Source organism: Colias croceus, chromosome 5 (genome assembly GCF_905220415.1).
Source record: "Colias croceus chromosome 5, ilColCroc2.1".
Lineage (NCBI taxonomy): Eukaryota > Metazoa > Arthropoda > Insecta > Lepidoptera > Pieridae > Colias > Colias croceus.
Genome location: NC_059541.1, coordinates 8,551,740 through 8,612,687, shown reverse-complemented (window position 1 = coordinate 8,612,687; position 60,948 = coordinate 8,551,740). Strand labels below are relative to the sequence as shown.

General features: G+C 33.1%; 6 protein-coding genes across 7 annotated transcripts; 4 read left to right on the top strand and 2 right to left on the bottom strand.

Moving 5' to 3' along the window:
* Positions 1 to 655: 655 nt before the first annotated feature.
* Positions 656 to 3,260, bottom strand: LOC123691667. The gene has a single exon (XM_045636178.1). The coding sequence runs from the start codon at positions 3,241 to 3,243 to the stop codon at positions 778 to 780; it is 2,466 nt and encodes an 821-aa protein (XP_045492134.1). The 5' UTR covers positions 3,244 to 3,260; the 3' UTR covers positions 656 to 777.
* Positions 3,261 to 14,319: 11,059 nt separating this feature from the next.
* On the bottom strand, positions 14,320 to 15,973 carry LOC123691729 (retinol dehydrogenase 12-like). Its single transcript, XM_045636268.1, has 2 exons — positions 15,309 to 15,973; positions 14,320 to 14,674 (listed from the first exon to the last, which is right to left on the bottom strand). The coding sequence occupies exons 1-2, from the start codon at positions 15,951 to 15,953 to the stop codon at positions 14,351 to 14,353; spliced, it is 969 nt and encodes a 322-aa protein (XP_045492224.1). The 5' UTR covers positions 15,954 to 15,973; the 3' UTR covers positions 14,320 to 14,350.
* A 2,686-nt stretch (positions 15,974 to 18,659) lies between these two features.
* Positions 18,660 to 22,451, top strand: LOC123691718 (lipopolysaccharide-induced tumor necrosis factor-alpha factor homolog). Its single transcript, XM_045636250.1, has 3 exons — positions 18,660 to 18,769; positions 19,701 to 19,981; positions 21,163 to 22,451. Exons 1-3 carry the CDS (start codon positions 18,758 to 18,760, stop codon positions 21,266 to 21,268), a joined length of 399 nt encoding a protein of 132 aa, XP_045492206.1. The 5' UTR covers positions 18,660 to 18,757; the 3' UTR covers positions 21,269 to 22,451.
* Positions 22,452 to 23,183: 732 nt separating this feature from the next.
* LOC123691568 (cell death-inducing p53-target protein 1 homolog) lies at positions 23,184 to 36,859 on the top strand. The gene is made up of 3 exons (XM_045636003.1): positions 23,184 to 23,263; positions 23,588 to 23,877; positions 36,666 to 36,859. Exons 2-3 carry the CDS (start codon positions 23,594 to 23,596, stop codon positions 36,763 to 36,765), a joined length of 384 nt encoding a protein of 127 aa, XP_045491959.1. The 5' UTR covers positions 23,184 to 23,263; positions 23,588 to 23,593; the 3' UTR covers positions 36,766 to 36,859.
* On the top strand, positions 25,767 to 27,581 carry LOC123691567. The gene is made up of 2 exons (XM_045636002.1): positions 25,767 to 27,145; positions 27,497 to 27,581. The coding sequence occupies exon 1, from the start codon at positions 26,198 to 26,200 to the stop codon at positions 27,002 to 27,004; it is 807 nt and encodes a 268-aa protein (XP_045491958.1). The 5' UTR covers positions 25,767 to 26,197; the 3' UTR covers positions 27,005 to 27,145; positions 27,497 to 27,581.
* Positions 36,860 to 39,168: 2,309 nt separating the features above from the next.
* On the top strand, positions 39,169 to 46,286 carry LOC123691569 (lipopolysaccharide-induced tumor necrosis factor-alpha factor homolog). 2 transcript variants are annotated; one of them, XM_045636005.1, is made up of 3 exons: positions 39,169 to 39,239; positions 42,583 to 42,724; positions 45,462 to 46,286. In XM_045636005.1, the coding sequence occupies exons 2-3, from the start codon at positions 42,588 to 42,590 to the stop codon at positions 45,562 to 45,564; spliced, it is 240 nt and encodes a 79-aa protein (XP_045491961.1). In that variant the 5' UTR covers positions 39,169 to 39,239; positions 42,583 to 42,587; the 3' UTR covers positions 45,565 to 46,286. The 2 variants fall into 2 exon arrangements, with proteins under 2 accessions (XP_045491961.1, XP_045491960.1); XM_045636004.1 differs by lacking the exon at positions 39,169 to 39,239 and adding an exon at positions 40,570 to 40,663.
* Positions 46,287 to 60,948: the final 14,662 nt, after the last annotated feature.

The window sequence follows — 60,948 nt, the reverse complement described above, 5'->3', positions numbered from 1 at the left end:
CCAACGTGAAACCAAGTCGCCTTTATGGGTACATACCTACTTACAATAGAGTTTGGTAGAGCTCAAAAACATACATTTGGTTTATACTTCTGTTAAATTGCCCATAACATTAACAAAGACTGAAACCTAGTTAAATATAGTGGCCTAATATCAAATAGTTGAGTTATTCACACATTTCTGTCATACATCTTCAGTGTTCGCAGCTTACGTATTTCATATTCCCCTTTCCATAATCGTCGAAATTGGCATCATTCTACCGGTTCTCAATGACACAAATTGAAGCCCTCAGTAATTTGAAGCAATGCTATGCTTTAGGTCGAACAGGCCAGCTACGTGACCTGAATAGCGTATGCACTTGATTAGCCAGTCAGGTACTCGCTGATTGGATTAAGTGCTTGATTTCTATCGGTTTTTTAATACGGTCAGTTAGCGAAAATATAAAATTATTATTTATTATTAGGTTTATTTTTAGTGAGTAGTTTTATAATCAATATATAGAATTTAAAATATATTTTTTGAGGTCTGGAAAATAATTATTATTTTACACACACAACAAAACTGATATACAGTTAACAGTATGAATGATAGTATTTTCTAGGGTTTGATTTTACGCGAGTATTATACATTTAGAAATTAAAGACTTTTTAACGGATTTTAAACGCGATTTATTCATTCTATTATTTTCCCGACGTTTCGAACACTTTACAGCGAGCGTGGTCACGGGGAGACTGAGATGTTGTACGTCTTGATGGTCATTCAAAAATTGTTATTTGTGAACTACCTCCACCTATTCCTCCGTAGTTGGTATCTGGAGTATTTTTCCGGATGTTGGCAGTATTGGCTGATCGTGTCTTCTAGTCTTTTGGTACGTTTGACATGGGATTTTAAATTCTTAATAACAGGATCCCAGGTGTTAGAAAGTTTCAAACCATCTTCTCTATTGAAATTTGGATGTTTTTTAATTTCAATAGCCTCGCGCACAAGTCTTGGAAAAAATTTATTTTCTCTGGCAAGGATTTGTGGTTGGTCAAATCTTATGAAGTGGTTGTTGTCCAGTGTGTGTTCACATACCGCAGACTTCTTGTGACGCCGATGCTTGATATCCGCAATGTGCTCCTTCAGTCGGTTAGCAATGCTTCTTTTTGTTTGGCCGATGTATGAGAGACCACAGTCACAGTCTAACTTGTACACGCCTGCATCTTGTAGAGGAATATTACTTTTAATTGGTCTCAAGAATTGGTTTATCTTCTTATGCGGCTTATATATAGTTTTAATTGAAGCTCGTCTTAGGATTCTTCCAATTCTGTCAGTAACTCCCTTCACATATGGTAGGTAGGCCGGTTGTCTTTCAACTGTGTGTGGCTTCGTTCGACTCCTGTGATGCTGTGGAGGCGCCTGCAGCTTGTTGTTACGTAGTACTCGCTTGACATGCTGCAGTTCCCCGCTGAGGTGGGCAGCATCACAGAGGTGGCGGGCTCTCTGAAACAAAGATTTACCGACAGAAGCTAGTTGGCAAGGGTGGTGGTGAGATTCACCATTGAGGTACCTATCAGTATGAGTGACTTTCCTATACACTGTATGGTTGAGCATGCCATCCCGTCCCCTCATTATTAAAATGTCAAGAAAGGCTAGACGGTTGTTAGTTTCTAACTCCATAGTAAATTGGATGTTTTTATGTATGGAGTTAAGATGTTCTAAAAATGCAGGTATATGTTCAGTAGGGAGTATTGTGAAGGTGTCATCTACATAGCGTTTATACAGTCTCGGTTTGACTGGTGCTGTGGCCAAGGCTCTCTCCTCGAAGTCTTCCATAAAAATATCAGCGACAACGGGTGATACTGGAGAGCCCATGGCCACCCCATCAACCTGCATGTAAAATTCACCATTCCACAATAAATAGCCAGATGTTAGGCAATGTTCTAAGATCTCTGCATATTCTAATGGCATATTGTGTTCACCTAACCTTTTCTTAACAATATTGATGCAATCAGTCACCGGGAGATTAGTAAAAAGAGACTGCACATCAAAGCTAACCATAGTTTCATTGTTTGCGATATTTAGGTCTTTTAATATCTCAACAAAATGGTATGAGTCCTTAACATAAGCACTGGTGTTACCTCTGAGGGGAGCGAGCACCCTAGACATGTGTTGTGATAGTTTTTGAGTGGGTGTATCAATTTGACTCACAATAGGTCTTAATGGAGTATTAGTTTTGTGTATTTTAGGTAAGCCATACATCTTAGGAGGTTTCACGCAAGATGGAATAAGATACTTAGTGTCAAGATTTAATGTCGTTTTGTGTTTATTTATAAGGTCAGTTGTTTGTTTCATTACCTTATTTGTTGGGTCCTTGTCGACTTTTTTGTAGGTGTTTTCGTCCGACAGTATTTCCGACATTTTGTTGTTGTAATCTGACGTATCCATTATAACCGTTGCGTTTCCTTTGTCAGCTCGGAGTACTATTATATCTTCATTCTTTCGCAGGTGTTTTAAAGCGATAGACTCAGAGCGAGAGATGTTAGGTTTCGGCGGTTTGCAAGTGCGTAGTACACAAGATATGTCTTGCCGAATCGCCTCCGCGTCTTCTTTAAGAATGTTGTTTTTGAATAAAGTATCCTCCACATGACTTATTATTTCTTCGCAAGGTATTTTTTGCGGCGCAGGAGCAAAGTTTAAACCTCTATTCAGTACCTCAATAGTTTTGCTAACAAGAATTTGTTTTGACAGATTGACAACTGCTGTCACTTGAGGTTGACATTCAGTGACGTTTGGATACTCAGATGACATTGAGTTATTCTTCTTGGCCAGTAATTTTTCAAATTTTTGCTTTTGTTTATCCGTGCATGATTTGAATTTACTATGTGCACGATTATCTAAGATGTTCAAGCACAGCTGCCAATCTGTATCTAACATGAAATTCTTTAAGTTACTTGCTACATTTCGGATCTCAATGTTGAGCCTTTCAATATCCGATCGGTGTCCAGCAATTACTTTAGATAACAATTTTTGACTTGCCTTGTTTAGAATACTTGCGCTTCCAGCTATGTCCTTTTTCGGTGCTATTCGACAACAAACTGGGATGATATTATGTTCTCGACATTGCTTCATGAAATTCAGGGATGTCAAAAACCTCGAGCGCTTTGTCTTCAGTTCTTCTAAACGGCGAATTTTGTTAGCATTTTCCAGTCCGTACTGGTCTACATAGTATTTTCTAGGGTTTGATTTTACGCGAGTATTATACATTTAGAAATTAAAGACTTTTTAACGATGATATCAACACAGAATTATACATAAGTTCATATTACACTGTACGAAATGAACTCCTCCTTTTTGGTAACGTCGGTTAAAAATCTATTTAAAATGCCCATTGCATCGCGCCGTTACTATGAAATCATTGCCAATAATGGAATCGTATATTTGAATGAAATTACAAGGGCTTTACGGACTATATCGGCGGCAATCGTGGAGGAAAACGGAACAGAGCTCATTTACATATCTATAGCAATTCCAGTCAAGGAGCATCCGATAGTAATGTAATGGACTCCAGTAGGTGATCAAAACGGTATGTTACATTTGCATAATACAAAAATTTGTACGCTAATTTATAAGGAAGTGTCTTCGGATGTATGGAATAAAAGCTAAATAGCGTCTTTTAATAGAAGTGATTATGATATTCACATTTACATTAGCTTAAAAGCTAAATTGTGGTTACAGTTTTAAAAAAATAAACATAGACGAGTTTTTTTTTTGGTTGAATTATTCAGTTAGTTAAGATTTTCTTGCTTCACTAAATAACTACCAAATTCAATGAAATTCTCAAACATTATCTGTATACTTTGTAAGTCGCATAAAATAATAGAGACTTCAACACGGTTCATTTTGATAAGATGTCGCGAAGAGGACATTTTATAGATATTAACAAAACCTTCGTTTCTCTATAACAACTATTACAAGTGATAACTGCGTTTAAAACAACCGACTTCAAACTTGCACTTGCAACATTTACAAAAATGCTCATAAAATAAAAACTACTGGGCCTATCTGAATAAAATTTTTATGGGACCAATTCGACACCATCCCGCATCGAACAAAAAAAGAATTACGTAAATCGTTTCAGAAACCTCGGAGTAATCGGTGTGCATACATAAAAAAAAACATACCGGCCGAATTGATAACCTCCTCCTTTTTTTGAAGTCGGTTAAAAATTTATGGCAACTAGAAAATATCTTGAAAAGTCTTATAGTTCAATTGAATTATTATCAGGAGAATATTTCTTGACGTCGTATTTATTTAAAAGCTTACGAGTACGTAAGAGTTCTCTAAGAAATGACCTACGCAAACATAAACTATAATGTGAAATTCTTAGTAGTTCTAGTAAAGATGCTGACCTATATGAATAAAATATTGCGTTTTATATGGTAGAATACATTTTCATTAAAATGTATGTTTATTCTAATACATTAAAAGCAATATGATACATAATATTATATGAGACGAAGAAAATAATATATTTTTATCTTCAGTTAATCCAGACGTATTCATAGTCACAATGAAATGAGCTTTTATCGTAATTATGTATTTTTTAATTTACTTGCAAAAATATGATTTGAACACACGGTCGTACCTCCCTGTCTTAAATTATATTCTCATTTAAAAGGTAATGGTTTGAATAAGGTATACTGATTTATATAATTCTAATAATTCGCTTAACTAAAGTATTAAGTTGGTATACAATTGGCATTTTGTAGCTAACTAGTAACTATGTACTATCCACGCAGGTTCATCCAATTTTCCCAAACTCTAACAACGAGTTTGTGCAGGACCATTTCGATCTTCTAACACTTCCTCGCATTATTATGAATTATATTGCGTATTATTCGCACGTTCTATTATACCGCGAGCTAAATATCACTACAATAGATGCCATTTATCAGTGTACACAATAGCAATTCCTGGTAAACAGCATCTTAGCTCGAGCATCCGTGTATAAGATCAATTAGCAACTTCTCCTGTAAGTCGGAGAGGTATTGTGTATGAGGGTCGTTGTTTAATCATTTTGTGAAGAGCGGATAATACTATTACGATAACGTGCTGTTGTTAATGGAAAAATAATAGCAGAAAAAGGAATTTAGACGACGGAGCATATAGGTAATTATGTCGTATGCATTTTATGATCGAAGTTACGCATAAAAAAAGGATTCAATATGAATCAATATCAACTTTGAAAACCACCTTTTCATGTTGTTGATAGTTTCTTTATAAATAGGTACCTAGTCGGAATTTTAAAGATTTCCATTTAATATGGTTATTTGTTAACTAAGATTTACTAGTGTAGGTGTTACTGTTCGCAATTATTCCGCCTGGCTTGAAATGGAAAAGCAAAAAATCTATTTAAGTCAGAATTTGTAAATAAGTACTGCAGCTTTCTCTTGGTGAGACATTTTTCAAAATGGATGAAGTCGTTATTGAAATATTCAATTACGAACTTAATAATTATGGTCTTTGATCATTTAGTTTAGGCAGTCGTTTTAATATTATCAACATAACATAATTTCGGTGATTCGATAATAACATTAAATACACAGTATTTATACGTAGTTACCTTTACTCTATAACTAAAAATAAACAATCAGTTTGGTCGTAGTTCATGTTTGCAAATGGAGGGTTAATGGAATCAGTTTGGAAGCTCGTCAGTGTTGCTTTGGGTTGATTAAACTTAAATTAGGCAGTTATTTTAGTTCTATTTAACTCGTCTGTTTATTAATGAACTGGTCTCTAACTAACCTTTGGGTGGTCAATTAATGTTAATGCAGATGATTCAAATTCGATGATGTAGGTAATTTTTGGAGTAATCCATTATTACAGAAATAATTAAGTAATATAATGTGTGGTAGAAGAATTTGATGATTTATTAATAGTATCGATCGTATTCTTCGTATGGTATAATATTGTTGGTAACATGGTTGTCAGTGTGATGCCTTGAGGAAGATCAATTTATTTAAGTATAATGCAGAGGGAGCATTTCATTGCCCATAAATAAAATTGGTAACATAATATTTGGGATGCATCTTGTCGCATCTCTTCAGAAAAACAAGACGTAACTTCTTATTGTTAATATTTATAATATTATGTAAATGATTGTTCAATCAATCGGCTCAGATAAAGTTTTATTTACTCCCCGCCCGCAATGCCACAGCCAGGAGTGAAAATTTTAAAGACTTTTAAAAGATTCATTTACAGTCCATCATAGTTCTTTCGAGCGAAGATAAACAATAAATAAAATTTAATTAACAAATTTTTACCACATAGTAAACGACTCTATGAAAGAGAACGGTATTAAATTAATCTTTAATCTTTCATTCAATGGCATGACGTTAAAATCATAATGATTGATTACAAGATGAGATTGTTGTTATGAAATAATAGTGACCGCAACCACCGGACTGTTTTGTACCACGGTGTATTTTGTATAGAATTTTTTTATATTTACAATGGACGTTTATCGTTGTGTCCCTCGTGTTTAGTCACAGTTCAATGTTGTGGAAGTGCGTGCAGGCCGAGATATGACAGAAGCCCAAACACCTCATAAATATTGCTAACGACGATCGGATTAATTCCGGACAGTTTGAGATTTTTGTAATAAATTCCTTTGGTCCTCTTGTTGTGCTCGGATTATGTTCTATACACACTTTTAATACGAGTATGTTTAGAATTTTTTAATGTCTATGGAGTTGATATTTTTGTGCAATTTTTGTATTATTTTTTGAAAGATTTTTAGGTTTTGCAATATTCGTTTTAGGTTGCGATATTGTGAGCCTTAATCGCCGAAATACGATTTCAAGGTGATCCGATTTAATAGACTATTAAATTTGTATAAGGTAGACTCCACTTAATAAATAATGGCTTGCAAATTAAAATATCCAATCTCAAATATATTAATCGTTAATGACTTTCGAAGGTGTCAGCTTTACAGCAATAATAATTTATCATAAGTAGACCCTTGTAACAACCGTAACTTGAACTTAAAGCTATAGAGAAGAAATGTTTACATTTAATTAGTATAAGTTGTTGTAAGGCAATAACGCTGATCTTATAATTGTGCTGCGTTGATCTCAGGTGTTCCCGGTTTCTTGACGACTGTTTGCGCAGGGGAGCCTCGGGGGTCACTGCACAAAGAAGGGTGCTGGAAAAGAGAATGCGTGGAGCTGTTATTTGATATTTTTTCAAAATTATATTAAAGAATGTATGAATTGAAACTGAGCTTTTTATTGAAGCCCACAAGAAAGATGATTCTCAAGAGATTTTTCAAGTATTCACACTTAAAAATCCGTAGACGAGATATTTCCATTCCTATACATTTTAAAACTATGCATGAGTTAAACAAAAGTTCAAATATGGTAAAATGAAAACATGAGAATGTCATCTAATGATCATAATTAGGTATAGTAACAATAAATTTCATTATTTCAATAAATTTTTATATAAATTATTAACCAACCAATTATAGCACCCTGATTAATTACGGAAATAATACCATTTCACTAGTTTCATTGTACACACATCTTAAATCTTTAAATTATATTACCAATACAAAACAACACTTCACAATAGAATTATCTACCACACTAACGTTATACCACTATATAATTTACGTAACAATGCGACTCCTAAAATTTCTTGTCCAATTTGGAAATTACGTACGTCGAAGATTATCGCAGTGAGGGCTCGCCGGAAGCTGCACAATGCGGGGCGCACCGCTGTTATTATCTACCTGCTACGTCACTTCCGACCGCCCGCCATTCGAGAAAATTGTTGGGTATTCTACATTTAAAAATTATTTTTGCAAATGGCCTGTTTTAAGGTGGCTCTGGTTTTGTGAATCGCAAGTTATTCGTTTTGTATTGTTGAAGAGATAGAGGTTTAAGATTAGATATTATGTATTATAATCAATCACTGTAATAAGATGGAAAGTTAATTATGTAAATTATGTGAGTTTTTCATTTGTAACTAATATTTTATATCTATGTATTTAATGCTTTGTAATAAGAGAAAACCTACAATTTCAAAGTTCAATAAAAAAGCTCATGATAAGCGAAATACTCTGAATAATAACGATTATTCAGAGTATTTCGCTTATCATCTACTTAAAAGCTCGTGTCTCTTCGTTTATCTTAAAATCTAAAGTATATTTTATAACGCGCCCTATAAAGTAAACTAATCAAGTTACGCATTTCCTAGCGGTGTATTTATGTATGGTGTACATTTACAAATGTGCTTCTTATTATAGCTTTCCTCAAGATATCTAGAAGAATCTTTCGAAGGCCTACTAGATAACTACATAGATTTTTATAATAGTCTAGCGTTCGTAATCAGACTTTATTGTGCGCTCACGTGCCAATCCTGTCCAGTGTGCCTAGTGCGAGTTTTCATCGAGTACGAAACGTTACTATCGCGTCTGCGTCACAGCGTAATTTGTATGGGGAATCGAACAGCGCCCCTAGCGGACGTATGGGGAAGCTTTGATTCCCCATACAAATTTCGCTGTGACGCAGACGCGATAGTAACGTTTCGTACTCGATGAAAACTCGCACTAGGCACACTGTAAGTACTCAAGTTCTATCGAACTCCATAATTACATTGAAATATTAATCTTCCAAGAGAAATTTTACCTTCGGGAATAAAAAGTAATCCTCTTAAAAATAAAGCTACTTTTGGCTGCCATTATTGGCTCGTACTCAAACATTATGTAAAGTTGTAAGCAAAATGAAACAAATTTGAAATTAACTTAACTCCCGAGGCTATAAAACTTAGTTCACCGCAAAGAGATCCTAATTTATTATTGACTCGTAAAAGGTTTTGTTAATGGCCGTTCCTAATTAAGACGGTGAGGTAATTCCCTCCAACTTACCGAAACTTCACATAAAGTTTATAACAATGAGCTGATTGGAAGAAGTGTCAGGGTATCGACCGTCCTACATTGTTAAAAGCTTTTAGATTTAGCTGAAGTATTTGCGAAAGTATTTCAAATTTCTAAAGCTCTTCTAGCTATCTGGATATTCTATTATTTAGAATACCTATAGGTTAATAAATTAAATATCGATTTAATACCGTCTTAGATTTTTTGTTACTTATCTAGGTAGGTATTGTAATAAATATTAGCTTGCTTAGTTAAGACTGAAAATAGAGCATAGAACAACCCTATTAAATTTTCAAGAGCATTCAAGTGTTCAAAATGTTTAGTATTTTACACCTCAAAGCTTACGGCACACGATAGAATAGAAACAACGTGTTGGTATTACGGTAAACCTCAGAATGTTGTTCATCTTCACATCTGTATTCCATTAGCAAATACGGTTTAACCTGCCAACCGATTTTCCACTTTACTTTGATCCCTCCATCCCCCCTGTTGCGTTCTATGATTAGGTGTTCGAGGAGTGAATGATGTGTAATCATGGCTCTAATGAGAATGGTCGGCGTGTAAGACGCAATGTACGCCTGAGGTGCCATCAGGCAGGTAACGAGTAGGCGGGACTAGGGGTGTCGATATTTGATTAAATTTGCTTTAACGATATAATTTTATCGTAATATTGTAAATGTGAATCTTTTAGGAGGTATGTTTAAACTCAGTCGATTTTATGGGCCCAACAAAACTCACAAGCATAGAATGAAGTTACTGAATTTGATTAATATTTTAAACTATCTATACTTATCAAGTAGACGTTTTGTTAAAATAAGTATAAGTACTTTTTAAAAACAATTGAGTATTTTTCACTGACTAGAAACTAAGAAATTGCCCCTAGTAAATATGAAATCTACGTATTCATTATGTGACTATAACGTTATAAACACATATTACTTGACAAGATTAAAAAATAGCCAGCCCTACGAATGGAAACATGTCAGCTAGCCCGTGTAATCTCGTTCGGATCGCGCGCACGAATTTCATAAGTGCGCGGTCGAATTAATGGATGAAAACATTAACTCCAGGGAGCTCCCCGAATCTACCACGCTGACTTCAGGGATACATTTGCATATGACTAACATTAAAACTTTAAAGTTGGTAAAGTGCTCTAGGGGGCCACAATTGTAGTAGTTTATAAGAGTGGTACGATTTGTGTTCGCTTGCTGCTACATATTTCAAACGTCGCATTGTGGATCTTGGTTCCATTTCATTCGATTTTAAATACATTTAATGTATTCCAAAAATGCAGTTTTTATTGAAGCTTCTGGGGGTCTAGGGTTTTTTACACGATTATTTTTAAATCAAAAGGTTTGAAGCCTTTTCTTCGAACACGCCGATTTATTTAACTTAATTTAACAGGTTATAACAAAGTTCTAATATCCGCTAACTGTCAAAAAGAACCGGTCCCAATTGAGTGAACTATTTCGAGTGACGTCATCAAAATTGCTAGAAAAACAAAATCGGATAAACGCTGTCACAAGCTACGGTACGAAAAGACATAGTACTATCTAGTATATTATTATTATTCTGTGGTACTATTATAATAAGCTTGATAGAAGATGTGCCGGTAACCCCCCTGTTCCATGATTAAGGCCACTAATATTATGTAAAGTAAGTATTTTCTGGCTTTGACTTTTAGAAAAAAATCTAGCACGTTCATAATTTATTTCAAAGAGAATAAAGCTGCTACGATTTAGAAGAAATATATCTCAAAACAGGAAGTAAAAAAGAATAGCCACAAAACGCACCCCTCAACTTTGCTATTACTTTTCAACAGGCGCTACATTTGCGGTACTATTAATGTTATTGATGGCTTCTTCAAAAATTAAACTCGTGTGATAATGGATCAATCCGAATTTACACGCGATATGGTTATTATACTCAGCCTATAAACCCATTATAATATAAGCACGTTAGCTTAATCTAAAGATGAGCAGATATCGTTATTCATAATATATCAGTGTCTAATCGTGTTCATTTAAAGTGGAAAATTATGTTTTTAAGCGCAAATTTTTATGAAAGGACAAAATGTATAATCCCGTTCGCAGAGCGAGATAAACGAACAATATATTTTATTCAACAAGGGAATCAAACTTGACAAACTCCCATGACTGTTAAATGTGACGTCACAATCGCAAACTCATGAGTTGGGGCATCTCGAATAGCAATAATAAAGTTATGGAACATTTGAGTGTCCTCCACGGTCATTTCGAGTGTGTCGCGAAACTTTTCGACCGTGGCTTGTAGCGGTTTATTTTCAATTTCGCTTTTCCGACCACACGTACTGCGGTTTCATATGAATTTTGCACTTTTAGAATGTCGTGTGTGATATTGTTCTACTTTTTAACGCGTTAAAATTTCGCATCTCGTAGAACAGAAGGGGATAAGGGTTACTTTGAAAGTGAATTTTCATCCTGTACTTTTTTCTTGTACCTATATTATTTTATTTAGCCACCATACTATGCCAGATAGTAAGTAGTAATTATTTGAGCTAATATAAATTATGTAAAAAATATGTATAAATAATGACATGACAACTATAATTTACACGAGTTAATTATAGCGTATCATATATTGTCAGACTCAGAAACATTATTCGAGATCGTATCAATAATTACAATTTACAATACTCATATATAATAACATCATTATGGAATTACATAAAGTAACAATAACAACCGACAATCAAATTTGACCGGATTCACGTACAGTCAACAATGAAGATCAATCAGCAGTATGTTTTAAATGCACACAAATATATGCCATTAAAAATTACGTGAGGTACGTACAAATTGGTTCACTGCAAAGTAGCTAACGTAATGCCATTACATGTTATGTAAAAAACTGTCAATGCTTGCGTTGCTGACTGTACATGGTAAAGCATAGTCGACGTTTCAATTAGGCAATTGCTTGCTCAGAGCAGGGTATACGACAAATAGAGGCCCTTTGTGAACCAGCACCCTCTATGCTGTATTAAGTGCTCATGATTCCGACCAATACGCTGATGAGATGAGTGACGTATGCAATACGTTACGAATCTATGCTATATTGGGGCCGTATTGGGATATTGTGTGAAAGTAATCAACGTGATTGTATCCAAAGCGGGATAGGGAACCGTTGTAATTTACCAAATATAGATTATAGAGGCGAAACAATCGTATATCGAGGAATGAATGTAAGATTATTGAGTATTTATAGGCTATCTTGAATTAATTTCCCACAAAATTAATGACCAAATACGAAATATTATGCTTTCTTCTGTCTAATCATTAACTTAAAGCTCAGTTCGTTTATATAAGATAGCAGAAATATAGTTATTGGAGAGATAGAAATATTTTTATTCAAATAGTAAAATGTTAGTGACATTTTAAATTTTACTTACGTGGAATAAAATAAAAAGGGAAGTTAAAACATATTGGAAAGGATTTATCTGTCTGGGTAGAATCTAGATAATGTCATACGTTCGCTTTTTATTTCAGTGGCAGATGTAGGGAATGGCTTCACTGGAATCTGGATGCTATTTGTTTGGAGCAAATATTAAACTATAAATTAATGAAAGGGAAAGTGATGGAATTGTTTATTTGTGTTAAGATTTATCGACGAATATTGGAAACACAAGCATTATTTCTATATCTTCTATAATATAAAAATGAATCGCAAAATGTGCTGGTAAGCGCATAACTCGAGAACGGCTGAACCAATTTCGATAATTCTTTTTTTATTATATTCCTTGAAGTACGAGGATGGTTCTTATGGAGAGAAAACGTAAACATGTACCACGGGCGAAGCCGGGGTGGACCGCTAGTTTCTTATAAAGAAGCTGGTACACTAAAATATTAAGTGTTGATAAAAAGGAAATGTCGGAATGTTGAGATATTTATCAACTGCGAAATTCCGACTTTAAAAAACAAACTGCATTTTTAAACACATGGCTCACGTAACATCAACACAAACAAAAAAAAAATCCATTAAGAAAATAAATGTACAAAACGTATGGTAAATACGAATCGGAAACAAGGTAACCCAGCCTAACGTTATCAGCTGAATTTCAATGCAGACCACGTTTTGCTTCTGTTTTGGGGATTGGATACCCGCCCTGGTTTAATTTTGTCAACGATCGGCCTATAAGTAAAATATATGGATGTTTTTGCGCTAATAAAAAAGGTACCGTTTAAAAGTAGTTCATTTTTTCACCTTTATATTTTTTGCTCATGACAATATTAATTATACGTAGTATATTATTATTAGTCTGTGATATTAAGTATAAAATGTCGATTTATTTCGTATACACATTTTATAGTATTTCCTGCAATAACGAGCTTTTGATATTGTAATGAAAAGTGAAAATGTTTTTAATTTGCCTGGACATAAGTACCGTTACGAATGTAGTTGTCTATTTTAAGAGTTGCTACCTATATAATTTTTACACGCAAGTCTCGTAATCTTTGGAAATAATTCAAAGTAACTAATGGCTATTGATTTTTTTCTGATCATCTTATAATGCGTGACGATATTGGAATGAAGCCAGACTTTCTATACTACTGATCAATAATATTAATATTCTATTCAAGTGTTCATTTCACTAGCTGTACCCTGCGGTTTTACCCGCAGTGCTCCACTCTTGTTGGTCTTAGCGTGATGATATATAACCTATATCTACTCTATAGTCTTCCTCGATAAATGGGTTATCTAACACCGAAAGGATTTTCAAATCGAACCAGTAGTTCCTGAGATTAGCGCGTTCAAACAAACAAACAAACTCTTCAGCTTTATAATATTATAGTACCTATAGATTTATAGATTATTATTTTAGACTAGCTGCGCTCCGCGGTTTTACCCGCGTGGCTCCGCTTCTGTTGGTCTTAGCGTGGTGATATAATATAGCCTTCCTTGATAAACGGGTTATTCAACACCGAAAGAATATGTCAAATCGGACCAGTAGTTCTTGAGATTAGTTCAGCTTTATAATATTAGTATAGACTAGCTGCTCCGTGCGGTTTCACCCCCGTAAAAATTTAAATAACGTTTCAATTCAAAATATGTTAATCTATCAGTAAAGTTATTCGTCTATTTATTATGTAAATTTGGTGATTTCATTCTAATTCATTCTATTTATTGGAAATAATATAATTCGCCTGGTTTGTATCGGATTGTCAAAACACATTTTACTGCAATTACCTACTACAGTAATAACATACAATCTTTGTTAATAACTACACGTGTACCTACTACTTTAAACCTACTGAGGTTTCACATCACCTTTATTTGCATGATAAATAAGAAAAAAAAATAGATAACAAATATGAAAAGATATGGAATAAAAATTTATTTTACAATAATAACTATATGCAATGGGTTGTACTAAGAAACTCTAATCAACATACAAAATCATTGTTTGATCAACTCCATAGTTTTCTGCCATACAGCTTCCGATAAATCCGCATCTTGCGCCACTTTCGAAGGTTTTCTTAACTGACACTCCATATAATATCCACCAGATTGTTCCTCAAATTCAGGACTTAGACATAAATGTATGACCGTTTGTGCTCCCTCCTTTGGAACCTTAAAAAATATCGCTATAGCATTTTCAACAATATAACCTAGCCACGGTGGTACTTTTTGGAACATGTTGGTGCTCACCAAACCAGGATGCAAGCAATTGACAGTCACACCCTTTGGTAACCGCTTGGCAAGCGCTCGCACCCATAATATGTTTATTTTATTTTCTTATTTTCTTTATTTAAGGATCACAAAAGGTCGTTACATGTGTACTTAGGCTAAATACAGTTTTTTTATATACAAGTTGGCGTATGCACTACCGGTTATATGTGACCACAGCTTACACACAAGCGTTAACATAAATTTATGAAATTAATACAAAGTGATAACAAATATTAAAACAGCTTAATCATGCATATAAATATACCTGCACCAAGTGACTGGAATTATGCTGTTTTAAGAATTTAATTAGGACAAAAAAAGTTTTATAATCTTGTTCTTCATTACAGGCCATTTATCAGAAAAAATATCAATATCCACTAAATTTAACAACGAGTTATAATGTCTTAAAGTTCTTGTAATAGGTGAATTATATTTAGTATTTGTTTTACATGAGGGTAGAAAAAATAATTTATAAGAGCTAGGACGCTTCTGTCTACAAGGCACAGATATATTTATATGGTTAAGAAGTTCTGGACAATCAACTTTACCATTTAATATTTTATGCAAAAATGCCATATCTAAAAGTTTGCGTCTGTTATCTAAGGAGCATAATTTAAAAAACTTTAATCTTTCGGAATAAGAAGAAAGCTGTAGGTTGTGATGATAAGAAAGTAGGGACAAAAATGTTTAATAGCTTACTGTTATTATACCTCACCATGTAATGAGACTTCTTTTTCGCCGCTAAATCATTTAAATCCAATTTAGATACATAATGCAAGAGTGAAGATACAACGACGATCCGGCTCGGGGCTGATTCCTTCAACTTATCCAATAACAAATGAGTTAACAGAGCATGTCCAAAATGATTGATCTGCATGATCTTGTCAATTCCATCTTCAGTGAGACGATTCTCTAGAATGCCGACTCCAGCATTGTTAACCAAAATATGCAGCGGATCTGCGCTTTTGTTGATATCTTCGGCGAGCTGCCTAACGCTTTTAAATTTGGAGAGGTCCAAGTGTTTATGTTGTACGTGCGGGTTCCCCGTGGTGCTGATGATGTCGCTGACGGTTGCCGCGGACCGGGCGACGTCTCTGCTCGCTATGATTACCTTCGCCCCGCGGCTCGCCAGCTCCCTGGCCGTCTCCAGCCCGATGCCTGAGTTCCCTCCCGTCACTAGAGCCACCTTCCCGTTAAGCTTCGTCTTACATCTACACATTTCTTTCACTGGTTGGAAATAAAGCCGACATCCAATAAAAAAAAAAAATAAAGTCACTATGTAGAATAACACTTGTAAAAGGTAAACGATACTAAATATAAACATCGACATTGTGCCTCACGAGCGGTCGATTACTAAGTCTGTTGTGAAGTGATAAAACTTCACAACAGACTTAGTTAACTATAAACGTTTGTAATTGTTATAACTTGTACCTACTAAATTTATGTAGATGTGATTTAATTAATGTTTCCTTTATTAGATATTTTTAAAAGAATTACTAAATCTACTTAATTAAAATTCCATTGAAAAATATATCAAATTAGTTTTCAATGATGGGTGAATAGGTTAATAATAATTAACCAGCCTATATAAATAAAAGACTACAACGCTTTGTTTATTTAAATACGTAGCAGTAATGTATTATTTTAATGTAGGTAGAATATCATTTTAATGTAAGTAGAGCTTCCTAACTTCCTAGATAACTTGTCAAGGAGTAGGATAAAAAGTATCCTATTTTACGCCCAAGATAATATAAGGTTATACCAAGTTTCATCGAAATCGAACCGTTAGTTTTCACGCGATGTCTTCATATACAGACAGACAGACAGACGGACAAAAAATTTTTTTATCACATATTTGGGCTTAGTATCGATCCAGTAACACCCCCTGCTATTTATTTTTTCAATATTTTCAATGTACAGAATTGACCCTTATTATATGTATAGAATAGATAATATGAGTAAAAAAATGGGATTAACGTAAAAAGGTGCACTTCTTGTGAAATTTTTATCAGATAAACTGTGATTCATTCGCCTCTGACTTATCTTTGGAATGAGACATCCGTACCTAGGTAATTCGTGTCCATCGTAAGAATAATAAAATTCCAAGTTTCGTCCTATAGCAGAATAAACATTGGAACAAACATAATAAGTAGCTTCAAATATAATAAGTACTTAAGATTTGTGACGGTAATCGATCTTTCCCCGTTTTATTCATTGAATTGGTATTAATTATTTCGGTAGAAATATTCCTAAAATAGTTGCTAAATAAATGAAAATATAAAATATCAGTGCAAACGAATAATTGTAAGCAGCTGTATCACTCACATTCTGCAGAATATTTATCAGAATAACTTTGAATTGTAAAAGTCCTCTTCTTCAAAAATGCATATATCATACAGATATTTTTATGAAACAGACGTATACGTATGTGAACAATAAAAGTTCCTAAATGATAGATTAGGGGCGTATATTTTGATTCTGTTCGTGCATTAGTGAAATAGCTTTTCCATCAAGATTATACTTATCTCTCCTGACAGCGTTTCTCATATTATGTTCGATTTTGAGAACACTACTAATAATTGTTATTTTGGCTGTACAATTATTTTCTTTTTATTTGTGAGATGATTATCAACATCTGCGTTTGAATGGTTTTAATAAACTAGAACTAATTTAGAGCCTAAGTACTAGGTTTCCGCCCGCGGCTTCGCCCGCGCAGTCAAAGAGAAACCCGCATTGTTCCCGTTCCCGTGGGATTTTCGGGATTGCGTCATTTTCCCATTTTCGGGATAAAAAGTATGTCCTTTCTCGGGTATCAAAATATCTCCATACCAAATTTCATGAAAATTGGTTCAGTAGTTTAGGCGTGATTGAGTAACAGACAGACATACAGAGTTACTTTCGCATTTATAATATTAGTATGGATTTGATGACAAGTACTAATAATTGACCTTCAGATAATATTCGAAAATGTTTTCAAAACTATTTTTATCAGAAAACTAGAACTGTGATTCAAATTTCGTGATTTTGTTATAATACTGTTAAAATACTTCAATGATTAAAATGTTCTTAAACTCAAAACACTTCATTCAACTAGACTACTTTTAGAAACACTTTTGAATAGTCAAAATACAACATTTAATGTTAACCACCGGTATTTTAAATGAGCTACTTATTTAAATTTTTAAGGCAAAATCAATATAAACAAATACGCTACAAATGAAAATGTAGTAAATAAATCCTTCCATATCTTGGTTTTTACGTGTGACTTTTAAATAAAAAAAAAAGATTTCATATCAAGTACGTACATGGGTTTTGTTGGTAATTAGAGGGCGATAAGAAAAGGTACATTTATATCTTATTTTCATTAATATTTTACAATAAATATATTGCTTTGTTTGTTCTAAAATCAGTTATCGTTATCTAGGTTTATCAGGTAATACGTTACACGAAGAACATTATCTATAGGTATTCGAAAGTTATTTAGAGTTCTGTGACTTATTTTTAAATTTTAAATTGAACCCTTAGTCAGATGTATATTAATAGATACCTACGTGAAGCAAAATCTTTATACAATTTTTTTTACATTAAATTTACCACACTAACTAAAAAGTTAATATAGGGCAGCAGAGAAGAAACCTTTATTTTTAATTTATGAAAATACATTTAAGCAATAAAAAGACGCATAAATCTACATATTTTGATTATAACTTAACTAGAAGAGTTTTGCTTGCTTGGCGACCACAACGCCCAGTGGTCAAATTAATTATTTAGAATTTACTCAAATTTTGGTTACAAATATGTGAAATAATCGACTAAACATATTGAATCAATTCAAAATTTAAGCAAGTCAATTTATACAAGTAAATTATTGTAATTAAAAAAGTATACCCAACTCATTATGCGAGATCTACAAAGTTAACTAAAAAAGTCACTAATCTTAAATAGTTAAAAAATAAAAAAATGCAACAGAACCCACAAAAGTTTAGCCTTTATTTTGCAGCACACGTGTTTATCAAAGGAGCTAGTTGATCGACTGTTCAGTCGAAGTTGAAGCGTGATAAAGAGTGCTAATTCGTGTTTTTTGTGAAAATTTAATTTAACAAAATCTTTAGGATTTCTTATAGAGTTTAAACCATGGACAAAAATGTAAGTTCATAAATATTTTGTACATTAAAACAGTAAATTTTTATCTTATAGTAAATAGCATTTGTAGTTATTGAAGTCTCCTATTTTCATGAACTTTATTGTATTTGTTAAAATACAACCATGGTAGCTTTTTATAACAAATACATACATATACGTCATCAAATCAATATTATTTGATAAAAGTATGATGTCATGAACGCTACCAAATAGATAATAAAATAGTGTATACGTGTCCTTCCATTTGTAAGTGTAGTTTTTCATGATAAGCGTAAAAATAATTAACTAACGGGTGTAATTATTGTGTAAGTGGCAATGTTCGATGTATAAGCATGTAAAACTATAGTTGTTTATGAAGCTATAATATAATTATTATGACGTTATTAAGAACATATATATCGATCGAATTGAGATAGCAGTGAAAAGTATTAGAGTCAATTGTAATCAGAGAAAATATACCTCTATGAAATAGGTTATGAAAAAAGAAAGCTACGCCTAGTCAATGTACTATCGCACGATTGTATTCGGTCTATGACTCATTCCTAAAATAAATAGTTTTAATTAGTTTTAGCTGAAATAAAACAATTAAGAAAATGCGTTTAGAAACAGTGTTATAAACTAGAGCCAATAATAATCAAGATTCTTTGAAAGTATACTTAATATCAATCACCGTCATCTTAAAAGCTAATAAATAATAATCAGTATATTATTATCGTTCCAAAATATTTCTAAGAACACTATCTTAGTTTATGAAAAAATGCAGGTTCAATTACCGCTTCATGATAAAGGTTAATCATTATTAAAAAATGTTATACATAAAATCAATCTTAGGCACGTGAATTATAAATACTATTATATCAATTATCAATCATGTTCATTTATCTCCTACCACACTTTTTCTCTTAGAATAATGCAATAATATTCAAATTTTCAGACAAACATGGGTAGTGAAGTACACACGTACCCACCTCAAAACCCGCCACCGTACCCTGGTCCGCCCACGGACTATCCCGTCACCAGTCAGCCTCAAGCCATACCAATGCAGACTACAGTCATCCAAGGAACCAATATGGTCCCCGTTATAGTCACTAATGCTATGGGCCCTAACTCCGCGATAGTTGTATGCGTCTCTTGTGGCCAGCACATAACAACCAGGGTGGAAAGAATGCCATCTGTTAGAACGCATTTATTTGCTCTTTTAATTTGTTTGATTGGGTGAGTAATTTATTCTTCTGGCTTCTACTTTAGCGGATAATTGATTGGTGTAAATTTGATGAACCAGATATAGATTATAGTTTACATTTGCGTGGATCAATGTGGCTCTCGGATCAACAATGCGTACCTAATCCAAAGATTTCGTATGTTCATATGTTGTGTATTATCATTCTATTGATATTTATTTTTCACATACCATAAAGAAGTAATAATTAAAACAATTTACTGCTTCAAAATGTGAAACAAATAACGACGTCGATTAGCGTTTGCGTGTGGAAACTCGTTGCAATGAAGGAATAACCTTCGAGAGACCATATAATATAACATTAGCATATTCTTATTATTGCACATACGAAGTAAAATAGTATGAATTTCTCTATCTTTTGTATAGATTTTACGTCAATAGTAAATAATCACATAATCGTGAAAACATGCAGATAATACTCGATTGAATATTATAGATTAATGATAGTGGTATCTATTGATTGAAAAGTAGTTTAATAACGATATTTATCAATAGGAATCTTTATAAAAACTGTTATTCCGAAATAGCAAGTATTAAGTTTACATAGTTACAGTATACATGTGCCGTGTGGAATTATTAAAATATAGAGCGATGAAACGATAATAATTTGTATAAAATATGAAAAGCGAACGTTTCATGAAACTGTTTAATAACATGCAAATGTTTTGACTGTAACCAGCTCATGTTTTCCATTAAAATATAACGCCGGTCAAACAATGTGGTCTTATAAATTTCTACAATAACATAGAAACAAAGGGCATTTAATGGTAATTAATTTTATAAGGTATATTTTTTTTAATTAGGTACGTTAAAAGTTTTGTAGACGTAATGTCTAAGTAATGACTATTCATCAATATTTTCTGTCGACTCTATCTCAATGTGATTAATTGAATACGGTAGAAAATAATAGTAATAATGAAATGGATATAAATCCATATCTAGTCGAGAGATTTCTTATTTTATTAATTATAATATCTTGAAAAAATAATGCTGCTCACGAGACTTATTTTAAAAGGAATTATGAGTTACCTAAAAAAAAAACTTTTTATTCCATCCTCGCAACAGTTTAATTTCAGTCCCAATAAAGACTTTGTTAATAAATACTATATTAAAAACATTGTTTGCATTATTAATAACATTTCTTATTTGTTTACAGATGCTGGCCGTGTGCGTGTTTACCCTACTGTGTGGAGTCTTGTAATAATGCCGACCATTATTGTCCTAATTGTAACTCGTATGTAGGTTCATACCGTGGAGCGTAGTTCTTGTATTGTTTTTATTAGTCACGAAATGAATAAAAATAATATAACGCTGTTTCTTTATGGTAATTCATGTATATTATTGACCATTCAATACTTATATATAGACTATAAATATAATGTAGTATTTACGAAATATTGCTTGTAATAGAAAAATTATAAAAAATTTAGTCATAGAGTTGGTACCCAAACGAACATTGAAGGCTATTTTTATTTAATAAGTATATCCATGTGATACGAGTAATATCTTCGTAAAATTACTCCTTATGAAAATTAGCTTGATATTTAAATAAAAGTGCAATGAATGCGTTAAAACATTAGTATGTAAAGACAAGGAGAAAGATGGCATATAATGGTATTTTCAAACCTATTTATAACAAATTACTACGTAGGTACGTATTAGGAATATTACTATAATCTTAACGAACATTTAAATATTTAATTATTATAGTTATAAGACTAGAATAATTTATTTTAAAATTAAAAAAAAATTCTGCATGAAGGAATATTGTATTATGTTTCTGTGTACACAGTACGTAATTAAGATACATAACATTAAAAGTCGGTTTCACTACTGATAATGTCCTTCATGGAGTATGGACTATTAACGCTTTTTGGCTTATATTTTCTTATATTTTTATTATTTGAACAAAAAAAAACATGACCAATCATAACTTCATAAATTATGCATTGCAGCATGATGAATTTTTCTTATCGTTGTTTTTAATTGTTATAAAATCATTCATAATGTGATTCACTTGTTTTTGTTTATTTATTTTAAAACGCGTACCCTTATCTATATTTTAATGTTCATATGAAAGTAATTTTCTTTGAGTGTCACAAAGAATATAATTAATTTATTTTATTTCATTTTTTAATAAGTTGTGCTTTGTATATTCTAAGTCAATATTATGCATTTGTTATTTAATTTATGTAATGTTTTGATAGATTATTCTAGTACATAAAAGTGTAAAATGCATTTCTTTTATTATTTAACTAGTTAAACGAAGTCAACCAAAATTTAGTACAATTATTAACTTGCTATGTTTTCTTATTCAATAGGTGAATAAGAAAACATAGCAAGTTAAGCTTTTTTGGTGTGTTATAGTTATAAAAAATATAGATGATAACTTGCCTACATTATACGATTTTTTTTCACAATGAAAATAAATGTTATTTATATTGACTTCCTTTTTTTATTTTTTACAAACATCATTCCTAAATAATCATTCCCTTACTATATGATGATGAATTCTCATAATAAATATTTTCATATAAAATGTTGCCAAGCCGCCACTGTAGGGTTTGTACTCTGAAAATTTTAAGATCTCATTTAGAGCCAAAATGTAGAGTAATCTCACACTCTCTCTAATTAGTGTAGCTAACTCTACATCTATTTACTCTACAACATCGAAACAAACTCTACACCTCAGTTAAAATATTTGGAGCCTTGGCTTTTAATCCGTAAATTTTAAGTTTTTAACATAATAATTATATCCCCACATAGCTTAAAACAAAGTCGCTTTCAACATCCACTCCTATGTATGCTTTAATCATTAAAACTACGCAACGGATTTAGATGCGATTTTTTTTAAGTAGATAGAGTGATTAAAGAGAAAGGTTTTAGTATATAATTTATTAGGTTTTAGACAAAGCGGGAGAGGCCGCGGACAGAAAGCTAGAAAAAATTTAATATAATATTAATATAATTATCATCATCTTTTGCAAAGCTGCATGCAATAGGGTGGACACCTCTTGGGTGCTTTGCAAAAGATGATGATAATTTACATTTAAATATTATCTCAAATGTAAAAAATTCGACCTGTTACGTTTGTAGCTTAATATAGATGTGAATGATATGAATCATATTAGATAAAGATAACGTTTGATAAATTTCTTATCAAAGAATAATATCAACATGATACACAAATTTTCAATATCAGTCGATGCGAAAACAGTGCCGTTTGGAGGAAAAGTTATACAAAAGAAAGAATAAAGGTAATTTTCAATTATTTAATATCTCATGTTATAGTTTATAAGGACATCTTTTATATAGATAATTTTATGATCGATAATATTGTTACGCATAAAGTGATTTTATGAAACAACTTTCCGTTTCTGTGAAAACCGCATAAACCAATTTTTTGACCTTCGATTTTGATTTGTTTTTCAGTATATAAAGAAAGAATAACGTTTTTAAGTACAATTTATGCATGGGAGTCATTACATTTTACCATAACTTCATCATCATAACATATCATAACGTCATTAGAATGTCCCTCAAAATAATTACCGTATTAATGTTTAACCTAAAAATTTCAGGATAAAATGGCAGACGAAAAATACCCTAGCCCACCACCTTATTCGCCTCCACAACCAGGTTACACATCCAACCAACCAAGTTACACATACAACCAACCAAACACGGCTGTATCCAGTCCACCACGCACCATCGTCATAGTGGACAGTCCACCAGTCATAGTGGTCAACAATTTGGGACCATATCCCACATCCTGCTACTGCAATACGTGCAAGCAGCAAGTTACAACATATACGCGGACGGAGACTTCGTTGAGGACACACGTGGTCGCTGGGCTCTTGTGCCTTTTTGGGTAAGTCGTACTAAGGTTGTACTAAACAAGCGCCCATCTGGGCTGATTCTCTTAGCGCCAGGACTAGACCCCTTCTGCGTCGTCCGCAACGGGTCATGGCGCTAAGAATATCGCGGGCATATCGGACTGTCTCTTTTGAAGCAGCCTGCGTGCTAGCCGGAACCCCCCCTTGGGAACTTGACGCTGCGGTACTCGCGGACGTGTACCGGCGAATCGCTGGGTCCAGGTCTTCGGGGCTGGAACCAAACCCCGAAGAAGTGTCGCGCTGGAGGGCTTCGGCTCGCGAGCGTTTGATGGAGGAATGGGTGCGGCGGCTCGAGAACCCAACTGCAGGTGTAAGGACGGTGGAGGCCATCCGGCCGGTCCTTTTTGAATGGTGCAGCAGACGACATGGGGCTCTCACGTTCCGCTTGACACAGGTGCTGTCTGGACACGGATGTTTCGGACGATACCTGTGTCGAGTTGCGATCCGGGAGCCAACCATGACCTGCCATTGGTGTCCAAGCGAGGAGGATACAGCGGACCACACGCTGAGTGTGTGTCCTGCGTGGTCCGTGGCTAGACAGCGATTGGTCGCTGCTGTGGGGCCGGATCTCTCGCTCCCGTCCGTGGTTCGCGCCATGGTTGGAGGCTCCAGGTCCTGGCGTGCGGTGGTCGCCTTCTGTGAGGAGGTGATGGTGCGAAAGGAGGAGGCGGAGCGGGTTCGCGAGGGGAACCCTCTCGCGGACCCGATGCGGCGCCGGCGACCCTTTAGGCGCCGACGCCGAGTCGCGGTCGCTAGCGATCGCGACCTGCCTCCTTAGCGAAGGGCTCTGGACGATGGACCGGGGACATGCTCCATCGTCCGGGGCAGTGAGGTGACATGAGACGTGTTCCGCTCATGCCGCCTCGCAGATGAAGGAGGAGGAGCGCACGTGTGCAGCCATAGGTGGTAACGGAGGTGGGCCCGTAACCGGGCGTCCGCTGCCGGAGTCGTGGACGATTTCTAAGAGTACCCGCGGCCCCGGCTAACTGCGCGGCTCGACGGAATACAGTGGGGTTTTAGTCGGTAAGAATCCGACATAACCCTTGGCTCCTTCCCCGGGGGCCGTGGGTATCTTTGGAAGATTTCCCCACTATAAAAAAAAAAAAAAGGTTGTGCTAAACAAGAGATACCTACAGATATAATCTATAAAAGAGTATACCCCGAGAGAATCTTCCGTCCTTTTTGGGCACTTTTATGATGCTGATTTGGGACCTAGTAAAGATATTACCCTAGTAAAGAGTGACAAATGTCTACCGTGTTTTACGAATCGAATGAATAAATTTAGTGTTTCAAGGAAGCAGGAGATATATTCCACAAATAAAATAATAAACATAATAATTATTAAAGAAGCCTTATAATCTTGCTATACGGACAATCACGTCCAGTTAAATGGTGGTATAATTAAATACCAGCTAGCTGCTATGTGAAGAAAGGAGAGTATGGACTCTATAATATTCTCTCTATAAACTTTTAAGCTATTGCATAGCTTTTATCTCAGACTTTGAGCGCGGCGAACAAATGTAAAAATTCCGTAACGAAAATCCTAACACCCACCCCACTCCAACTGGCACAGCGATGCGATGCTATGCAATAGCTTTACAGCGGCAGTCCTCGAGTGCCACACGTTTTTTTTCTTGATATTATTTAATTAATTTTTACACGCTATGTTTCTAAAGATTTTCCGATGTTTATTTGTGATAATATCTAGACAAATATATCCATTAAGCATTTTATAGCACTAGACAATCAAAAAAATAAGCGTTTATAATTGTTTTAATTGTTAGGTGTTTGTTATGCAACTTTACTGACTTTACCAAGGTTAATAAAGGTGCCCGATGTTTGTTGTCTAAGTTAGGGTCAATCAAGTTTGTAATATTGTTTATATATTGTAGGTGCTGTGCTGACGCAGGATTTTCGGCCGCGTCGCACAGTCACATAGCGTCGCCCCTCAGTTGTCCCATAGCTCGCGCCACCGACCCACGTTTTGTAGTTAGTGAATATAAATAATATATTTTTGTGTAATTTAGAAGAAATATAAAATTTAATTGGCCGCTATCTTTAATTTCATCTCCCTACACACAGCTACACTAAATTGGTGACCCCGACGTGATCTCGACCGGCGTGATATATCGACGTGAGTGTGTAGTAGGGAGAATAAATATTCAAAATTAATATATAAATATATATATACGGACAACTCAAGAAGAAACTACAGGGCGGTGGCAGCGGTAAAATTTAAATAACTAAATAAAATTTAATAACACATAAAAGTACATATAAAAATTAAATATCACCATGGAACCGGTTAAAGAAGAATTTGCAAGTTTATCGTCAATCTCCATTACGTCCCGCATCCCAGATTTTTGGAAGAAATCGCCGAAAATATGGTTTATACAAACGGAAGCAGTTTTATCGCCACAGAAAATGTCAGATGAAGCGAAATACCAAATAGTAATTTCTAAATTAACGCCAGAAGTCATCGAGCAAGTCACGGACATTTTAATTAGCCCGCCGGAGACAGGAAAATATGAAAAATTAAAAAGAAGATTATTACAAATTTTTGAAGAATCGGAAGATCGACAAATAAAAAAATTAATTGGCGAAATGGAATTGGGTGATCAAAAACCGTCACAATTAATGAGGAAAATGCAAGATTTGGCGCGTGGACGAGTAACAACAGAAACACTTCTAGTTTTATGGCAAAATTTATTACCGCCGGCAATAAGAGCTGTGTTAGCCGTATCCGAGAGTAAAAGTGAAGATATTTTAGCATCAATAGCAGATAAAGTTATGGAGAGCATGACACCCTTAAACTCGGTATCAGCAGTTCAACAGTCCAGTTTAAGCAACAGTCCAGAAAATAATTTGATTGGTGAGATAGAAAAATTAAATAATCGACTGAGAAGATTGGAAACAAGAAATAATACATCAAATTTTAGAACGAGGTCACGATCCAGGTCAAGAGGTAGATTTCAACGTAATCAAAGGCATAATCCCAATTGGCTTTGTAAATACCATTACAAATATAAAAACAAAGCGACGAAATGTGTGAAACCGTGCAACTGGAAACCTAGTCAGCGTGAGAAACCAGCGGAAAACTAGCATCGGTGCAGCCAGCGACGGGTGCCTGCGACCGAGTCTACAGAAATAACCGTCTCAGTGTTTTGGACAGAAATTCAGGACTAAACTTTTTAGTTGATAGTGGTGCAAATGTGTCCGTCATCCCGCGTAGTGTGGTGTATGGTAAGGTTTATGCAGAAGGTAATAAATATAAATTATTTGCTGCTAATGGAACGGAAATTAAAACATATGGTATTCATTTTTTGTCTCTAGATTTGGGTCTGAGACGACCGTTCCGTTGGATTTTTATATTAGCGGATGTAAAGCAATCAATTATTGGTGCGGATTTCTTAGCTAATCATAAATTATTAATTGATTTAAACGGACGTAGATTGATTGATCAAGTAACTAATTTGAGTACTAAGGGAAATATCTCAAATTCTACTGTGCCCACTTTAAAAACAATTATGGAATGTCCATATTCCGATTTATTGAATAAATTCCCTGATTTAACTAAACCTATTTCTTACAAAGAGACGCCAAAACACGATGTTTGTCACTATATCGAGACGACAGGACCGCCGGTGCATGCGAGAGCGAGGCAGCTTCCTCCTGACAGGTACGTAAAGGCTAAAAATGAATTTATTGTTATGCAAGAGTTAGGGATTTGTAGACCGAGTAGTAGTCCTTGGGCAAGTCCACTACATATAGTTCCCAAAAAAGATGGTAATATTAGCCTTGCGGTGATTATAGACGTTTAAATGCAATTACGAAACCAGATCGTTATCCAGTACCACGTTTACATGATTTTACATATATTTTGGGTAATAAGAAAATTTTCTCTAAATTAGATATTAATAGAGCCTATAATTCTGTGCCTGTTGCAGAAAATGACATAAAAAAGACAGCAGTTATTACACCTTTTGGTTTATTTGAATTTATGCGTATGCCATTTGGTTTGCGAAATGCTGCGCAAACTTTCCGACGTTTCATGCAAGAAACAGTTTTAAAAGGTTTAGATTTCTTATTTATTTATATCGATGACGTCATTATCAGTTCAGAATCAGAAAGTCAGCATAGAGAACATTTAGAGCAAGTTTTTGATCGTTTTAATCAATTCGGTATAACTATCAATTTTTCAAAATGTAGTTTTGGTCAGCAAAAATTAGAGTTTTTAGGTTATGAAGTTTCTACCGAGGGCATTAAGCCGCTCGAAGACAAGGTTAAAGCAATTTTAGATTTTCCTAAGCCTAGTACTATAGAAGAACTTAGAAGATTTTTAGGCATGTTAAATTTTTATAGATCTCATATTCCTCACTCGGCTGAACATCAGTCAGAGTTAAATAAATATCTTGGTAGTGCGAAACGGAAAGACAAAAGTAAAATTAATTGGAATAAATTAGCAGAGCAAAATTTTGAACAATGTAAGATCGATTTGAAAAATGCAGTTTTGTTGACATATCCTTCCTTAGATGCTCCATTGTCTCTTATGACTGACGCTTCAGATACGTGTATAGGTGCAGTTTTACAACAAAAAATTAACAATATTTGGTGTTGAGTAGTGCCTTTGCCCCCGAGGTTGCCCAAATAATAAAACCTTTCCTTCAACTGCTTTATTACTCTTCACAATACATAAGTGTTATTTATGCTAGCCGTTATGCACTACTGACTTTTTATTCTAATAAATCTAAAAAGCGTCGGGGAAACAATGTGGACGCACACATATACAAAAAGCTCGATCAGCGAATTGTACATGTGTGTCCCTACATTATTCCCCCCCTTTTTCAAAAAAAAAATTATACACTCCAAAAAATACAAAGACAAACACAGAAATTACCATAAAATACAAATGAGATAACAATGCAATACTGAATACACATATGAATTCGTAATATTTCTTAAATTTATATCAATAAAAGATATAGGTAACATCTAAACGGCTTAGCCTAATTAAAATTGATCGGAATACACTTACTATTCACTACACGAATTTATCCATATGTTACAATTAATACAAGTTTAATAAAAATGCTAAATGAGTGACGATATTATTACCTATGTAATCCGATATAACTTACTAAGTAAATAGGTACTAATTATTACAAAAACAGGAAATACTAAATAAGCATCTTCAATGCGTAAAAACAAAACTATCGTATTACTTTATTCTTTCGCAATTGTTACACAAAAATGTAAAATATGCACAATATAATGTTAATCATATTTATGTAAAACATAAAATGAAATGATTAAACAATAATATGAAACAATAAAAACTTTTACTTCAAAACGTTGTATAGTGAACAATTAATATAAAAATTTGTATAAGACGCAATATTACATGTAAACAAATATAAACTTACATTCTAACAAAAATGTATATAACACACAAGTATAATAAATTGAATTACATACAATACAGATAATACTTCGAATTAAAGACAATAGCTAAATACTGTGTGAAAGTACTATATCGCAAATCGCACGGGTCGTCGGATTACGCGACCGCTCCTAGTTACGCTTATGAGTGGCGCATGCTCAACCGACTTCGATAAAGATGTATTATGTGGAACAATATTGTTCTCAACTGTAACATCATCTTTTAATATAAAGGCTGGCTTTAACCTGTCAATGGAAACGCGTGCGACTCTATCCGGAAATTGTATTTTAAAAACTTTAGAACTACGTTCTAACACTTGATAAGGACCATCATAAGGCGGTTTTAGAGACCTGTGTACTGCGTCATCTCTAACAAAAACGTGACTACAACTTTGTAAATCGGAATAAACGAATATTTTCTTTGCGTTCGTCTTATCTCTCGTCGGACGATACTGAGATATAGTTTCACGGATTTTCTCTACCAAACTATAAGGATCGTTTACATCACAGTCATTTGTAGAACTATCGTAGAACTCGCCAGGCAAACGTAAAGTTTTACCGAAGGCCAATTCTGCGGCACTAACATTACTATCAGTTCGTATTGCTGCTCTCAACCCTAACATAACAGTGGGTAATTCGTCTAACCACGTTTTTTTACTACTAAGCAGTCTCGCCATAAGGGCTGCCTTCAACGATCTATGCCACCTTTCCACCGCGCCATTACTTTGTGGGTGGTAAGGTGTAGTACGAATTTTATGAATACCCAAAAATGACATTAACTTTAAAAATAGACTCGACTCAAACTGACGTCCTTGATCGCTAGTAATACGGACGGGACAACCATACCTAACTATCCATCCTTCATAAATATGCTTAGCAACGACGTCTGCAGTAATTTCTTTAACGGGAAATGCTTCAGGCCAACGCGTACATCTATCTATAATTGTTAATAAATATCTAAATCCCTGTGGAGATGTCGGCAATGGACCAACTAAATCCACATGGATATGCTCGAATCGCGAAACTTCCGGGAACTTTCCTATATCCGAAACAACGTGACGCGAAATCTTCGACCTTTGGCATGATACACACGCTTTGGTCCATTTCCCTATATCTTTATTCATACTAGGCCAAAAAAATTGTTTAGTGACCATCTTCCGAGTCGTACGTATACCGGGATGACTTAGATTGTGAACACTATCGAAAGCAATTTTTCTAAAATACTCTGTTAAATAAGGTCTAATAATATTATTTGAAACTTCGCAATATACTCCTTTTTTACAAGTCGGTAAATACATTTTCTTAAATTTTACATTATTATCGCTATGCCCACTACGTGTCATATTAATCAAGTACTCGTCTTTCGCTTGCGAGTCAGCAAGTTCGTTGAAGTCGAGTACAGTCGGGCAAACAATTGTTTCTACGCGCGATAAAGTATCGGCTACAATATTATCTTTACCGCTAATATGCTGTATGTCGACCGTAAATTCACTTATAAAAAGTAATTGTCGCGTCCTTCTAGGCGTTTCTTTACTGTCATTACCTATTTTAGAAAATGCATGACATAATGGCTTATGATCTGTATATATTGTTAAAGGACGGCCTTCAAACAATTTCCTAAAATATTTTATAGCTTGAAAAATCGCTAGTAATTCCCTATCATAAGTAGAATACTTTTGCTCGGTAGGCGAAAATTTTTTGGAAAAATATCCTAGGGGTATCCACTTACCTTTTACTCGCTGTTGCAATACCGCACCCATACAGGTATTGGAAGCGTCGGTCATCAAGGCTAAGGGAACATCTAAAAGGGGATGTGACAATGTGACGGCATTTTGTAGTTCTATCTTACATTGCACAAAAGCATTATCACTAACATTGTTCCAAATAATTTTCGATTTATCATTTTTCTTAGAATTTACTAAATATTTATTGAGTTCGCATTGATGTGACGCTAAATGAGGTAAATGTGGTCTATAAAAATTGATCATTCCTAAAAATCGTCTTAAATCCGATACTGTGACGGGTTTAGGAAAATTAACTATGGCCTCGACCTTATCTTTGAGTGGTTTAATTCCATCTACACTCACTTCGTGACCTAAGAATTCTATACGCGACTGTCCGAAGCTACACTTGCTTAAGTTTATAGATATGCCGTATGTATTGAAACGTTCGAATACTAACTTCAAATGTTCTTGATGTAAAGTCTCATTTTCGCTGGCAATTATGACGTCATCTAAGTAACAAAATAAAAAATCGAGACCTTGTAAAACGGTATTGTTCATAAAACGTTGAAACGTTTGTGCGGCGTTCCTTAGGCCAAAACTCATACGGGGAAATTCGAAAAGTCCAAAAGGGGTAATAATAGCAGTTTTTTCTATATCGCATGGGGCAACTTTTATGCAGTGATAGGCTCTATTTATGTCTACTTTTGAATATATTTTTTTATTAGCCAATATAAAAGTGAAGTCGTGTAATCGCGGAACTGGATATCTGTCGGGCTTTGTAATTGCGTTGAGCTGTCGATAATCTCCGCACGGCCTTAACTCGCCATTCTTTTTAACTACGACATGAAGCGGGCTAGCCCAAGCACTTTTAGAAGGCCTACAGATACCTAATTCTTGCATAACCCTGAACTCTTCCTTCACCTTTTTGTATCTATCCGGGGGTAACGGTCTAGCTCGAGCATGAATAGGTGGGCCGCTCGTCTCTATATAATGCAAAACGTTATGCGATGTAGTTTCTTTAAACGACATCGGCTTAATACCTAATGTCAGGAAACATACTTAATAAATCGTAATACGGATGACTTTTGCACACAGAATTTAGCGATTGTTGCGTACACGAAACTACGGAGGCTAATACATGTAAATCGGTAACTTGATCTATTAACTTTTTTCGATACAAATCAACTAATAATTTATGATGTGTTAAAAAATCAGCTCCCAATATTGGCTTTTTGACATCTGCTAAAATAAAATCCCAACGGTACGGTCTTCTTAAATTAAGATTTAAAACAATTGATTCAACGCCATAAGTTGCAATTTCTGTACCGTTAGCAGCGTATAACTTAAGATCGGATCGACATAATTTATTGTATTTAAATGGATTTCTAGGTACGGGTAAAACGGAGACATTGGCACCGGTATCTACTAAAAATTTTAAGTTAGTATTTAAATCTGTTACCATGAGACGGCTGCACGGCGTGATGGTACAGACCTCCGCCGTAGTCTGCACCTGCCTCGCTAGTTTTCCGGCTGGGCGGCTGCTGCGCTGGGGCTGGGGCTTCTCTTCCAGGCACACGGTGGGATGCACTTGTGAGCGCGCTGCCGGAACCTGAAGTGGTAGCTGCACAACCAGTCAGGTGTGCCGGGACGACGTCGCTTCGAAGATGACCTTGAAGACTCTCGAAAATTGCGTGACGGTGTTCTGGGTCGCCGGTGTACCGCTCGTGATCGTGAGCGCTCGATGTTTGAAAGACGCACGTTGATTTTCGCCAATTCCGCCGCAAGGGTGCCGTAAAAGTTAGATGTAGACATCGCCATGTTAAAATTTAAATTCTTCCAATAAATCTTCGTCTTCAAAATAATTTTATTGTTATAATTTCTTGTTGTTCTTTGTCGGGGTCACCAATGTTGAGTAGTGCCTTTGCCCCCGTAGGTTGCCCCAAATAATAAAACCTTTCCTTCAATGCTTTATTACTCTTCACAATACATAAGTGTTATTTATGCTAGCCGTTATGCACTACTGACCTTTTATTCTAATAAATCTAAAAAGCGTCGGGGAAACAATGTGGACGCACACATATACAAAAAGCTCGATCAGCGAATTGTACATGTGTGTCCCTACATTTGGCAACCTTTAGGATATTTTTCACGTAAACTTACGGAAGCTCAGCGTAAATACAGTACCTATGATAGAGAATTATTAGCGATATATTTATCAATTATTCATTTTCGCAACATGGTTGAAGGCCGCGAATTAATAGTTTATACAGATCATAAGCCACTTTGTTTTGCATTTAGTAAAATAGGTACAAATAGGGAAACTGCTCGAAGAACTAGGCAAATTATGTTTATTAGTGAGTTTTGTACAGATATTCGTCATGTAACAGGTAGGGAAAATATAGTCGCTGACACGTTATCGAGAATTGAAACAATAACATGTCCCACCGTGTTAGATTTCGCAGAACTCGCCCGAGCGCAGGAAACGGATGAACAACTTGCAGAAATGCGACACCGGTCAAACGTAAACAGTCAATTTACACTTAAGCGTGTTGCAATGTTCGATTGTAATAAACAAATTTATTGTGAAACATCCACAGATAGAATTCAACCATATTTACCTAAACAATTTCGACGTTTAGCTTTTGATGCTGTGCATAATTTAAGTCACCCGGGTATTAGAGCCACAAAAAAATTAGTAACAGATAGATATTTTTGGCCAGAAATGAATAAGGATATAGGAATTTGGTCTAAAACATGTATTAAGTGCCAAAGAGCTAAAGTCTCAAAACATACTGTATCCGATTTAGGAAGTTTTCAAGGCTCGAGCCGTTTTGAGCATATACATATTGATCTTGTAGGGCCATTGCCAATTTCATCAGAAGGGTTTAGATATTGTCTAACAATCATAGATAGGTACACCAAGTGGCCCGAGGCTTTTCCTTTAAAAGAAATTACTGCGGAGACTGTGGCAAAGGTGTTGTATGAGGGTTGGATTTGTAGGTTCGGTTGTCCCCTTAGGCTTACAAGTGACCAAGGTCGACAATTCGAAAGTAATTTATTTAAGCAGCTTATGTTATTAATGGGAATACAAAAGTTGCGGACCACCCCATATCATCCACAGAGCAACGGTGCAGTAGAGCGTTGGCATAGATCTTTAAAAGCAGCGCTTATGGCTCGTTTAAATTGTAATTCATGGGTTGATGAACTAGCAACAGTATTGTTAGGGTTACGCACAACTGTTAAATTAGACACAGGCGTAACTTCAGCTCAAATGATTTATGGCAGTAATATAAGGCTGCCTGGTGATTTTTATGACACAAGTAATATAAAACCGTGTGACGAACATAGTTATGTTGATAAATTGAGGTCGATTATACACAGTATGAAACCGGTACCTAGAATTAATAAATTACCGTGTAAAATGTTCATTCATAAAGATTTAATTGATTGCGAATATGTATTTTTAAGAAATGACACCGTACGGAAACCATTACAACCGCCGTATGATGGGCCATATCGTGTCATTAGTAGAAGGGATAAAACTTTTAAAATTCAATTAATGGACAGACAACTTAACGTTTCAATAGATAGGTTAAAACCTGCATACGTTTTACCTGATGATAATAATATTGTGACTAAGTTCACAGGTAAATCTGTTAATATGAGTGATAGTAAAATTAATGATTCGCTACATACAAAAAAGGTAATTAAAAAGGTAACGTTTGAGACAGACAAATCCAGCTGTAAAAATTATGTTACACGATCAGGGCGAATACGAAAAACGGCAAGTAAATTTATGTTTTAATCATGTACATAGCCATTGTTATTGCAACCATGCAAAGTTGCAAATTGTATGTTGTTGTTTTAGGTCACGTAATTCTTTGAATTTAAAGAATGGTTATATTTAAATATTTTATTCAACATTTTTATTTTCAAACTATATACAACTAAATATATACATTTTATACAATTATTTTTCTATATATTATAATATTTTACGATTTTACTATGGGATTAAATCAAACCAAGGAAAGTGTTGTCATTAACGAAAGTATTTCCAATGTTTCAAAGCTGGAAAATAAAATTAATATATTTGGAATCATAATAATTTTCATTGCAGTTATATTAACTATTTTTGTTTGTTGTGTTTTGAAACAACAGTGTATTAAAGTTGCTAGTAATTGGTTTAAAAAAGAAGTTATGAGTACTACTAGCTTATCTGTTCCTGAAATCAAGGTGGAAAGAACACGAGAATTAAATAAAGTTGTGTATTAACAAACGTGTAAGTTATATTTCTTTGTGTGTTATTAAAATTTTAATGTCATGACGTTTCATATATTGCATTGTTATTGTATCTATCGTCATAGTGTAAGAGACGGGAACAATTTTAATTATATTTTCGTATTAATTGTGAATGATTTTATTTGCATGTTAATGTACTAGGTACATGATACCTTAATATTATACATTGCGTATTTTTTTATTAATAATGTTACTTTACATTATAATGTTTGTGTGTATGTAATGTTATGTTGTTCGACCGTAGGACTTTATTAGATTGTATTGTTGGCAAATGGCCGCAATGATGCCAAGAGAGGACATCATAACGTTATATCAAACACCATGGCTGCAGACTAGTAATTTTTATATGTTAAGTATCTTTTTTAAAATAAATGTTCGTGTGTTTATAAAAATGTTTCACCGACTCCTGAACTAATCTTGTATTATGTTTCACATTGTTATTTTTTGTCTGTCAGCAGAATTGTTAGGGTTCGTTGTGCGAGTTAGTAATCTAAATAAAGATAATTTAATTTGATTTTGTTTAAAAATGTTCCACATTTTTTTTTGAAAAGGGGGGAATATTGTAGGTGCTGTGCTGACGCAGGATTTTCGGCCGCGTCGCACAGTCACATAGCGTCGCCCCTCAGTTGTCCCATAGCTCGCGCCACCGACCCACGTTTTGTAGTTAGTGAATATAAATAATATATTTTTGTGTAATTTAGAAGAAATATAAAATTTAATTGGCCGCTATCTTTAATTTCATCTCCCTACACACAGCTACACTAAAATATTATATATTTTTGTTTGTATATTTAATTAAACATGAAGATATGAATTGTTACCTATCTAATAAGTACCAAATTCTTTTTTTATTACATTAGATATATAAAAAAATAATATGTTCACAATCGCCAAAACTACATTGTGGCAAATAACTTGGCTAACGTTAAATAGTATTTAATCAAATATCAACTGCCAGTTTCAAAAAAATATTATTATAGGTGTGAAAAAGCTAGCTTCAATCAGAGACTAGGTACTCTATCGATGTCTAACCAAGATGTCTACACATTTTTTTATTCAAATATACAATCTGCCAAATAGCTAGTTTGTGCATGATAAGATGATGATAGTAGTGATAAGTAACAAATATTTGTAAACAATAACATAGTGTTTTAATAATAATTTAACAACTATTTATTAATTATAATATCAAAATTAATTCGCAATACAAATTCTATTTAGAGAGAATTATAATGTGACTATTAAATTATTTTAGTTTCATTAATAAATAATTAAGGCACGATATTATTTATTTTCAGATGCTGGCCTTGTGTTTGGATACCGTATTGTGCAGATGCCTGTAAAAAAATTCAGCATTATTGTCCAATATGTAATACTTATTTGGGCTGCAATATCTAACAAGGAAAAGGGAAGCCAGAGTTTCAAGGATAATAAATACATTAATCGTCAATACGCAAGTGGAATTTCGTTAATTAAAGAATTTTTAGTAAAATGTAAAACATTTTTATGTGGGTGTCCATTTATGTATAAAAATATAAGAAATATTATTCTTTTTTTGTTTAAATGAACACGCTAATCTCAGTAACTACTGGCCCGATTTGAAAAATTCTTTCGGTGTTAGATAGCCCATTTATCAAGAAAGGCTATTGATTATATTATATCACCACGCTACGACCAACAGGAGTGGAACCACGGGTGTGAAACCGCGGGGAGCAGCTAGTGTAAGTATTTTATTTTAAAAATAAATCTAATCTGAAAATCGCAATCTTTTCTAATAACATTTGCATTTAATTTAACACATTATTTTATCGATAGACTACATATTTTTAAATCTTCTTGCGTCATATAAATATTTATTATAGAGAATCCACACAGAGCGAGCCACCTCGATACTCGATAGATGTTGTCCTCGGGAGGCAGGTCCCCCAGGACGTGGCTTTTCCGAGGAAATTCGGAAGAATTCTCTCGCTCTGTGTGGATCCGCTTATTGGTTTGAAAAGTTATATCAATTATACGGTATGCATAACGATTTTTGCATTTTGACTCAAGCATCCATACTAATATTATAAATGCGAAAGTAACTCTGTCTGTCCGTCTGTTACTCAATCACGCCTAAACTACTGAACCAATTTGCATGAAATTTGGCATGGAGATATTTTGATACCCGAGAAAGGACATAGGCTACTTTTTATTGCGAATTAATATGTACCACGGGCGAAGCCGGGGCGGACCGCTAGTTTTCTATAAATATGTCTGTATTCATTTTGCGTATTGTTTTGGGATAAGTGTTCACAAAGTTTTTGTATATGTATAACCTAGAAATAATAGAGTTCAGAGGACTACAAGAGTGAACTTGAGTGCTAGCTAGCTGTACACTATCTAGCTAGTATATCTTCTGAAGAATATCTTAATATATATAAATCTCGTGTCACAATGTTTGTCCTCAATGGACTCCTAAATCACTAAACCGATTATAATAAAATTCGCACACCATGTGCAGTTCGATCCAACTTGAGAGATAGGATAGTTTAAACACGTAGGTACCACGGGCGAAGCCGGGGCGGACCGCTAGTCATATTATATTTGTCTGAGATTTTTTACTGCAGATACTTTAAAGCATTATTAAACTCGCGTTTAGCTCTACTAGTCCTCTTAAATATTGGGCTAAGTCGATTTATAGAGAGCAGGTTAATTATTTTCTATGCTTATTTTATATTATATCAATATAAATAAATATAATATCTATTTATCGGATAAATTTAAACATAATTTTATAACTTTAAAATTTCTGATAACTTTATTTATTGTTTTATTGTTTTCTAAGTACAGGGACAAGTGTATAAGGAACATGATCATAAAATTAAATGGAGAGATTTAATTGTATATGGGGTTGGGATTGGTATTATAGATTATAATTTCATAGATCACAAAAATGTATACATATTATATTGATTGTACTTTTCTCGGTTTTATTAACTATTATTATGTCGTTTCTATTGTATACCTATTTAAAATAAATGGATTAAAAAAGTTAACTTTTCTTTTATTATGGCAAGTTGAACGTTTTAAATTGTGTTGATACTTTTTTTAAAGTGTTTAGAAACTAGTAGAAACGGCATTAGTTATCAGGTAATAGGCATTTTGTTCCTTGTAAAAAACTACAATTGACTAGGAAGGCACTACGTGCAACTTTTTATTGAAAAAAAAAATCAACTTCAATGTCTTACTTTTTTATTTGATCTCTTATGAAAAAACAAACTAACCTTTGGCTTTACGATCATTAAGTTTGTTTATTCTGTAATATAAATTGCATATTGTTGCATATTCGAGAGGAACAGAAATAAAAATATAAACAGGTGCTTAAATGCAGTTTTTATTTGGAATTTGTGTTCAAAAACATATTTATATTTATGTTCGAAGAAATTTGATGATATTTGAGAAAAATATAGTCTTACGGTGCATTACGAGTGAATTCTCGTTATAACTTTTGCTCTAGCTCTGTCTGACTGTCTCTATGTTCGTTTGCAAAATGCAGTTACATAGATACTGTCATTCATACCTTAGAAACATAATGTATTTTCTTCAGTAATAATATTGCGGTCTATACCATGGTAGCGATTTATTTATAACCCACCCAGGGCTTTTCAGACGGCCGATTTCTAATAGTGTAGCTAATTTCAAGTCCTTTTTTTCCTAGATACTTTTCACATCGACCAAAGACTAAAGATATTATTTTCCTCAACATTCCCTGATTTATAAATAGGTCACACAGCTGTATACTGTTCTTGGTGGTGTTGAAGTGACGTGTTTTAGTAATCGTAGTGCTATTCCCGTTTGAAGTAAACTATTGTGGTAGTTTATTTATTTAAAAGGTATGTTTGAACATATATTATTATGACTGAACATGTGTACTTTATTTTAAACATAAAATTTTCCTGTCAAAAGATACGAGTAGATTGTGAGATATCACTGTTATTACATATTCATGTTTTAATTGTGTTGGCTATAAAATCATTTTATTGATAATTTCGCTATCGATTGATTGATATCTATGAATTCTTTGAGAAACCCCGCGACAAGAGCAGTGACTTTAATTATAATTAATATAATTCTTATCGTTTATTACGAATTAAATATTTACATTAGATTAAAGTGTACCTCACATGCTATGAGATGTATGGAAAATATACATTCTACGAACTAGTTACATTAGAGATTAATTTTTTTATATGGAAAAGTAGGTGATCAACTCTCTGTGGCCAGCTATGCCTGATTTTATTAGTCACATTGGAAATCGAATCTTGTCCCCACGATAATCATTCGATGATTCGATACGCAATCGAAGGCAACACAAATACTAAACATAAGTTAAATAAATGGTTAGCATAATGAACTGTAATAAAATCATGAATTATTGAAGATATTGTGCTCATCCATACGGATATAAATTCTCAGACGGCTTTTTGTAATCGATCGTGATCTAAAAAATAGACTAAAACAAATTAACCTTATTGAATACAGCTGTCCTTGAACTAGTAAATCGACGTGGCTCTGACCCGGTTGTTATTATAGTTCGTGATAGAATCAGTACATATACATTATACATTGTGTATCTAGATTAATGGATAACGCTTGAATCTATTCTAATACCAGTAATACGTGTAATGTATTACGCAATAATACTACAAAAATAATAACACTATTGTGTTGCCGTCTCTAGCAGTGGAATTAATATACTTATGAAGTTATTTTCTATAATCTAAAGTGCATTATTATTTTGCTATACTCATTGTAATTAGCTCATGGTCAATTACTATTCAACAATATTATCATTATTTATAATAAAAATATATGAATAACAGAATCAATAGTCATTCGTTAAGATTTGATTTATATTTTATAGTTTACCTCAATGTATATATAGTTAAATCTTCACTATTGTGCAAAATACCCATACTAAGCAATTTATTAATCAACGTCGAATAACCAGAATGAAACTAAAATAGGTACCTACTAAACAAACGTTAACCTGTTGAGCGTATGAATGAATCAGGGCCAACTCTAAGTGTTTCCTTCGCTGTATGAATAATTACAACTATAAATACGTCTCCAGTAAAATATACTGGAGTATCAAGGGTAATAACTCCTACCAACCAAGCCTGGGTGACTCATGGTGACGTCACAGCTATTGGCCAACACTGGCCTGACCAATTACAATCACGTTCAACAATTTAGTAGCTTGTTGCCAGTGAATGTGTCGAGTCGCTATTTTATAACTTGAATATATTGAATACAGGTATGTTTTAAGCCATGTGTGTATTTTAAAATAACCAAGAAATGTAAAAGAATATCACGTTAATACTATAATTATTAGAAATGATATTAATTCTTGATGTTCAGTGCAGTTGATTTGGAGGAGATTGTCATAGTTTTTTTTCCTCATGTTTTGCCGGCAGGCTTCGAAGAGTTTTATAGTGTGTGTACATAAAGTAAGGTTGCAACTAAGTGAAAGTTTAAAGAAATCAGCTTGCTAATATTGTGATTTGTGACTATCAAGATTTCATTTTTTTCTATTATAGAATCAAGTTGGCAGAGTTAAATATGTTAAATTAAAAATTTAATTTTGCTCGAATAGTATACGTGGTAACCTAATTAAAACATCATTTGATTATACCTAAAAGATTTTTTGATGTGTCGTGGTCTTTATTATCTATGAAATAATGAACCGGACGAATAGATAGAGTTAAAAATAATAATTATTATTTTATAATAAGTGTGACATTGGACATTGAACTGTTGTATTGTTGAAACCTATTTGAAAAAATAAGAATAGGTTTTTGCGAGAACTGTGTGATGTGCATGCGCAGGCGTCCTTGAAACTTCTCAAATATCTATACGTAATATGACAGGTGCTTGGGTTTCCTCGTTATTTACATTTACAAGAAACTTAATTAGCAGGATTTTACACGGGTTCGACAGATAGAATCAGAACAAAATCTTGAGTTTATCCATTACAAAAAAAATACATTTTAATCAAGTCTTTCATATACCTAGTCGAAATGAAATTACCTTTAAGGAGACGCTATAAAATTTCAGATAGTTACGATTACAATTACAATTTCTGCAAACTCAGTCACAGTGTAATTAACTGAACCTACCTAGTCTAAATAGGTAACATGTTAAGACGCTGATAACAGGTAGTGCGAATTGCGAACTGTAATTTTTAGCCACTCCCACGTTTTCTAAGGGATACCAAACCTCTATCCATGTATCGATACAAAGAGGAAGTAGGTATACCAGTATATTATTTGAATCTATGAATTGTGCTTATTCGAGTACTGTGTTCGAGTATGATATACCTAAATATCGCCGAAGCCAAATTCGTGCGTGCGTGGTATAATATGAGCTCAAACTTTTTATAATAATATGTAGGTATATCTAACGATGAGGTTCTAATTGGGTACGAACACTAGATATTGCTTTAAACACCGTATCTAATGTAGGCATGTTCGATCTTTTACAAAAAAAGCACATTTTTCCCTGACTAATTCAAATTTCTATTACATTATACCACATTATATCCTGTACAACTTAGCTTGATCCTTTTGACAGACGGGAACCTAATGATGGGAAATAGAAAACATCTAGTAGTCCAACAAAAGCGTTCTAAAATACTTGTAACTGTGACGGTGAGTCAGTATTCATAATAAGGTAGCTATTTAATTTTACAGGGTTATTTTTGGATCTCCCGCCAAATTTTAATAGGTGGTTCAGACTATGACATGTATGATGTATCGAAAAGTAAAAAAAAATCTGAAGTTAATAATGATTTTGTTTGTAATCGCTATTTGGAACAGTTACTGCCTGTTATTCGTATCCCATCCGTACGACCGATGCTTAGATCATTACTTAATGATCTAAGGACAGATGTAATATTGTAAAAGCGTCTTATTTTTTTCAGTGTTCCTATTTTAATTTTATTTTGAAGCAATAAAAAATCTTAAAAGTTTCGGATAACGCTTGATCTTTAGGGAATTGTATGGCATATGTAATTTTTTATAATTTTTAGCATCATAAGCAAATTGCAAAAAAACCATTGACCTATGTCGATCAGAAAAATTTACATCTGTTAAAGTTGTAATTGTGGGTAACGTTTAATTGCCTCAATTTTGTTGTAAAATCCTCAGAAATTAATACATTTCTTTATCTTTTCAGCAACAATGAGTAACATCGCACCTGTGGGTCCAAAACCGGGGACCTTGATCTGCCCATCTTGCCGCGCGAGCGTGGTCACCAGAATCGAGCATAAAGCAACTACCAGGACACATATTGTAGCCTTTCTGTTATGTTTATTCTTGTAAGTTTTATTTTTAATTTAACAAGAACTTTGATAGAAATTCGTACGTGCAAATCTATACTAACATAGATTAGTATAGATTTGCACTATAGAGATATAGATCTATACTAATATTATAAAGCTGAAGGATTGTATCAATGCGATATCCTCAGGAATTATTGGACCGATTGGCAAAAAAGTTTACCGATAGATATTGACATGATTCTGATTATAAGTATACTACGTACCCTACTTACGGGCAAAACCGGGGTCGACCAGAAATTGTTCATAAAGAGAGATGATAGAGCTTTTTCAATATAGAATTAGAGTACATGTAAGGAAACATAATATTAACCATAAATACAATATGTACGTATAACATATAATCCATACTATAATATTATAAATGCGAAAGTAACTCTGTCTGTCTGTCTGTTATTGAGTAACGCCTAAACTACTGAACCAATTTGCATGAAATTTGGTATGGAGATATTTTGATACCCGAGAAAGGACATAGGCTACTTTTTATTGCGAAATATGTACCACGGGCGAAGCCGGGGTGGACCGCTAGTCTTCAATAATTAATTGTTGTGAAATTTCTCAAAAGGAAAATGATACGAAAACATATGACGCAGACATACATATTCATGATTTGAAACGCGAATTAGATATTTTTTACACGGCTTACCTTGTCACAGTTATTATAATTATTAATTACCTATAGTTGTTTTTTTTGTTAATAGTTTGAGAATAATCTGATAATAAACGATCGTGAAGCATTATATTTTGACTAAAATAAAGTACAACATCTCAAGTCTCAATTTTATTCCAAATCTATATTAAATCTAGAATTTAATGGAATTTTTCATTTCGCTTTCAGATGTTTTCCATGCATGCTTAAGAATTAGCAGTTATCTTTAGTTAATTGTGTTGTTTGTTGCTGTTAAATGTTTGCATCTACAATCGGTAGATAATAAGATAAAGATGTTTACATGTTATGTCCCTATTTCTCTCGTAAATACACAATACCGAGTTTAAATTGATTAAATTCTTATCAATTTTAAAGTATCGCTACTAAATGTTTCAAATTAAATGAAACGATATTATTGGTTATTTACAAAGACATTCCTCGCTATACGTCTTCGCACATTATTGATGGAAAAGCACCCTTAAAGTATGATTGGTTTCTTTATTGCCAGATTGATAATATACATACTAACATTTTTACGAATGCCTTAACAAATAAGATTTTGCATAAAAAATATTTTATTATTTTGCTGCAACATTTTGCATAAAAAATATTTTATTATTAATGTAATGGAACCTCTAGAGTCTAGAGCATAATATTAATAATTTTGAAATATACAATTCATTTTTAATTGCGAATTTAACATTACACCCTATTTAAACAAACATTAACCACGAGTCATTTTGGTTCATAAATAGTCTTTAGTCCTATGACGTGGTTCTATAGTTGGTTGAAATATAGGCTATTGGCCCATGACCTCATTTTTAATACAAGTGTTTTTAATTAATCTAGTAAGGATCGTGAGAACCAAAGCATTCTTATTTAGATAAATGGTTAGTTTTTATATATTTTTCATTATTAGTTTCATAATAATTATAATTAGATTGTTATTTCATAAGGTAATCTATTTTTATGTTTAACTTCTTTTTAACATGTAATTCTAATCAACTTTAAATTTTAATTTTAAAGGTATAAAGTTATATAATTCTTCTTTTCGAATATATTTTATTGAGATCATACTACATATATTTTTGTAATATATTGATGGTATCCATTGTGACATAAATAATTTCTAATTTCATTGACTAAGAATTAAAGATAGATAATATTATTGTATATTGTTATGGTTTTCATTCGAAATTCGTTTATTTGGCAGATATTTCATAATTTTATGAATTATAACTATATTTTATATGATTTATATATACATCCACTTTAAATGGATATACATTTTTAAAAATCGTCATCACTACATATAAAACAAAGTCGCTTTTTCTGTCCCTATGTCCTTTTGTATGCTTAAATCTTTAAAACTACGCAACGGATTTTGATGCGGTTTTTTTTAATAGATAGAGTGTTTTGAGAGGAAGCTTTTAGTATATAATTTATTAGGTTTTAGACAAAGCGGGTGAAGCCGTGGGCGGTAAGCTAGTATAATTATCAAATACAATCTACATTTTGTTTGTCGTTCGGCGAAACGTCGAAGAATCGGCATTAAAATCTTCCCACAACATCTTGAAATCAATTTGATTTTACAAGAATCTTGTACTAAAATAATTATTCAAATTCAATTCAAACATCAGAACTAATGATGATATACGTTGATGATATCAATGACCTGAAACCAAATGGCTATCAGTCGAGCAGTCGAGAGTGCTCGTTGACGTCAATAAATGAATCACTTCATAATGTATTTATAATTTTTAAAGTTTCAAAATTATAACACCATATTTTATCATACTCATATTTTATCAATAAATAAACTGGAAGCAAAATATTTCGAGAATACTCGTAATGGTTATCTTTATTTATTTCCGTCCGGTCAAATCGGAATAAAACAAAAAACACATACGGAGTAAGTAAGATAGTCCAGTAAGCCATAATGTAACTTTAGAAGGTGAAAAAATATAACCAGTGTAGTATTAAAGTAATCCATTATAAATAAACTCACAAGCAATCAAATCCTTCCTATTATAACATGAATGTATAAATAAATTTTCTTTTTCACAGATGCTGGCCATGCATTTGCGTGCCGTACTGCGTGGATTCCTGTCAAAACGCCGACCACTATTGCCCTAGTTGTAACGCTTATCTAGGCACGTACCAAGCGTAGTTCCTATTCCAAAGACTGCGAAACATTTTTAAACACGTCTTCTATCCAGACGAACAAGCGAGCGTAAACGTAAGATTGTATCAAGCCGGGCAATCTAAAAGAACTGGAATTCAGGATAGTTTCACGTAGTCACATTTCTCTTTCTGTGGGGCTTTAAATTTCCCCAGCAAAGTAAAATATAAGTCCAGAATGGAACAGAATAGAGGAAATGGAGCGGTTATCTAAAGTCGTGCCACCGCAACGCTCGCTCACACTGAATTTTCCTATAATTTGCGCAAAAAGTAAAACTGTTCCTCATTGCATAAATTCCCCTTTGTCAAGATTGTTTAATTTTACATCTTTTAAAGGTACACGTAGTGTACTTTTATAAATGATAAGATTTTTAAAATTGCATTTGTTCTGTGTTACGTTTTCGAATCTCGCGGCACTTAATAATAATTATTGTTATTATTTAAATGAACTTATATATCACTCTTACCTACAAAGATTCTTTTCTTGTATTTCCCAGTTAAGTTTACGTGATATTTTCAATGTATTGTTCATTTTTATGTTTTGATTATTACATATAAAAAATAATATTATAATAATAAATATAAATAATAAATATAAAAAATAATAATAAATATAAATTAGTTTTTTTATATATAAGTAAGATGTTTATGATTAATTTTTACCGTTATGTTATTACGCTAGAATTATTAAATAAACGTGAGATTATTGTATGAGACTTTTTACTTCGCCCGAACTGTATTTAGTCCATATTTGGACTTATTTGTATCTTTAATATTATTTTTTTGATTTGCAGAATTAATTAATATGACATCTTTCCTTATACTTGTAAGATTTCCCTATAGGCGGCAATGTATGTACAGTTTATTTTTATTTATTTTATCTTTATAATAAATAAAAATTCTTGTCTTATAAAGTCGCAAAACACGAGCAACGAATATTTATCGATATTTATAAGTGGTAAAATGTCAACCCTTAACGAGAAAATATTTCAAAGAGTAAAATATCAAAAACCTTCGGTATTAAGAAGCCCGGAAATCCTGAATAACTTCTTTAATTACGAGACAATGCTGAGGTTTCAATGAATAATTTCAATAACGTTGTCTTGTCAAAATTCTAGTACACACTCGAGATTTATGATAACCGAAGTAAATTCTTGAACATCTTTACATAAAATAGCAACACATGATATAACGCAAATATAACGGCACGGTAACATTAAACTTAGGGCTATGAAAAGTGTCACATTAATATAATATAAAAAAGGTGTAAAATTGTTGTTTTGTGAATATGCTTTTTTATCTTAAATGAAAACTGCTTTAATTTAAGTCTTTCTAATAGTAAAAAAAAATATATATAAGTATCAATAATTCAATATTTCCAACCAGATATTCAACGAAAAGCGAGAACCTACTATTTATTATCTGTTCCTAGTGTTTACGAATAGCAAAGTTGTTGGTATGATTTTTGGTGTACAAAATATATCTTACAAATATTTTCTCGCACTCAAAATGTCTGTGTCAATTTTCAAATATTTTTAAATTATATTGCACTGTTTTACATGTTTCAATTTTCTTAAAAGCCTCTAAAGATGTGTTTCTACATTGTTTTGAATTTCGTACTTACTCACTATGCAGCAGCATGTGCTATGAGTCCTTTTATGGGGATAAAGGAAACGCGAAAGTGAAGATACTAAGAATTGGTAAGTCGCCGCCCGCCGGTGCCTTGGCTCCACTCCTAGGCTTGCGCAATAAACAGTATAGTAGGGTTCCGCATATAAAAACATCAGTCACGCGCGCCGACGACGGCGCCGGAAAACTGCGGTTTATGTAAACGACGTACACACTTGGATGTCACCGTATTTTTTATTTATATTTGACTATAAACACGATTTTTGTACCAAGGAATTCAACCTTTTATGTTGTGCCTGTCTATATAGGTATCGTTTGAGGTAAGAGTCGAGTTCTTTAGAATAACAAACACGCACGAATATAATTTTATTAGGTACATAGGTATATATTTTTCATAAGTAAAAGAAAAAAATTTTTTGTTAGTTTTCATCTAGACGTGTAATCTAACAAAAAATAATTATAAAAATATGCAATCGTCAAGTAATTGGGTAATTATTATAGTTATTCGGAAACAATTGTCGAATAAGAAATTTTCGAATAAGTGACTACATCTTTTATTATTCAGTAAAACGAGCTTATTACGGGAAAAATACTTCAACATAATTTTCTGCGCCTACAAAAAAATAATAGCAATCCATCTTACCCACGTCAAACTGCGAACTAAACTAGCAGCGGTACCTAAATGTAAGCTAGAATTTCTAAAGCAATATTCACATGTTTAGCAATATTTCGTTTTACAAGATTATAGCAAGTAATAAACTTCCAAGACGAACAAACTTGGATCAAGCCGGGATGCTGTGAGACGTTCCAATTAAATTATAGCCGGTTCAAAGGCAGAATGCATAACGGTCCGACTGAGCAATAGCTATGGAAATCATTCACTAAGTACTACGAGTTTGTGTACGTCATAATCTATGCAGAGTGGATAGTGGGAGGTGAAACGTGAAAGATTTATTTAATTGGTGTTTTATAACCTAGTTAATAAATAATATTAAATTAATAAATAGCATAGAGTAAACTCTTGTGAATGTAACTTAAAAAAATTGTTTGTGTGCCAACAAAAATAACGTTTTTGAAACACTGAATTTGCGACAAATTAAGAAAATATCTGTAATTTAATATATAGGTATTAAGAAATTTAACACTATTAGGTGGTTAGGTAAGGTTAAATTAGTTTATGAAAAAAAAATAATAAGCTATTCTAGACTATTCCAATTTAATTAAAACACCATAGATTGCGGAAAGAAAAACGCAAAGCTCGATAAAACATTGTAATAAAAGCCTGTACATTTCCTATTGTAAAAACTGAACGAGCGAAAGAATCTTTCATAAAAACCAGTTTGTTAATCAAATGTATACGTAGCATAGATCGGAGAGTGGTATTTTTGCAACTATTCACTAAATTGAATGCACAGAGTTGGCTACCGACTTGTATACGAGATTATTAAGCCAACGCAATCAATAGTTTGAGTGCATGTAATACCAAAGTGAGCCGGTATTGATTCAACATCAGTGTAATGGAAGCGAACTTTTATACGATATTTATTTGATGGAAATTTGAATCGCGATAGGCTATTGTTATTTGTATTGCTATTTCAATTAATGTTTGATGCGAATGTTGGAACAATTAAAAGGTACACAAATGTGCATAGATAGGAACTATTGGCACAAAATTATGTTATGTTTACATTTGTTTTCAAAATATATTACGATATAATATTTTACAGGAAATACAAGTTGACAATAATTAAAGGTTTTACACAAATATCTTGAAACTATTCGAAAGCAATCACGTCAATCCTATTTGTAGAGATATCTACTTTCAGATATTATTCACAAATATATTTGAAGAGTAGTTAAGCCAAGAATAATTTTTCCTCTAATTACGCACAACACAAAACCATTATTTTTTTCTATAAAAAACAACAAAATATAATTACTTGCACATTCAATGAACGTCATTCATATCTATAGAAGCAGCTTGACTAAGCTTAACACCAGTGTGCACTTAATCGCTTGGCATTTGATGCAGTACAGGGCAGAACAAAGCGTTCATATTATTGCATCAATATCCGGTGATTGCATATTGTATGGGATGCTTTTAAGTGTAAGCCGATTTGCTAGCCACGAGATATAGTTGCTAACTAGGGAATAATGCACAGATTGATGGGTTAATATGGTTTTGTGCTGTAATAAAATGGCATTTTGGACGAGGTTTAAATATTAATTATTATTATAGGACACTGTTAATTAATATTGGCGTAGAATATAGGTGGTGATTTAATTATAATGGTACTTTATGATATTGAATTGTTTAAGGACATGGGTAAAATGTAAGATAACTTTTTTACGTTAAAACTATATTTTAATTTCCAAGTAGATTTTTTCCGTAAAATGATCTGCAACTAGGGCTGTAAATCTATTGATGGTACGTGATGAATCTTCTTATTACGAGAATCCTTATAACATAATCCAGAATCCAATCTAAATGAGGTTCGGATTTACGTCTTTATAAAATATCTCTACTATCGTATTCCATTCTATTGAATATAGTTGATAAGTTCCTGTGTATGCAGTTATATAAATTACACTATCTGTTTGTAAATAATACTGCAGTACATAATTAGAAATTACGTTTCCAAAACTACAGATGAAACAAGAAAGAGAAAATATCGACTCTATGTCTACTCAATAAAATATTTCAACCAAATATGTATTCGATATAATTTTAAATCCAAGTTCAATACTTTTATATAATATATTGAATAGGTAAATTATTATTCACGTTTCACACCTTCGCTGAAAAGCAATCCATCTGCAAGATTGTGCAGTAAAGATTAATTTACGTGAACGCACCTCTAGAACACAGCACACATAATCTTAATATATCAGATAGCAAAGCAACGGGCACAATATCGTATAATCTGCGTCCATCGTGGTCAGGAGCAAGACGCATTCAATCTGCAGAAACTAATCAATTAACAATAGACGGACGTCGTATTGACTTTACAATATATTGTGCTATATAATGCCGTGAATGTTGAACATTAATTGGTTCGCAAATCCAATTAGGTTGGCTTCGATACGCATTAAGCACGTGCGACTCATTATTGATTACTAATGACCTATCGTCTGAAGTTCGATTTTGATGCTCGAAGCATAATTAGTTCGCTATTAAGTATGCAAGTTCGGGATCAACTTTGGGATGCTCAATTAGAATACTCTATGTATAAACTTATAACATGTGCTAGTTTAAGATGTTAGTATACTGTAGGTTAACGCATATGATTAGGTAAGTACTGATATTTTTTATATTTGACCCTTGCTGGATTTAATTAACGCATTTTTTAACATTCAGGAGGACCTTTTCCTTTTCCTTAACCATACCAGCTGCTTTATTCTATTCATCAATCCTTTCTTTACCCGAAAATTTTAAAGTCAGCAATCCATTTGTAAAGACCAAAAATTCAAATTCAAATTGCTTTATTTGCAGAATGTAGAATTACAAAGATGTTTGTAGGTACAGATAATATAGATCCTTAGTCTGCAAACAGATTTTACGCTTACCTTCCATAAGGACATCAACCATTTCTATTGAAGACGAAGACATTGGGTAGTTGAGAAATTTAGATTAATTTATTTAACTCTATGTATTTTAAAGACGTAAATGATGAGATGATTATCTATTTAAAAATTTATTAGATCCATAAAATTTTAGCTCAGATAAGAGTTCTACATAGTAAAAAAACACGTTGAACCGAGATATTGAAGAATAAACTTCAATCTCCAATCCACATCATTGGTGTATGAGTATGCTGCAGAATAACGTAACCACAACAAATATTATTGTTAGCTGACCAAACACTGAGTTTCAAAACAGCCGTATTCTGGTAAACGAGTATACGTTGATTGAAAAATTAATTTAAACTTCACGCTACGAGTTTCAAACAAGACATTACTCATTATAAAAATAAATAGGAACACACAAAGTCTGAAACATGGGAACTTAGAAGTTCTAAGCTCTTGTATAGCAAAATGGGATATGAGGTTTTTGTTAATTGTTATTAAAAAGGATGGAAAATATTGTTTGTTTTGGTGATCGCTTTTTGCAACCTTAAAATAATATTGAAAAGCATATCCAATATCCATGTTTAGTAATGTCTTTTAGATTGAAATAGACCTCCAGCGATCGATGTTCTATAATAAAGTATTTATTGTATTAATAGATAAAACAAACATTACAATCATAGTTAAGCTGTTCTTATTTTTTCTGTGTAAGCTTTCTTTTTGTAAAGCTTAGTCAATCTTATTTAGAATTTGACTTGTTCTGAGGTTTTAACGAGGAAAAGTTATAATGAAATATGAGCATACCTTAAATAGTATAAGTATGTAACAATAAAGCCATGTATTACTGTACTCTCAAGAAAATCGAAAGTTCCAATCTCAAGCGCAATGAAATATACAAAGCGTCGCAATATAGCGTTGATGACGTCATAAACCTAGACATCTATTGTTGCAGTAAAATAAAAGTTTTTATAGTGGCTGCCGAATTAGTTGGAGCACAATAAAGAGTGGCCATACGATCACCCCTCGTCTCAAGGACTGGTAAGATTTGGCGCGGCTGCCAGGAAACACGTTTTATAATTGGCACAATAAAACTAGGCATTGGATTAGTAACTATCTAACAATGCTTAGTTTTATTATGTCGTTAAAGTGCTACCATAAATTATTATTCTATTACACCTATACTACTTCTGTTTTCCTCATATCATCTTAAATGGTATCAAATTGGGCAATGTACCTACTTGCATACTTTGTAACAAACAAATATTTATAAGTGAAATTTAATGATTTAAATGGCTAATCCTTTACGAAGTAAAATAATAAAAGCTCTCTTCATCAAGAAACTCAATATTGCAGCCCATAGCAAATACCTCAACCTCATTAAATTCGTATAAATTATTTAATAATAGATGTATCCCCTCGTTATAGCACTTAAATGGAATTGGCTAAACTTGTCACAAGGTCCTCGGTGGGCAAATATTTGTACGAAAGAATTTTCATTAGCGAACATGGGTGACCACATTCAACGTTCCCTCTTTTCGGAGGTCGATGTGCCGGCCCATGAGTTATGTTTGTCCTTAAATCAACTGATGAATTGAGGAGGTAAAGTCGAATGCTATGTGGCTGAAAATTTCTATTTGTTTACGTAATTAAAGGTAAAATTAAACTTGTCGAACTACTCAATTCTTGCAAGTTAAACAGCTTTAAGCAAATAAAAAATATACATCAAAAGTATTAAACATTTAAAAGTAATTGATAAACTTTAAGGTAAGATACACTGTTTAATCGTATAGTACACAATTGAATCATCTTTCGATAATGTATTTTTCGTAAAAGTTTATTAACTTCATCCTATTTGTCCGCGCACAAGAACAAAACATCTTCACAATACACACAAGAACCAGGATAAGCTCAAACTATTAAATGCAGCGAATTTCCATCGCATTTCCATGCCAAGTGTGTGTTCCCTTACCCCAAATTCAGCACTAAATCTGTCGCTAAACGTCGAGGGCTGACGTTCCCTCTCTCGCTGACGTGGCATCTAGTGTTTGACGGATCATCCCTTCCATACATAAGTGCTATGCTCAGCCAGCTGCTGTATGCAGCATTATAAAATGTTATTCAAGATTTTGGTGACCTATTTAGTGTGTAGTAACTTCTGAGGTATGTACAGGAAATGATTAAATTTCTTGAGATAAAAATGTAGCCAGTTATTATTATTTTAATATAAGTATGTAATTTTATGGAAATATATATAGTAGGGTTATTTATAATAATACAAGAGTGCTTGAACTAATAAAGCAATTTATAAATCATCTTTTTACTTTAATAAAATAATCATAAATAAATCCAGCTAAAAGTAAATATAAAACGATTTCTTAGCGCCATTCTATTCGCTACTAACTCTGATCAAACTCAAACATTCCTTTGTATGAAATTAAAATATAATAATATACACACAAATTCAAAGTCAACATTATCAAAGAGAACTAAAAGGCCATCCCTTACTGCTAGTGACAGATAAAAACGGATCCGTATGTGGGTCCACGTCAGCGTATTTACCAACCCTAGAGCTGTTTGCTTCTTACCCTAAAACTAACCTTTACAATTTGTAAAATGGCGCAAGTAAGTATATAGTGAATGTATGTAAAATTATAATGACGAAAGTGATTCAAAAGATTCATCCAAAGAAAACCACTGTGTGTGTCAGTGCCACTTTTAATATTTAGAAATGAAATCTACTTATAATTGAGAAAAGTTCTTATAACTTAAGCTTACATTAAATTTTAAAACTAAAAATAATAACGATACAAGAACAAGGCATACGAACTGTTGTTCCTACGGTTAGGTTGTTACCTAGGCAAAGTATACCTATCAAAACAACCGAAAGAAGCATTTCATTTAAAAATCTCTAATATTGTGTATTAAAGATTAATAAAAAGCCAACGTAACTTGTACCATACACTGATTTGTTCACATTTTGCATATTCCTTATTCACATAATATAATATCAGCCTACCGTTATTTGACTTCGGTCTTTGCTGACCTTGTTACGGTACCTATTCAATTTCTAACTGCTGAATTTGTTCAAATGAACATCTTCAACTTCCAAACTATGTATATGTACATATTATAATATTATTTATACAAACTATATTTTAAATACGAAAGTGTGTCTGTTTGTCTTTTATGCAAGTAGCAACGGAGCGATTTTATTAACCGACTTCAAAAAAAAGGAGGAGGTTATCAATTCGGCCGGTATATATATATTTTTTTTTTATGTATGTACACCGATTAATTTTTGTTTCTGAACCGATTTACGTGATTCTTTTTTTGTTCGATGCGGGATGGTGTCGAATTGGTCCCATAAAAAATTTATTCGGATAGGCCCAGTAGTTTTTATTTTATGAGCATTTTTGTCTGTAGGTATTTGTAAATTTTGCAAGTGCAAGTTTGAAGTCGGTTGTTTTTAACGCAGTTATCACTTGTGGTATGATTTTTGTGTTTGAAGATAGCTAGGAGGTTAGAGAGTACCTACTTATCAGCAATTTGTATATAATTACATAATTTTCTTTATATACCAATTGCAATAATTCTATAAGTATGCATCTTTCTATATTTCATTCTTTATCGTACAAAAATGTTACAGTTATTGCCTTTTAATTAATTATTTTTATATGCACTTAACTAAAATAACTACATAGCCGTCCTGCGTCTTTGAAATTCAGAGATGAATTTGTTATTGCAGAATGTCTGTCAATGTATTACATAGTTTACATTAAAAACCTGTCAGTCTCGATAACAGCAATCTTTGGATACCGATGCAGGTAAACAAAAGCTTTATCTCATTGTGCATCAAAACAAGTTATATTTACATGGAATAGTCACCTCAAAGACTAAAGACATAAATGTTATAACAGCTTAACGTGTTTTGGCACAATTTTTGTTTCATAAAAAGGGTTCGCATTTTCAAGAGAAGGCTCAAGGGATTGCAAACGTCTACATCATGGGAAGCCCTGGATACGAAGACTTCACTCGTCGGATTTCGCCTGTCATAATTATCCCAAGTGGAAATCTTGGCTTTTAAATAATACTATCCTATAATATACTAGCTTACCGCCCGCGGCTTCGCCCGCTTTCTCTACAACGATTTGAGATCTATCCTATCTCTCAAGTTGGATCGAACTGCTCATGGTGTGCGAATTTTATTACAATCGGTTAAGTGGTTTAGGAGTCCATTGAGGACAAACATTGTGACACGAGATTTATATATATTAAGAAGAAAGATAGTGCTGTCATCGCACTGACATTTTAACCCTTCGTACTTGTGGTGGTTGACTTCTTATTTTATTCGCTCTTTAGTCTTTATAGATTAGTGTACCTAATACCTATTACATGTATATTATTATACTGTATATTGTATATTATGTATATCCCATTGAGCCCCCAGCTGCAGCGGCCCGATCGGTCCACGACACAATAGATTTTCTATTGTGTCTGTGATTCCGGGGGCTGAGTTATTAAACTTATTTATTATACTGGTTGAAAATTAAAATAATTTTGATCAGGAAAAAAATTCACGGATTTGAAAACGGATATTTTAAAATGTTCTTATTAGATAGGAGAGGCATGGTTTAGGTAGAAAAATAAGATTGTTTTCGAATACTTCACACTATAGCCTCATGCTCTTTCATCCTGGTAGCTCAAGAGTTCCTGAAAGTAAAATTCAAATTATACACAAAAATTGGAATACAAAATACATCAATTATTAAAACAGGTCTTAGCACAGTCGTGTACAAATTAGATATTCACACAGGCGTTTCACGCTGAATGCGTAGCGGATACATTAAGCCCTCATAATGTACTAGCGATATATAATACTATCTGAAATACAGCAATTCAGTTTATATCTCGAAAACAATAAGACACATTTTGGTATGATTCTAATTCTCATAATGTCTGTGGTCAGCTGACCGAAGTCGAGACTGTAAGGAATTTTAAATGACCCTTGGCCATTGTGGTTTAGGGTTACTTTATAAGTAAGACCCGGTTTCGTCCCTTGAAATTATATTTTCTTATACATTTGCAAATATGTTTTCTATGTGAGAAGATTACACGAGTGCTTTCCGGGACAATTTCTTTACATTTTGTACACAGGAGTAACCACATATTACATACATTATTCATAATATTATTTTTATTTGAGATAACTAACTAAATTTGACACAGCTTGGATATCAGATATCGCCGTTGGTGTAGTGGTAAATATTATGTTCAACAATACAACAATACATTACCAGTTTTAGGAATTCGGAGCGAATGCCACATTACACACACATAGAATTTTGTTTCCTTGTGTTTGTGCACCTTAAATATTTATAACGAATGTAGATATAGTTTCAGGTTAAAGATTAAATAATAAAATATATTTAGTAATTATAAAAAAAACAGCATAGGAAATGTTTTAGTATGACACTTAAGCACCATGACGCAAAAAAGCAAGATATCATATCAAATAAGGATAATACTTTCATGAAAGCGTATTTACACGCATTTCAATAAACCGAAGTTAAATCGCGAGTGCTCATTAATTTTACAACAAAATCCTGTATCTGGATGAGTACGTACCTAAATTATCAAATATAACCTGAAATAACGAAACGAAAGGTTGAAGTCGTAGTTGAACCTGCTTTTTTGAAAATGTATTATGTATTTTAGTGTATGAAAACAAAGAGAGATATGGTGGCATGAGTTTATCTAATTTTTGTTAGCGCAACATATACCCCAAATTAAACGCCCTTCCAATAGAATTACTCATAGCGAAGATCCTTATCGCCAGACCAGCGCTAGTACATTCGATTTAATGCAGAATTACTTCATTGCGCTCTTGTCTGGCTTCCAAAAACTACGAATTCGGTCCCTATCGGATTGCTCCGTCCAAATTAGTTCCTGTCAAACCGTACTAAGGCCGTGCATTCATTACTACTGAATGCAGACCATGTTTCAACGTCCTTCTGCGTCCAGAGGGGAGCGTTATGCTATTCTCGTTTTTGTCCCCTGAAAAGCTTTTACGCCGCTGTAATTTTATACAATATGAACAGGAATGGCTGTATGATTGAGATAATATTATTTTCATATTAATATTTACATTGTGCTCTGTACATTTGTTACTGACGTTTTCGTTTTGCTGAATGTAAATGTGATTGGATAATGTTTAAACATTCTTGCGTTTAAATAATATTTACGTGATTTTTGTTTCGCTTGAAATATTACGTTTAGAATTCTCTTTGTTGAGCTCGCGCATATTGAGCTAACAAAAAAGTTTGCCAAACAGCGAATATACTATGTTTAACTTGAAGAAAAAGTGCTAGATTTAAGCGAGTAAAGAAGTTTATTTTTCTTTAACAAATAGCAGCTACGGAACAGACTTCGTCATTTTACAGGCTTGTTAGCACTAGTTAGAGTTGTTTGGTCGTCTCGCTGCGTAAAATGATTTCATACCAATGTATATTATAGTCATATTTTTCTTTAAATCTGTTTTTACTTGGCTGGTTTTGAGAAATGCAAGGAGAAATAAATTCAAAATATAATAATAATAAGGTTGTAGTAATCCAATGTGAAATGAATACCTCTTGAAGTAACTTCTTGCTTCAAAATTACTGCAACCTGATTCAATCGACTATGAGGGTAAAATAGAACGGGCGAACACAAGATCAGCTATCCACAAGAACCCATCAGGAATATATATTCCTAAAAACAGATAAAATGCATTTAGTAGGTGTCAGTTATGAGTTTCCACGAACAAATAAAATTTATGAATTTCACAAGAGAACAGGCATTAACAACTGCTCAATAATACGATGCTGCTATATCCTGTATAAAAATACCTGTAGATATAATCAAAAATTAATACCGATAAATGGAAATAGCGTTTCCCCAATCGAACCTGTAAATAAGTTCCGCTACAAATATCCGGTTCGGAGTCAACCTGTTATGTCTGTCTCCCTCCCTCATATGCAACAAGACAGAGATAAGTGACACCCCCCGGCTTCCGAGTGTGATTGACAGAGCAATCGGCAGCTCAGTGCATTTTGTCGAGTGTTACGAAATTTTTCTGTGTCGGTATACAAATGCGTTTTGTATTGCATTACCTGTTTCATTGAGACACGTGTTTCTTTAGTGTTTTTGTTCAATTTTACTGGGATTTAAGATTATTTTTGGGATTTTTGATAATATCTTGGATTTGTCTTATTCTTATCGAACGCAAGATAAACGACCTTTTCGGTTACCGAATTAATATCTTTTTATTTTCTAAGAGTAAGCATTTATAGAATTTGATTACGCTTTGTACCTGGGTAAAATTATCCCGCTACTCCAGAATCCAAACTGATTTTGAAAAATATTGATACAAATCAAATCAGCAATCAGCACAAACATAAATCCTCACATACTTGTTACTTAAGATTAAAAATATAACCACTATATTACTTCTTATGTAAAATAATATGCACTTTCGTTCACACAGTACAAGTCCTCGTTATTCAACAAGCCCGATTGAAACAAACGCAAGAGGTAATCAAACATGCGGTATGAATATTTTATTATTTCAAATTTAATTTTCAGTCGACTTTCCAAACATTGTCCATTGAAAATCATTCAAATGGTGTATGTATTTAATTTATTTCGTTTCTGCTGTTTTAAATACTAGCTATTTCTTGTGATTTTTTATTAAATATTATGTGTATTGTAGTCGATGACGCTTTATTCTGGTTATTTGAGGGAGGCATACGGCAACATATACGTTATGCATTAACCAAGTAATCAATTTAGCCGATGTTAAATTTTTATTAATGAAAAGATTATATACAGACAGAAATATATTTATATAGACAGAAGCCACAAATATATACTTTTCTCTTTTGTAGAAAAATACTGTTTTTAAAATATTACATCGTATTTTTATGTAGAGCATTTTCAGATTTTCCGTAGAAAAATATATTAAGATAGGAATAAAATGGAAAAACTGTAGACGCGAGAAATATTCTAATTACACTTAATATTATAAGATTTAATATTTCAAAAAGATATTTCATTTTTCATTTAACTATATCGTATTTGAAAAAATATTTTTTTAAATATAAATTCCCAGTTTCCACATGCACTCCAGTTAACTTTTGAGTCAGATAGCTCCGCATTTATTTTATAGATTTTTAACGAGCACGGCGGTGGAAATTATTTTTCATATTCTAGAATGTTCCGTTGTATCATTAGAACATAAATCCAGGTGATGATTATAACACAGATTCATAATTCAGTGAAACCGAGACTTAAGGCCTTAATAGGGGCTAGCGACCTTGCTAGGTGATTTACAAGGCGGGATCGGGGGACCGGCGCGAATCTACCGTAGTAAAAGTACGTATAAACATTAATAAAAAGATATTTGGATATGGAATCAAAATTTAAAACAACCATGCCCTGTGTTTCAATTTCATAAACACACTGTAAACACACTACAATAATTGACCTCAGTTCATGATTTTTTTCCAAAAAACCTGATTGTAAAATAAACAAATTGAAAGAACTATAACTATATATATATATTACCTACCCATTATCATATTCGAAACTTTAATATACATTTTTTTTAGATATGTACATTAAGAATCTAAGAAGAAAAACGGTTATAACTAGAGTTAATTTTCAGTATTAAAAGGGAATTCAGGCCTTAAGTACGAGGCATTAATATTTCAGGCGTGCCCTTAGGTAAATACTGATAAGGGAGTTTCAACCGCACGATAAGACATATAGTATACACAAATAAGTACGTATGTAGTTGCAAACTTTCACTAGAAACGAGCAAATTATGCAGGCCATAAATCGTGATCCTCAAACTGACAAATTAATTAAACAGCTGATAAGAGTAATAAATGTTTATCACAAATTTATTAGTCTGGCAAACTAGAATTTTGATACGATTAAATTGAACATCTCGTGGTAAATTATTGGTTGTGTAAAATCTTTCTTCATTACCAGTAAATGTGAAATAACAAAAGAAATATTCAAAATTAGTTGTATTAGATATTTTTTACTTATAAATAAGTGTAGTTAACTTGCCATAATATTTTTATAAGCAGGTTTGATAAACCTGTCATTAATTTGATATAAAATAAAAATAAAGGATTATGTACCAAGCAGAAGTAAATAATATTTTTTTAAAGATGAGAGCTCGACGCCTTCGCTTTTCTTCTTTCTACGCAAGCATACACATAATACACACATTACAAAACTCATTCCAAGTGCAGTTTCCGCTATAATAAAAAACATACGTCGATTACAGTTTCTCATACATAACAGTTTACGAGTAAATCGACAGAAATCTTAGCAAGTGCCTTGTCCCCTCGAAGGGGACTCCCCCACGACACCTGCTACACGCAAGATGTGCCTGACGTGCTAACGCTTTACGGGTTTATTTTTCAGGATTTAATGCACGTAAAAATGAAGTATTTGAGATTGTACATAGTGTAGATATTACAGATGCAATAGTGCATCGTTAATTTGGTAAATATTTAAAAATCGTTAGATCTGGATAGATTTTGTGAAGCTTTAATGTTTCTTACTATTCGTTTATTTAATCATATTGGTATATTGTATATTATTTTGGAAACTTTAATGGAAAGTACCTACGTAGCTGTTTAAATACGTATATATCCATGTGTTTATTTTGACAAAGTATGGTACAAAAATCGTTCAATTGTATAGATCGGTATGTAATGCTAGCTTAATTTGCCTAGATAAGAGCTATTTATATAGAAAAATAATTCTTAGACATTAAAAGCTTCAAAAACATTACTATACTAAAACCGAATACAATTTTAAATAAAAGACGAGTAATTTTGCATGTCTGCACATTTAACAGGTACTCATAAAAGGGGTAAAACATAACTGCAAATTTTCAAGAATAAGCGCACGCAAGGTCTAATCTCTATAGATAAAAATGAATGAATAGCTGATGTCTGTACATTTATAGATAATTAAAAAAATATACCCTTTTATATCATTTCTTTATTATCGCCACAGAAGAACAAAATAACAGTTTAACTTTTAAGAGGTGCATAAATTATTCAGAAAGATAGAGATACAGATGTCTATCCTTTTTTATCATCACTCATATAAACTAAAT

Bases quoted from the DNA above. Each gene is read 5' to 3' on its own strand.
- LOC123691667 (XM_045636178.1), bottom strand. From the start codon at position 3,243: ATGTATAATACTCGCGTAAAATCAAACCCTAGAAAATACTATGTAGAC.
- LOC123691729 (XM_045636268.1), bottom strand. From the start codon at position 15,953: ATGTCGATGTTTATATTTAGTATCGTTTACCTTTTACAAGTGTTATTC. The intron at 14,675-15,308 runs ATTTTTGTCCCT...AATAAAATAAAC, and splicing joins ATAACAGTAAGCTATTAAAC to ATATTATGGGTGCGAGCGCT.
- LOC123691718 (XM_045636250.1), top strand. The intron at 19,982-21,162 runs GTGAGTAATTTA...ATTTGTTTACAG, and splicing joins CTTTTAATTTGTTTGATTGG to ATGCTGGCCGTGTGCGTGTT.
- LOC123691568 (XM_045636003.1), top strand. From the start codon at position 23,594: ATGGCAGACGAAAAATACCCTAGCCCACCACCTTATTCGCCTCCACAA. The intron at 23,878-36,665 runs GTAAGTCGTACT...ATTTATTTTCAG, and splicing joins GGGCTCTTGTGCCTTTTTGG to ATGCTGGCCTTGTGTTTGGA.
- LOC123691567 (XM_045636002.1), top strand. From the start codon at position 26,198: ATGGAACCGGTTAAAGAAGAATTTGCAAGTTTATCGTCAATCTCCATT.
- LOC123691569 (XM_045636005.1), top strand. From the start codon at position 42,588: ATGAGTAACATCGCACCTGTGGGTCCAAAACCGGGGACCTTGATCTGC. The intron at 42,725-45,461 runs GTAAGTTTTATT...TCTTTTTCACAG, and splicing joins TTTCTGTTATGTTTATTCTT to ATGCTGGCCATGCATTTGCG.